Source organism: Oncorhynchus keta, chromosome 1 (assembly GCF_023373465.1).
Source record: "Oncorhynchus keta strain PuntledgeMale-10-30-2019 chromosome 1, Oket_V2, whole genome shotgun sequence".
In the NCBI taxonomy this organism is placed as follows: domain Eukaryota; kingdom Metazoa; phylum Chordata; class Actinopteri; order Salmoniformes; family Salmonidae; genus Oncorhynchus; species Oncorhynchus keta.
Genome location: NC_068421.1, coordinates 33,889,118 through 33,943,385, shown reverse-complemented (window position 1 = coordinate 33,943,385; position 54,268 = coordinate 33,889,118). Strand labels below are relative to the sequence as shown.

Genomic DNA, 54,268 nt, shown 5'->3' with positions numbered 1-54,268 from the left:
CTGTGCTTGAGTGAAAAAAAGCAAATACTTTTTTACCCTGGCTTCTTCAGTAACGCTCAATGGCAAACCAACAACCAAGATCTCATAAGAAAATAGGGTGTACCTGTTCTAGATTGATATTTCCATTTCAGTATTGAACAACTCTAGAAAAGTGAGACAGATAATATGAAGGTATTGCTGGGTCTCACTACATAAGAGGCGTATAATTTCTTTGCCAAGACTTCAAGTGCAAAAGTCATTTGTTGCTAATTCCAAGGTCTCTAGATTTCACTTGATAAGGCAGGCTGGGCTGCAGAACAAGAAGCTGTCTATGGCCAGGTTAGTGTACGAGGGGATAATCTGAGAGGGAATTGATCTGGTGTTTTGGTAGTGGGAATTTTGTTCTCTGAATCAGAAACTAATGCTGACATTTTGAACATAGTTTACTTCAACTGTCATCCTTCTCACTAGGGCTGAAAGGAAATGTTCACCCAGGAGGCAAACAACTGTCATCCTTCTCACTAGGGCTGAAAGGAAATGTTCACCCAGGAGGCAAACAACTGTCATCCTTCTCACTAGGGCTGAAAGGAAATGTTCACCCAGGAGGCAAACAACTGTCATCCTTCTCACTAGGGCTGAAAGGAAATGTTCACCCAGGAGGCAAACAACTGTCATCCTTCTCACTAGGGCTGAAAAGGAAATGTTCACCCAGGAGGCAAACAACTGTCATCCTTCTCACTAGGGCTAAAAGGAAATGTTCACCCAGGAGGCAAACAACTGTCATCCTTCTCACTAGGGCTCAAAAAAAGGAAATGTTCACCCAGGAGGCAAACAACTGTCATCCTTCTCACTAGGGCTAAAAAATGTTTACCCAGGAAATGTCATCCTTCTCACCCAGGAGGCAAACAACTGTCATCCTTCTCACTAGGGCTGTTCAAAGGAAATGTTCACCCAGGAGGCAAACAACTGTCATCCTTCTCACTAGGGCTAAAAGGAAATGTTTACCCAGGAGGCAAACAACTGTCATCCTTCTCACTAGGGCTGTCATCCTTCTCAAGGGCTAAATGTTCACCCAGGAGGCAAACAACTGTCATCCTTCTCACTAGGGCTAAAAGGAAATGTTCACCCAGGAGGCAAACAACTGTCATCCTTCTCACTAGGGCTAAAAGGAAATGTTCACCCAGGAGGCAAACAACTGTCATCCTTCTCACTAGGGCTAAAAGGAAATGTTCACCCAGGAGGCAAACAACTGTCATCCTTCTCACTAGGGCTAAAAGGAAATGTTCACCCAGGAGGCAAACAACTGTCATCCTTCTCACTAGGGCTGAAAGGAAATGTTCACCCAGGAGGCAAACAACTGTCATCCTTCTCACTAGGGCTGAAAGGAAATGTTCACCCAGGAGGCAAACAACTGTCATCCTTCTCACTAGGGCTGAAAGGAAATGTTCACCCAGGAGGCAAACAACTGTCATCCTTCTCACTAGGGCTGAACAAGGAGGCAAACAACTGTCATCCTTCTCACTAGGGCTGAAAGGAAATGTTCACCCAGGAGGCAAACAACTGTCATTCTTCTCACTAGGGCTGAAAGGAAATGTTCACCCAGGAGGCAAACAACTGTCATCCTTCTCACTAGGGCTAAAAGGAAATGTTCACCCAGGAGGCAAACAACTGTCTGGTCTTTCACACACGCACACACACTCACACACGTATACCTCACACATCTTCCCACCTGCACTCCTACATCCTCTATACTGACACTTGGAGATCTTCTTTCCATTTAGAGTCTTAGTTCATGTAAAGTATCCATGCAAGTCATCCTGCCTCTGTCCCTGCTTCACTGCTGCTGCTTAACTCTTGGCTGTATATGTCTTTCTCCATGGTGCTGTACTGTGGGAGCGCCTGGGGTCACGGGCAGTGCCAGTGTTAAGTGAGTGGGCAGGTGAGCGGCTCTTGGCTCCCTGTGGCGAGGCCAGTAAACTGACCGGTTCTGTTGTGTGGACTGAATAGAGGAGTGAGACTGAGGGGTGGAACCTCAACGGGCCATCTCAGGGACAGACCACAGCAAAGGGAGAGAGAGACTGAGGGAGAGCAGGGGGCAGGAGAGGGCTAATAAGAGAATGCAAGAAGGAGAAAGATGGAGAAAGAAAGAATAAGAAACAGGTGAAAATTGTATATATGCAAATGTGTGTCTTTGTGGGAGGTCAAAGCACAGTCTTATATACTCAATAACTTGAATATGTAAGTACACACAAAGTTCTTTCTCACTACACCTGGAATCAACCCCCCTCTCTCGATTCCTCTCCCTCCACCTCATCTCCCCTCTCTATTTCCCTCTTTCATTTCCCCTCTTCCTGCAAATGTTTTTGGCTGGTCATAGATCCCTCAGGTGGAGGTCTTTAACTACTGAACCATGACCTCTGGTGGTAATAGTTTCATTTGTATCAGCCATAAGCTGTCCTGTTACCCCTGTGAGATTGAGTTTCATATAATTTATGGAAAGGACCATTCTTCTAACAAGAGAAGTGTGAAATTGAACCCTAACCCATATCCTGAGGAGATGTCAACCTTTTCTCTTACTATACCATAAATGTATGTACATGGTCTTTGGGAATTATACCGTGTCTTTCCATGGCTGTGTGGATAGTTGGTCCCACTGACTGTGCAGTGTGGCTGTGTGGATAGTTGGTCCCACTGACTGTGCAGTGTGGCTGTGTGGATAGTTGGTCCCACTGACTGTGCAGTGTGGCTGTGTGTTCACCTGTAGAGAGGGTTAGAGAGATAAGCAGTTTCCTTTGACGACAGCTCAGGTTTAGTAACTGCTGAGTGAGACAGTGAGATTATCAGTGCTCTTTAGACTAAAGCTTTTCTTGGACAATCACCAAGTAGATAGTAATGATACAGATCCTTGTCCTGCGGTAGATACAGAGAGAGGATTTGGGCTCAGTAGGCGGGCGAGTGGGGCACCTGTAGCTAATGATTTTACAACTGTAATCACTATCACGTCTATACTCCTTTCCACAAGCTCACAAGGACTTGACCAATATGGCCAGGGGAAATGTACCTTCTTGTATTGTGCTGCATTCCCTCCACCTGTAGTAAGACTGACGTGTATGAACCCCACTATGGGGCCACTGGAAACCTCCCAGCTTGGCTTTTGTTTCCCAGTCAGAGTGGGGCAGCAGGGTGGCTGCTGGAGGAATTTCTCTTATATCAGGTGACCCGTCGCCCCTCTCCCCTCGCCCAGCCCACACCGGGGTAGTGCTTCTCACAGGCACTGTATCCAGTGTCACAAAAGCACATTTTACACAACGGGTACAGAGAGTGGGCCACGGTGCGGTGCAGTGGTTCTGCTTGGTCCAGCTCCAGGCTCAGCTAGATTAGCATGTCGTTGGGTTTCAAACCTCCCCCTGGGCTTACAGCTCTACTCCTCATTGGTGGGGATGTCCATCATCAAAGCCTTAAAGAGATATCAAGAGGTCCAGTGTTGCTGCTGCTGCAGTCTCCATGGTACTGTTAGACAGGGGATCAATGATTAGACGGGCCCGTCATAATTAGGTAAGTGTCCATTTGGATTTATTGCTTTATACTGAGCTCTGTTCCATAAGCGGTTTCTGTTTTGTTTGGCCTTTTTGTTTGACAAACCATTGGGAGGTGATAGGTTGAGTGCCTGTAAGTTCTCAATCAACATCTTTGTGATGAAGGTATGTCTGGCTGTGCTGTGACAGTGGAATATTGAGTGGTTCATATATAGTGGCATGAAAAAGTAGGTGAACCCTTCGGGATTTACCTGGATTTCTGCATAAATTGGCCATCAAATTTGATCTGATCCTCATCTAATTCACAACAATAGACAAACATAGTGTGCTTCAACTAATAACACACAATTATTGTATTTTTTATTGTTTATATTAAATACATACTTTTCCCAACCGACACTGTGAATGTTTAAATTATGTGAACACCAAGGCTAATGACTATGTGAACACCAAGGCTAATGACTATGTGAACACCTAGGCTAATGACTATGTGAAAACCTAGGCTAATGACTATGTGAACACCTAGGCTAATGACTATGTGAACACCTAGGCTAATGACTATGTGAACACCTAGGCTAATGACTATGTGAACACCTAGGCTAATGACTATGTGAACACCTAGGCTAATGACTATGTGAACACCTAGGCTAATGACTATGTGAACACCTAGGCTAATGACATCTCCTGAAGCTAATTGGAGTCAGGAGTCAGCTAACCTGGAGTCCAACCAATGAGACGAGATTGGAGATGTTTCTTTAGAGCTGCCCTGCCCTATAAAGAAACACAAGAAGAATTGCTTGATGTGAACCATGCCTCAAACAAAAAATAGATCTCAGAAGACCTAAGATTAAGAATTGTTGACTTGCATTAAGCTGGAAAGGGTTACAAAAGTATCTCTAAAAGCCTTGATGTTCATTAGTCCACGGTAAGACAATTTGTTTATAAATGGAGAAAGTTCAGCACTGTTGCTACAGTACTCTCCCTACGGGTGGCCGTCCTGCAAAGATGACTGCAATAGCACAGTGCAGAATGTTCAATGAGGTTAAGAAGAATCCAAGAGTGTCAGCTAAAGACTTACAGAAATCTCTGGAACATACTAACATCTCTGTTGACGAGTCTACGATACCTAAAACACTAAACAAGAATGGTGTTCATGGGAGGACAACACAGAAGAAGCCACTGCTGTCCAAAGAAAACATTGCTGCACGTCTGAAGTTTGCAAAAGTGCACCTGGATGTTCCACAGCGCTTCTGGCTAAATATTCTGTGGACAGATGAAACTAAAGGAACACACAACATTATCTGTGGAGAAAAAAGGCACACCAACATCAAAACCTCATCCCAACTGTAAAGTCTGGTGGAGGGAGAATCATGGTTTGGGGCTGCTTTGCTGCCTCAGGGCCTGGACAGCTTGCTATCATAGACTTGGGAATTCATTTTTCTGTCGACCAAGACATTTTTCAGGAGAATGTTAGGCTATCTGTCCGCCAATTGAAGCTCAACAGAAGTTGGGTGACGCAACAGGACGACCCAAAACACAGAAGTAAATCAAGAGAATGGCTTCAACAGAAGAAAACATGCCTTCTGGAGTGGCCAAGTCCTGACCTCAACCCGTTTGAGATGCTGTGACATGACCTCAAGAGAGCGCTTCACACCAGACTTCCCAAGAATATTGCTGAACTGAAACAGTTTTGTAAAGATGAATGGTCCAAAATGTCTCCTGACCATTGTGCAGGTCTGATCCGCAACAACAGAACAAATTTGGTTGAGGTTATTGTGCCGAAGGAGGGTCAACCAGTTATTAAATCAAGGGCTCACATACTTTTCCCACCCTGCACTGAATGTTTACACGGTGTGTTCAATAAAGACCTGAAAACATATGGTTTGTGTTATTAGTTTAAGCAGACTGTTTGTCTATTGTTGTGACCTAGATGAAGATCAGATACATTTTATGACCAATTCATGCAGAAATCCAGGTATTTCCAAACAGTTCACATACCTTCTTCTTGCCACTGTAAAGTAGAACAGTCTGCAACAGAGGAAGCAACAGAGAGATGGATGGAAAAGAGAGCAAAAAAGAAAGGGGTCAAACTTAATTTACCTGAAGAGTTGATAAGATGTTTTCTAGATGTTTTTTTGGAGGATTGTTGTTGTTAGGTCTCAAATGTTCCACTGCCCTGAGTTGAAATAACGTTACTTTTGAGCAACTGTAAATATTAACGTGGGATGTCCACCTAATATAATCAGTTTTGAAATATTTTTTTTACAGGTCAGAACAGGTGAGCATCTCATGAAAAAGGCTTTAGTTGAGTAATCTGCTACTGAGATCCTCACTAAAGTCATTGGAGCAAAGTTTCCCCTCAATCCTATTCTAGTCTCGATTGTAATTTCCCCATATGCAGAGCAGTGTAGCGATTTAGGAAGAACAACCACAGCTGGGTTTGAACCAAAAACCATGCAGTGGCAGGGTAAGCTCAGTATATCCTGTGCCATAAAGCTCCAGACCTCTTGGCAGAGGCTGTAGTAAGTAGTATTTTTTACATACAGTGACGCTACATCAGTGTAGAAGAAGTGACAATTTCTTAATTTCTCCCTCGTTAGATCCTTCTTTAACATCAGGATGCTCCCCTATCACTCGGCACTCTTGGCAGTGCTGTCACTCACAGTGACCAGTGTATCGACGAAGACCACTCAGCGGCCAAAGTACCAATACACCAAGAAGCCCATGCCTTACCGCGAGCAGCCCCAGATTACCATGCAACCCCTAACCCCCATCATCCCTAAGACACTGAAATCAGTGGAGAAATCAGATCCCATGGACCCCTACCCTCTGGCTACCACAGAGACCACAACCTACCCCAGCGATGCCTACCAGGATTACTATACTGAAACCACAGGGCCCCCTGGTGTTGGGCATGATAATTACACCATGGATTATAATGAGTGCTACTTCAATTTTTGTGAGTGCTGTCCACCAGAGAGGGGCCCTCGAGGGCCAAAAGGGGACAGAGGACTACCAGGTATTGAAATCACTATGACAACATAGGGACATTTAACAATACCAGTATGCTGTAGTGGTGATCCATTAATTTTGATGTCTTGATGAAACAATTTTCTCACAGGTTCACCTGGAGAAGAGGGGGAGCGAGGACCCAGAGGCTTTTCTGGACTGGCTGGTTCAAATGGAACTATGGGGCCAAAAGGAGACAGAGGTGAACACAACACAATTTTTTAAAATGAGAAACATGTACACTTTACTGGCCGTGTGAGCAAACAGTAGATTTATTGATTATTCAAAGTTGTTTGTTTTCTATCTCCCTTTTCCAGGAGTTAAAGGTGACCTAGGATACCGTGGAATGGCAGGAACTCCAGGTAACCCAGGGAAACCAGGAGAGAGAGGTAACAAGCCATTCCTTTTAACACATATAGGCATGTGATCGGTACAACATAGAAAATCATGAAACAAGGCTACCTGTCCCTGTTCAAGCCTCCATATACTGATTATTAAATCAACATAGAATCAATTCATATCTTCCTCATAGATTCTGTCTGGGCCTAGATGCTGAAATGGTCCACTTACACTGTGCTCTGCGCCCTGCAGGTGGATTTGGCTTCAAAGGTGAAAAAGGTGACAGCGGGCCCCCTGGTGTCAAAGGTAACCAGGGGGAGAAGGGTGAAAGCCAAAATGGGACTAAGGGTGAGAGAGGGGAACCTGGAATGGAAGGCCCAACAGGGCCCCCAGGGCTGGCTGGAGTGCAAGACCAGAAGGGGGACAAGGGGGACAAAGGAGAGTGTGGGACATTTGGAGAGAGAGGACTGAAGGGCGATAGAGGGGACCCTGGGCCTCCAGGTATTCAGGGACAGGTGGGTCTTCCTGGGGTGGATGGCATGCAGGGCTCCCCTGGTGTGGCGGGCAACCAGGGGGATCTAGGACCCCCAGGGGCTCAGGGTGAGCCAGGGGTGCGAGGGCTGCCTGGACCCCAGGGAGGGAGGGGGATGTTTGGGCCAAAGGGTGACAGAGGCCCCCCCGGGATGAGAGGGGACAGGGGCCCTCGGGGGATCAGAGGGGCGAAGGGTAACGGGGTGATTCAGAAACGCTCAGCTTTCAGTGTGGGCCTCACTCCCAGCAAGTCCTTCCCTCCATCGGGCTTCCCCGTCCGCTTCGACAAGGTCTTCTATAACGGAGAGAACCACTACAACTCCTCCTCCAACAGCTTCACCTGTGCCCACAGGGGGGTCTACGTGTTCTCCTACCACATAACCGTGCGGAACAAGCCCCTGCGCGCCGCCCTGGTAGTCAATGGGGTGAGGAAGGTGCGGACGCGGGACTCTCTCTATGGCCAGGACATCGACCAAGCGTCCAGCCTGGTGCTGTTGCAGCTGGCGGTGGGGGACCAGGTATGGCTGGAGACACTGAGGGACTGGAACGGTGTCTATGCCAGTAGTGAGGACGACAGCACCTTCTCTGGCTTTCTGCTCTACGCTGACAAGCCCTGACAAATTATCTGATATCTAATACAATCTACACTGTAACTCTACTGTACCTCCACAGTACCTAAACAATCTCTACTGGCAGTCCTCCATACCACCCATACAGTACCCCACAGACCAGCCCCTCTGTACTCCTGCTCTACACAGACAAGTTATGACAATGGAGCCCACTATACCACCACAGTACCAGGGACTGTAAAACACCTCTATATGAGTTGGCAGCACTCACCCCATCTCTCTTCATACTCCCTCTATAGACCCATCAACATACAGGCATTTTTACAAGACTGTCAATCTGGTAGAATGAAAAATAATGCAAGTAAGACTGATAGCACTGGAATAGTTAATGTTTATTACTTGAGGAATACTAATCACACAATGTTTCCCAGGTTAGGTTAAGGAATCAGTACATCGTATCGCTGTATTATGAGCTTTTGTACACTTTTGAAATAAAATCAATATGTAAATATTTTACTTTGACTGGATTTATTTGCATTGAACTTACACTCAACAGTTCAAATACAATTCATTGTTTCATTCACAACCTAAAAGACAAATAACATTTTAATGAACAATTCTTAAGGAATTTAGAAGTCCTTCCACACCACTGTTCCATCATCTGAACCAACAGCAGGGGCCAGTGTGTTTGGAGAATCACCGGATACATCAGGGAAGGTAAGGGGCTCAGAAGGCTGGATAGCGGTGGTGGTCTGGGGAGGTCCTTTCATAGGATCTGGATGAGATGGAGCTCTGGGTTGGAGTGAGACAACTGGTCCCTGATGTATCCCTGTTAACACAGAGTCAGCATCAGGGGTGTCAGTTGGGTATGTCAGAGTATGGCACATAACATTTTATTATGTCACATGAGCTGAACACAACAGACCTTACAGTGAAATGCTTTCTTACAAGCCTTTAACTAACAATGCTTTAAGAAGTTAAGAAAAAAAAGTGTTACGTAAATAAAAGTGACAAATAATTCAACGGCAGCAGTAAAATAACAATAGCAAGGCTATATACAGGGGGTACAGAGTCAATGCGCATTGATATATATAGCCTTGCTATTGTCATTTTACTGCTGCTGTTTAATTATTTGTCCCTTTTATTTACGTAATACTTTTTTTTCTTAACTTCTTAAAGCATTGTTAGTCGAGGTAATTGTAACGCTTGTTGAAATGGGTAGACCAAGGCGCAGCGTGATTTGGGTTCATCATAATTTATTTAAATGTGATCCAGCAACAAAACAATAAAGAGAAACAAACAAACAAGCGTACAGCCTTGTAGGGCTCAAAAAGCAACAATAGAAAAACAAGATCCCACAAACAACAGGTGGGAAAAGGCTGCCTAAATATGATCCCCAATCAGAGACAACGATAGACTGCTGCCTCTGATTGGGAACCATACCAGGCCAACATAGAAATACAAAAACTAGACTACACATATAAATAATAAACTAGAACATTCCCCCAGTCACGCCCTGACCTACTCCACCGTAGAAAATAAAGGCTTTCTATGGTCAGGACGTGACAGTAATATGTACACTACCGTTCAAAAGTTTGGGGTCACTTAGAAATGTCCTTGTTTTCCATAAAAACATACATGAAATGAGTTGCAAAATGAATAGGAAATATAGTCAAGACGATGAGAAGGTTATAAACAATGATTTTTATTTGAAATAATAGTGTCCATCAAACTTTGCTTTTGTCAAAGAATCCTCAATTTGCAGCAATTACGGCCTTGCAGACCTTTGGCATTCTAGTCGTCAATCTTTTGAGGTAATCTGAAGAGATTTCACCCCATGCTTCCTGAAGCACCTCCCACAAATTGGATTGGCTTGATGGGCACTTCTTACATACCTTACGGTCAAGCTGCTTCCACAACAACTCAATAAGGTTGAGATCAGGTGACTGTGCTGGCCACTCCATTATAGACAGAATATCAGCTAATAAATAGTTATTGCATACTTTAGTTTGGATATGTGCTTTGGGTCATTGTCCTGTTGTAGGAGGAAATTGGGTCCAATTGAGCGCCGTCCAGAGGGTATAGTATGGCGTTGCAAAATGGAGTGATAGCCTTTCTTCTTCAAGATCCCTTTTACCCTGTACAAATATCCCACTTTACCACCACCAAAGCACCCCCAGACCATCACATTGCCTCCATCATGCTTGACAGATGGCGTCAAGCATTCCTCCAGCATCTTTTAATTTTTTTCTGAGCCTCACGAATGCTCTTCTTTGTGATCCGAACACCTCAAACTTAGATTTGTCCAACCATAACACTTTTTTTCAATCATCCTCTGTCCAGTGTCTGTGTTCTTTTGCCTATCTTAATATTTTATATTTATTGGCCAGTTTGAGATATGGCTTTTTCTTTGCAACTCTGCCAAGAAGGCCATCATCCTTGAGTTGCCTCTTCACTGTTGATGTTTTGCGGGTACTATTTAATGAAGCTGCCAGTTGAGGACTTGTGAGGTGTCTGTTTCTCAAACTAGACACTCTAATGTACTTGTCCTCTTGCTCAGTTGTGCACCTGGGCCTCCCACTCCTCTTTTTATTCTGGTTAGAGCCAGTTTGTGCTGTTCTGTGAAGGGAGTAGTACACAGCGTTGTACGAGATCTTCAGTTTCTTGGCAATTTCTCACATGGAATAGCCTTTATTTCACAGAACAAGAATAGACTGATGAGTTGCAGAAGGAAGTTATTTGTTTCTGGCCATTTTGAGATTTAATCGAACCCACAAATGCTGATGCTCCAAATACTCAGCTAGTCTAAAGAAGGACAGTTTTATTGCTTCTTTAATTATAACAACAGTTTTCAGCTATGCTAACATAATTGTGCCAACACAGTGTGCCATTGGAACACAGGAGTGATGGTTGGTGATAATGGGCCTCTGTACGCCTATGTAGATATTCCATGAAAAATCTTCAGTTTCCAGCTACAATAGTTATTTACAACATTAACAATGTCGACACTGTATTTCCGATAAAGTTGATGTTATTTTAATGGACAAAAAATGTGCTTTTCTTTAAAAAACAAGGACATTTCTAAGTGACCCCAAACTTTTGAACAGTAGTGTACATATAGGTAGAGTTAAAGTGACGGGGGGACCGATTAGTCGAGGTAATTGAGGTAAAATGTACATGTAGGTGGAGTTAAAGTGACAGGGGGACTGATTAGTCGAGGTAATTGAGGTAAAATGTACATGTAGGTAGAGTTAAAGTGACGGGGGACTGATTAGTCGAGGTAATTGAGGTAAAATGTACATGTAGGTAGAGTTAAAGTGACGGGGGACTGATTAGTCGAGGTAATTGAGGTAAAATGTACATGTAGGTAGAGTTAAAGTGACGGGGGACTGATTAGTCGAGGTAATTGAGGTAAAATGTACATGTAGGTAGAGTTAAAGTGACGGGGGACTGATTAGTCGAGGTAATTGAGGTAAAATGTACATGTAGGTAGAGTTAAAGTGACGGGGGACTGATTAGTCGAGGTAATTGAGGTAAAATGTACATGTAGGTATAGTTAAAGTGACGGGGGGTCTGATTAGTCGAGGTAATTGAGGTAAAATGTACATGTAGGTAGAGTTAAAGTGACGGGGGGACTGATTAGTCGAGGTAATTGAGGTAAAATGTACATGTAGGTATAGTTAAAGTGACGGGGGGTCTGATTAGTCGAGGTAATTGAGGTAAAATGTACATGTAGGTAGAGTTAAAGTGACGGGGGGACTGATTAGTCAAGGTAATTGAGGTAAAATGTACATGTAGGTAGAGTTAAAGTGACGGGGGGAGTGATTAGTCGAGGTAATTGAGGTAAAATGTACATGTAGGTAGAGTTAAAGTGACTATGCATAGATAATAAACAGGGTAGCAGCAGCGTAAAAGAGGAGTCTGGGTAGCCCTTTGATTAGCTGTTCAGGAGTATTATGGCTTGGAGGTAGAAGCAGTGAAGAAGCCTTTTAGACCTAGACTTGGTGCTCCGGTACCACTTGCAGTGCGGTAGCAGAGAGAACAGTCTATGACTAGGGGGGCTGGAGTCTTTGACAATTTTTAGGGCCTTACTCTGACACCGCCTGGTATAGAGGTCCTGGATGGCAGGAAGCTTGGCCCCAGTGATGTACTGGACTGTATGCACTACCCTCTGTAGTGCCTTGTCGGTTGGAGTCAGAGCAGTTGTCATACCAGGCAGTGAGGCAACCAGTCAGGACCTGTAGAAATTTTTGAGGATCTGAGAACACATGCCAAATCTTTTCAGTCTCCTGAGGTTGGTAGTTTGTTGGTGATGTGGACACCAAGGAACTTGAAGCTCTCAACCTGCTCCACTGCAGCCACGTCGATAAGAATGGGGGCGTGCTCGGTCCTCCTTTTCCTGTAGTCCAGAATCATCTCCTTTGTCTTGATCACATTGAGGGAGAGGTTCTTGGTCCTGGCACCACACGGCCAGGTCTCTGACCTCCTCCCTATAGGCTGTCTCATCGTTGTTGGTGATCAGGCCTAGCGCTGTTGTGTCATCGGCAAACTTAATGATCATGTTGGAGTCGTGCCTGGCCATGCAGTCATGAGTAAACAGGGAGTACAGGAGGGGTCTGAGCACGCCCCCCTGAGGGGCCCCCATGTTAAGGATCAGCATGGCGGATGTGTTGTTACCTACCCTTACCACCTGGGGGCGGCCCGTCAGGAAGTCCAGAATCCAGTTGCAGAGGGTGGTGTTTAGTCCCAGGGTCCTTAGCTTAGGGATGAGCTTTGAGGGCACTATGGTGTTGAACGCTGAGCTGTAGTCTATGAATAGCATTCTCACATAGGTGTTCCTTTTGTCCAGGTGGGAAATGGCGGTGTTGAGTGCAATAGAGATTGCATCATCTGTGGATCTGTTGGGGCGGTATGCAAATTGGAGTGGGTCTAGGGTTTCTGGGATAATGGTGTTGATGTGAGCCATGACCAGACTTTCAAAGTACTTTTGGCTACAGGTCGGTAGTCATTTAGGCAGGTTACCTTAGTGTTCTTGGGCACAGGGACTATGGTGGTTACAGACTCAGTCAGGGACAGGTTGAAAATGTCAATGAAGACACTTGCCAGTTGGTCAGCGCATGCTCGGAGTACACATCCTGGTAATCCATCTGGCCCTGCGGCCTTGTGAATGTTGACCTGTTTAAAGGTCTTACTCACATCGGCTACGGAGAGCGTGATCACACAGTCATCTGGAACAGTTGATGCCCTCATGCATGCTTCAGTATTGCTTGCATCGAAGCGAGCTTAGAAGTAATTTAGCTCGTCTGGTTGGCTCGTGTCACTGAGCAGCTTGCGGCTGTGCTTCCCTTTGTAGTCTGTAATAGTTTGCGAGCCTTGCCACATTCGACGAGCATCAGAACCAGTGTAGTATGATTCAATCTTAGTCCTGTAGACGCTTTACCTGTTTGATGCTTCGTCAGAGGGTATAGCGGGATTTCTTATAAGCTTCCGGGTTAGAGTCCCGCACCTTGAAAGCGGCAGCTCTACCCTTTAGCTCAGTGCGGATGTTGCCTGTAATCCATGGCTTCTGGTTGGTGTATGTACGTACAGTCACTGTGGGGATGACGTCCTCGATGCACCTATTGATAAAGCCAGTATCTGATATTGTGTACTCCTCAGCGCCAATCGGAAGAATCACGAAACATATTTCAGTCTGTGTTAGCAAAACATTCCTGTAGCTTAGCATCTGCTTCATCTGACCACTTTCTTATTGACCGAGTCACTGATGCTTCCTTCATTAGTTTTTGCTTGTAAGCAGGAATCAGAAGGATATAATTATGCTCAAATGGAGGGCGAGGGAGAGCTTTGTACGTGTCTCTGTGTATGGAATAAAGGTGGTCTAGAGTTTTTTTTCCCTCTGGTTGCACATTTAACATGCTGGTAGAAATTAGGTAAAACGGATTTGAGTTTCCGTGCATTAAAGTCTCCGGCCACTAGGAGCGTTGCCTCTGGATGAGCGTTTTCCTGCTTGCTTTTGGCCATATTCAGCTCATTGAATGTGGTCTTAGTTCCAGCATTGGTTTGTGGTGGTATGTATACAGCTATGAAAAATACAGATGAAAACTATTTTGGTAAATAGTGTGGTCTTCAGCTTATCATGAGATACTCTATCTCAGGCGAGCAAAACCTCGAGACTTCCTTAGATTTCGTGCACCAGCTGTTGTTTACAAATATACATAGACCCCCACCCCTTGTCTTACCAGATGCCGCTGTTCTATCCTGCTGAAAAAGCGTAAAACCCACCAGCTGTGTGTTATTCATGTCGTCATTCAGCCACGACTCGGTGAAACATACGTGATCGTAATTAGTCTATTTTATTTTAGATTGATTGTACATTGGCTAATAGGATCGATGGTAATGGTAGATTACCCTCTCGGCAACGGATCCTTACAAGGGACCCGGACCTTCGTCCTCGATACCTCCGTCTCTTTCTCCTGCGAATGACGGACATGAGGTCCTTGTCAGGCGCATGAAGTAAAACCTTCCTGTCTGACTCGTTGTAGAAAAAAGTACGGGATGAGTAATCGCTGTCCTGATATCTAGAAGATCATTTCGGTCATAAGACACGGTGGCAGAAACATTGTACAAAATAAGTTACAAATAATGCATAAAAAACATACACAATAGCACAAAAGCACAATAGCATAATAGCATAATCGTAAAATGGCAGCCATCTCCTTTGGCGCCATACCCTATAGCTCAAGACCAAAAATGTTCAACTAGGCTACAAAAATTTTACTAAAATCATTCCAAACCCAATTAAAATGCAACAGCTGTTTAGCGTGTTGGTTGGCTGGCTTCAGGACCATGAGGAGCGTTGCTCAGAGAGAAGCTGTCCCCCCCTCCCTGCCATACCCTAAGTTTAGCCGAACTGACGCCACTGGTCAGCATTATGAATCCTCCTAAAGATAGACTGCATCACTACAATTTTTTTCTGGTTTCTCATGTGTTCTGAGTGTTCACCTGTCACTCGCCCATAAGGTACGGGCTCGCTGAGCCTCTTCAGCCCCAGTGTAGGAATGCTGGCTTTGCACCAGTACCGGCCTGAGTCCCTCAGTACTGTGACTCTGTCCTGGGAAGAGGCAAGCCCCAGACTCAGCCCGTCCTGGTAGAAGTAGTAGTGGATGTGTGAAACGGGCTCACGGGCGTTCAGTTGAACATGACACACCAGGAGCATACGGTCTTTATGGATCAGAGGGTCATTGGGCACAATCTCCAGCATGGGTTCTGTCAGAACCTCTACAGGGGAGAATACAGAGCATTAATACTGAAAAGTATTTCTCACATACCTACTGCTATTCAATTACCTTTAAATATGATATTATAGTGATGATAATGGAATGATGAGGGCAAATCTAATTTGAAATCTGATTCCTCATCCTACACAAACTCAAAATGACAAACCACACCTGGCTATCAACCTCACCTATGATGGACACCGAAGCAGCCACTGAGATCACAGAGTTGGTTTGCCTCCGTCCATCCCAGGATGCTCTGCACCAATAGGATCCGTGGTGTTGCAGGGTAAGGTTAGTGACACACAGCTCTGGTCCAGACTGTCTCTGAAGCTCCACCCCGTCCTTGTAGAGTATGACCTCAGTCAGTCTAGGGTTTCCACGGACACGACACATCAGGGTCATTGTCTCTCCAACCAGCATGGGCAGGGGCGGGGCCTGCAGGATGGCCCACCCACCTGGGCAAAGAGTAATAAGTAATTTTAATTAACGGGATGGTGTAGTCCCTGTCTGGCCTGTTGACAGGTACCCTCTATGGTCTGGTGTGCTACAGGTATAACTTAGTCTGTTTCTGCTTCTTTTGCTATTGTCACACATGTTTGGTGTGACAACAAGAAAGGAGTCGTCTAATACAGACTGCTAACAGAAGGTCAACCAAACTACACTGAACAAAAATATAAACGCAACATATAAAGTGTTGGTCCCATGTTTCACGAGCTTAAATAAAACATTCCAGAAATGTTCCATATGCACAAAAAGCTTATTTATATCAAATGTTGTGCATTTCTCCTCTGACACCTGACAGGTGTGGCATATCAAGAAGCTGATTAAACAGCATAATCACTACACTACACATGTGTACCTTGTGCTGGGGACCAGAAAAGGCCAACCTAAAATGTGCAGTTTTGACATGCTGCCTGCAGGAATGTCCACCAGAGCTGTTGCCAGAGAATTTCATGTTTTAGAGAATTTGGCAGTATGTCCAACAGGCCTTACAACCGCAGACCACATGTGACCTCGCCAACCCAGGACCTCCACATCTGTTTTCCTCACCTGTGGGATCGTCTGAGACCAGCCAACCAGACAGATGATGAAACTGAGGAGTATTTCTGTCTGTAATAAAGACTTTTTGTGTGGAAAAACTAATTCTGATTGACTGGGCCTGTGCCTGGCTCCCCACTGGGTGGGCCTGGCTCCCAAGTGGGTGGGCCTATGCCCTCCCAGGCCCACCCATGGCTGCGCCCCCTTTCAGTTGTGGGAAATCCATAGACCAGGGCCTAATGAATTTATTTAAATTGACTGATTTTCTTAACTGTAACTCAGTAAAATTGTTGAAATTGTTGCATGTTGCATTTATATTTTTGTTCAGTATAGATGTCATCACGGCTCAATATTCATATGGGTTCTCTTACCGTCCACCTCTATTTCTATAGGCAGGCTGTGGAGGGTGTGTTGTGTGCTTATCCATGTGGTTCTCAGGCCCTGGCAGTAATACTTCCCACTCTGCTGTGGCCTGGCCTTCCATAGGACAAAGTACTCAGACTCCTGGAGCTGCTCTCCCCCCCTGAACCACTGGTACCTCCACTCGGCCGACACTTTCCCAGGAACACTGCACTTCAGACGCACTCTCTCCCCTGAGAAGATCCGGGGTCCCCCATTAACTAGCTCAGCCACGGCTTTCAGCGGAGCCCTAATGGGGAGAACTTGAAGAAATGTTGACAGGTAAGTCTTTCTGACATTTTGAGTAGATTACTATGGCTGTGTTTACACAGGCAGCCCAATTCTGAAATTTCTTTCCACTAATTGGTCTTTAATTTCTCCCCAATTTCGTGGTATCCAATTTTTTTAGTAGCTACTATCTTGTCTCATCGCTACAACTCCCGTAACAGCGCGCATCCAACCCGGAAGCCAGCCGCACCAATGTGTTGGAGGAAACACTGTGCACCTGGCAACCTTGGTTTAGGCCTGCCACAGGATTCGCTGGTGCGCGGTGAGACAAGGACATCCCTACCGGCCAAACCCTCCCTAACCCGGACGACGCTAGGCCAATTGTGCGTCGCCCCACGGACCTCCCGGTCACGGCCAGTTACGACAGAGCCTGGGCGCGAACCCAGAGTCTCTGATGGTACTACTGCGCCACCCGGGAGGCCCCCCACTAATTGGTCTTTTGACCAATCACATAAGATCTCTTCACATCAGATCTTTTTCAGAGCTGATCCGATTGCTCAAAAGCCCAATTAGTGAAAAGAAATATCAGAATTGGGCTGCCTGTGTAAATGCAGCCTACCAGAGAGACTTAAGCATAATTTCTGAGCATAAATGGTAAGTTAAGTCTTATTTACATGGTCACCTAACATTACAAAAGACAGCTAATGTTCAGTTCAGTAGTGTATAACTATTACGTAACTCAACTCATGAAAATAGACAATTTACATGTATTTTTATTTAACCTTTATTTAATTAGGCTAGTCAATTAATAACAAATCCTTATTTACAATGACGGCCTACCCCAGCCAAACCAATTGTGTGCCACCTTATGGGACTCCCAATCACGGCCGGATGCGATACAGCCTGGAATCAAACCAGGGTCTGTAGTGATGCCTATAGCACTGAGATGCAGTGCCTTAGACCGCTGCGCCACTCGGGAAATACATACTGTATTTCATATGTTGCCATTATACAAGACAAAACTGGTTTGAAGAGAAGGATTTGAATCTCAGAGGCTGCGTTTACACAGGCAGCCCAATTCGGGTCCTTTGCCACTATTTAGTATTTTTCACCAATCAGATCAGATCTTTTGCCAATAATTGGTCAAAAAGTGTAAATGTAGCCAGAGAGTAGTGTACTTAACACATACCTTGTGGTACAGCCCATTTAGGTAGTGTCGAAACAACTGAAACAATAAATAACCATTAATCATTCAAATAACCAAAAATAAATCCAGTGATCATTCTGTCAATCAATCAATGATCATCTATACACATAAATAATTGTCTGTAATCTCTATAAGTAGACTGAAAGGAACTCACCAAGGAGGCTCAGTAACAGCTTCATGTTGAATGTTATGCTTGTGCTTCTGATGGGGCTGATTACACTACAATCTCTATATATTGTCAGGGGAAATGAGACTAGTTTTCAGTTTCGATCGCAAAAAATACCATCTAATTTTTCATGAAATAATTGCATAATGCTCTTCCTGACATTACAAATAACTTTGGGGAAGTTTCTTTTTAGGAAGGAGGGAATTACGAAAGCCCTGGGATGCAACCTCATGTGTGATGTAAAAAAAAAACAGCAGTAAGTTTGCCAGCCCAGCAAGTATATAATTTTGAAGCTGTCACAGTACTCAAATCAATATAGCCTGTGTACAAAACATTAGGAACACTTTCCTAATATTGTGTTGCACCTCCTTCTGCCCTCAAAACAGACAATTCATCAGGGCACGGACTCTACAATGTGTTGAAAGCGTTCCACAGGGATTCTGGCCCGTGTTGACTCCAATGCTTCCCACAGTTGTCAAGTTGGCTGGATGTCCTTTGAGTGGTGGACCATTGATACAGATGGGAAACTGCTGAGCATGAAAAACCCAGTTCAAAGGCACTTAAATCTTTTGTTTTGCCCATTCACCCTCTGACACACACACACACACACACACACACACACACACAACATCCATGTCTCAAGGCTTAAAAATCTTTATTTAAACAGTCTAGTCCCCTTCATCTACACTGATTGAAGTGGATTTAACAGGTGACATAAACAAGGGATCATCTTTCCCCTGGTCATTTAGTCATGGAAAGAGCAGGTGTTCTTAATGTTTTGTACACTGTGTGCATTGCAAACACACCTTTGCTTTCTCTACTTACCATAGATAGTCATGTTACAGTGGTGACAAAGCCTTCTAGACACAGAACAGCTTTTGAGTTATTTTATTCATCAACACAAACCCATATGGACACTATAAAACAAAACGGTCTCAATAAGTTACATTAAAATACAAGACAATGTTGAGTTACTCCTTCAACATACAAAAACAAACCTACAAGGTGGTACAGATGTGTGTGTGTGTGTGTGTGTGAGATATATACTTTTTTTTTTAAACATTCCTTTAAAAAATACCTGCTCATTGATTGGTGTGTGCTATCCAATGCCTAGTTATTTCAGTTAGTTTTTAAATTGGATTGAATGGATTTTGGCAACCAGGATTTGGCCAGCATTTGTACACTGTTCTGATAGTTACAAATGTAATAAAATGAAACATGATAAAAGAACAGAAAATATATTAGGTAGTATGTAAATGGACCTTTCTGTTGTATCAAAGATACTACTCATTCAACTCAATGTCTACTCTTCCTTCATATATCCATCTGATCCAGAATGAATGGTTACTACATGGAGCTGAGATCAACATTGTTATGGCTATTCTGTTTGGCAACATTTACCTCCAATACATTTGTACAAATAATATACACCACTGTAAAATAATATAAAGACCTTACTAAAAGTACTCTTCTTAGATATAACCATTCTAAATATGCACCCTTTCTCTGTTCTTCTGAAGAAGCAGCTGTTCAGCAGTCAAACAAGGCCAAACAAGAGAGAAGTGACTGTTAGTATCTCCTATATTCTGAATTGCAAATCACGTATTTCTTACAGACAAAATGTAAACTTTGAGCTACAGTATCAATCTTGCCATTTGAATAGGTTAAAGATCATTATCCCCTCTCAGAAGACTATAGCCTGAACAATAGAAAAATAAAATAACTTCCTCAAACTAAGCGCATGACTGAACAGGTTTGGCAGGGAAATGAAACTACACACACACACACACACACACACACACACACACACACATACTTATTTATAGACATCTTCAGGGGAAATTTGGTCGTGGTCACATACACTCACGTGACCCCAACAGATCCCTCTCGCTTGGGCTTCTGTACTCTGACTTGGATTCAGTCAGGAGGAGTAATATAGGGGACAAAGGAGGGAAAGATCAATGATCTGTGCCCCAATACTCTTAAAGCTTCCTTTCCTCATCTCCTTTCATTCATGACCATGGATGAAGGTAATATGCCTGCAATTCATCTTGTCCTCTTACCAATCAGTGGGGAAGACAGACCGAGAAAGTTGGCTATTTCGGAGTACTGGGGTTCAGGCGACTGCAAGCATCTATTTTAAGTGTGCATACAATGGGGAGGGTTGGAGTTATATTTCTTGGATCCATTAGAAGGAACCTATATGTGCATAAGGACAGGAGACACTTTCCATGGTGGAGAGAGAGAGTAACAAGTCCAAAGAGGAAGGGGGGTCAGCCGGCAAACAACTGGGGTTGGAGAGGAGAAGGTAGGTGGTCGTTTTCCACGTTGTCAGCATCTATGGCAGAAGAGGCGGTGGGGGGAGCGGTGGGGTGCATTTCCAGGGGGAACCTCTCCATCACATCCTGCACTTTGTGCTCTACCCCATCCCTCCAGTCGATGAGGTCACTCTCCAGGCGGCGAGCCCCCTCCATGACGCGTTCCTGCCTCACGCCCAGCCCCGTCAATAGGTCCAGACTCTCGTTCATCTGGCTGAAAGCAGCACTACAGGCGGGGGAGGTGGCAGCCTGGGGACGCTGGGGAGACGCCTGGCCTGACATGTAGAGCTCAAACTCCTCAACGCTCAGGTTCAGAGACTGGCCATCCAGCTTCTCTATGAAGGCCACCGCACAGCACTGCAGAGAGAGAAGAGAGAGACAGAGGGGAATTAGGGGAATCAGAAAATACATTGTAAATTGAGTTTGTTTGGTACAGCTCGTCTGTCTGTTTGCTTTGTCGACACAGCCCTCTCACCAGGTTGGTAAAGTAGTATCCGTCTTCTCCGCTCATGAGGCGGCTAGGGTTACAGAAGCGGGTGATGTACTGGATGTTGGACTGCAGTCGCGGAGGGTTGGCCTTCAGGACGATGTAGATGAGGGTGGGCAGGAAGTCATCAGCAGATGCCGCCTCCTTCTTGGTGGTATTGATGGCATTGAAGATGTGCTTACTGCAGCGTGTGATGCAGGTCAGCTTGTCCCTGGGCACACGCTTCGAGTCCATCTCGATCACGTCTACAGGAGGTCAGGGTGGAACACAGTGGTAGTTAATGTGCTATGATAACATTCTACATCACATGCATGTTCATTCAATGTTTGTCTCTTTGTAAAAAACTAAAAACAAATGAATACATTGTAAGTCTGACCTGTGATGGCTTTGACCACGTTATCAGACACCTCTGGAATCTCCTCATCCACAGGGACACACAGCATCTCAATGGTGACCCAATGCAAGGCCCTGCAACCCAGCCACCCCCACCCACTTTAGTGAACAGATGCACAAGGAGGCATACAGCAGCTTTAATACTTAAACTCAGTACCATATCTGTTTCAATGTCTTTACCTGATTCTCTTTTGAATGGCCAGGTCTTTCTTCTCATCGTCTGTGGTCTCAGGACAGAAGAACTCCTCGTAGAGACGTGTCATCATGTACCTCTCTACCTCGTCCATCACACTCTCTACGCGCTCGGACGACCCTGGAATCAACACGGATAGATGGGAAAACAGCAAATGTGAGTCATTCAAGGCCTACCTATAGGAGAGCTCTCTGAAAGAAAAGTGTGTTCCTTCTTCATTGTCACCAGCAACTTTATCATCAAGCCCCTACTTCAAGATATCCTTAATGTTCCAGTATTAGAGTAGTAGAGGTGAGGAAAGGAAAGGTGTACCTTTGAAGTGTGTGTGCAGGCGATCTGAAAGGTTCTGGTAGAAGTCTTGAACACACTCAGACAGCTCATCAGCACCCAGGTCCTGGGGAACAAGCTCACTATTAGCATGAAGGGATTGTCGTACATTTTTCATTCATTTCAAGGGCGAGTTCATTTGGTTATTCACTCAATGCTCTAGAGTAACCTCAGCGTTTGTCTTTGTCTTCCTTCTTCTACGACGAGGAAGTGAAATGGTCCAAACAAAAGCTGGAGGGGTGAATGAATAGAGGTAACTCCCGTCAGGCTCTCCACATTCAGAAGCCCCTTATGGTATTGTGGTGTACTACTCACCCTCTTGTAGGCCATGCTCTCTGTGAAGGCTCGGCACTGTTTGAAGATCTCCCTGCCAGGTTTCAGTGTCTTGAGGAAGTCGATGAACTCTCGTGTGGTGCGGTCCGTCTCTAAGGGCTTGCGGCTCACTGAGGGGCTGGGGGTCGACAGGGCCTCGCCAGGGACGGATTCTGGGAGGGGGGAGGATACGTAAACTCAGCGAAAAAAAGAGACATCCTCTCACTGTCAACTGCGTTTATTTTCAGCAAACCTAACATTTGTAAATATTAGTATGAACATAACAAGATTCAACAAGACATAAACTGAACAAGTTCCACAGACATGTGACTAACATAAATGGAATAATGTGTCCCTGAACAAAGGGGGGGTGGGGGGGACAAAATAAAAGTAACAGTCAGTATCTGGTGTGGCCACCAGCTGCATTAAGTACTGCAATGCATCTCCTCCTCGTGGACTGCAACAGATTTGCCAGTTCTTGCTGCGAGATGTTACCCCACTCTTCCACCAAGGCACCTGCAAGTTCCTGGACATTTCTGGGGGAATGGCCCTAGCACTCACCCTCCGATCCAACAGGTCCCAGACGTGCAGAACGTGCATGCTCATTAATTATTGTTTATGGTTCATTGAACAAGCATGGGAAACAGTGTTTAAACCCTTTACAATGAAGATCTGTTAAGTTATTTTGATTTTTACACATTATCTTTGAAAGAAAGGGTCCTGAAAAAGGGACGTTTCTTTTTTTGCTGAGTTTATAATGGAGGGATTGATATACCTGTGTATGTATAATATTCCTTAGGTGCTTGATATAAAGTACAGAAAAACAAGGGTGGCTTTCTATTCATCCCATCCTTGACCAGCACAGCTTGCAGAGTTGTGATTTCACACAACATCCTTCTGCAATTTGTGTTTCGCTAGTTTTTGCTACGTATCAAATAAATGGTTCAACATGAATTACATCAACCATGGCTTGTCCTGTATTATCTGAACAGCCCTCTAGAGTCTAAGCCGGGGGAAGGGTTCTAAACTAACACGTAGACTTGTTTTAAGATGGTCATACCAACAACTATTTAGTGTATTGATTTTACCCTTAAAAGGCATCTTTTTTATTTTAATTTTAAAATTCAACATTACTGCTATTAGCCAATAGAAACACATTGAGTAACAGATTCACTACATGGAACAACAGTCCCCCCCCAAAAAATCAAAAGGAAGTTTATTCTGAAGTGTCTGCCATATATCTGAGATTAGATTGTTTTTATTTTTACGCTACAGACGTTTGTGAGAAGACCAATTTTCAAGATGTCTCATGTCTGACAAATACTGCTCAAGCTCTGCTACCTTTTCACCAATATATATCTCTAGCTTAAAACAGATGGATTTTGATGGGGATTTTTTTTGTATGTTAATTAGATTTCCGCAGAGGCGTGAAAATTGTAGGCTAAGGGTTAAGGCGTGGTGATTTGATCTCCTCTATATGGCCTCACAGATGAATGTAATTAGGTTTGCCTTGGGATTTGGTCTTAAAATCTATTTTTATTTGTCACATAGACAACAGGTGTAGACTAACAGCGAAATGCTTAGTTACGGGTCCTTTTCCAAAAACACAGTTAAAAAAAATATGATTTAAAAAAAATAAAAAATGTAAATAGTGACGAGGAATAAATACACAGTGAATAACGAATAAAAGAGTATAAAGTATTCAGACGGTTGTCCTTCTGGAAGGTTCTCCCATCTCCACAGAGGAACTATAGAGCTCTGTCAGAGTGACCATTAGGGCTTCTTGATCACCTCCCTGACCAAGGCCCTTCTCACTGATTTCCCAGTTTGGCTGGGCGGCCAGCTCTAGGAAGAGTCTTGGTGGTTCCACACTTCTTCCATGTAAGAATGATGGAGGCCACTGTGTTCTGGGACACCTTCAACGTTGCAGAAATGTTTTGGTAGCCTTCCCCAGATCTGTGCCTCGACACAATCCTGTCTCAGAGCTGTACAGACAATTGTTTGACCTCATTGCTTGTTTTTTCTGACTTGCACGGTCAACTGTGGGACCTGTGGCTGGAGTCTGACAATGTTTTGGGCCTTCCTCTGACACCGCCTGGTATAGAGGTCCTAGATGGCAGGGAGCTCGGCCCCAAGTGACGTACTGGGCTGTACGCACTACTCTCTGTAGCGCCTTGCGGTCAGATGCCAAGCAGTCATCAGGCCTACCACCGTTGTGTCGTCTGCCAACTTAATGCTGGTTTAATGATGGTATTGTGAGTCGTTCGCATCTACAGGGCAATATACATTTAGACAGGTTACCTTGTCGTTCTTGGGCACAGGGACAATGGTAGTTTGCTTGAAACATGTACAGTGCCTTCAGAAAGTATTCACACCCCTTGACTTTTTACACATTTTGTTGTGTTACAGCCTGAATGTAAAATCTTTTGTCACTGGCCTACACACAATAACCCATCATTTCAAAGTGGAATTATGTTTTTGAAAATTTTACAAATGAATTACAAATGAAAAGCTGAAATGTCTTGAGTCATTAAGTATTCAACCCCTTTGTTATGCCAAGCTTAAATAAGTAGAAATTTGCTTAACATGTCACATAATAAGTTGCATAAACTCACTTTGTGTGCAATAATAGTGTTTAAGATGATATTACCCCAAACATACAATTATTTGTAGATCACTCAGTCGAGCAATGCATTTCAAACACAGAATCAAACACAACGACCAGGGAGGTTTTCCAATGCCTCGCAAAGAAAGGCACCTACTGGTAGATAGGTAAAAAAAAAAAACATTGAATATACCTTTGAACATTGTGAAGTTAATTACACTTTGGATGGTGTATCAATACACCCAGTCACTACAAAGATACAGGTGTCCTTCCTATCTCAGTTGCCGGAGTCAAAGGAAATCGCTCAGGGATTTCACCATTTAAATGCTGTGACAGGAGAAAACTGAAGATGGCTCAACAACATTGTAGTTACTCCACAATACTAACCTAAATGACAGAGTGAAAAGACAGAAGCCTGTATAGACTAAAAATATTCAAAAACATGCATCATGGCACTGAAGTAAAACTGGTAGGGGCAAATCCAATGCAACACATTACTGAGTACCACTCTCCATATTTTTAAGCATAGTGGTGGCTGCATCATGTTATAGGTATGCTTGTAATCGTTAAAGACTGGGTTGTCAGAATAAAAAAAGAAAAGGAATGGAGCTAAGCACAGATAAAATCCTATAGGAAAACCTGGTTCAGTCTGCTTTCCACCAGACACTGGGAGATTAATTCACCTTTCAGCAGGACAATAACCTAAAACACAAGAACAAATCTACAATGGAGATGCACACCAAGAAGACAGTGAATGTTCCTGAGTGGTCGAGTTATAGTTTACTTAAATCTGCTTGAAAATCTATGGCAAGATTTGAAAATGGTTGTCTAGTGATGATCAACAACCAATTTGACAGAGCTTGAAGAACTTAAAAAAAAAAAAAAAAGGGCAAATATTGTACAATCTAGGTGTGCAAAGCTCTTAGAGACTTACCCAGAAAGTCTCTGTAATCGCTGCCAAAGGTGATTCTAAAATGTATTGACTCAGGGGTGTGAATACTTATGTAAATGAGATACTTCTCTATTTCATTATCAATACATTGAAAATATGTTTTTCACTTTATCATTATGGGGTATTGTGTGTAGATGGGTAAGAAAAAACATATTTAATAAATGTTGAATTCAGGCTGTAACACAGCAAAATGTGGAATAAGTCAAAGGGTATGAATCCTTTCTGAAGGCACTATAGGTATTAGACTGAGTCAGGGAGAGGTTGAAAATCTAAGGAATTCTAGCTGGATGCCCCATGTGACCTCCTCCACAGTGACTGGGGGGAGAGAGTGTTAGTAGTGGAGCAGAATGCTGAAAGAGAGGGGAAAGAGGAACTGTACACCAATATTATGCAGAGGGAAGGTAGTTTTGGTTTGGATCTGCTCATACCTCAAGTAATGGTAGAGAAAACACTATAAACCCTATCTCAAAGACTTGGACCCTACCTTTCTTGGGCGGTGTCTTTGTTGAGGGAGTGAAAAACTTAGTCATTGTGTTGACTTTACGTGACTTCTCCTTGGTTTTCCTCTCTTCAAACTTGCTGAAGGGTGCGATGGCAGGCTGGGGCTGGGCTGCCCCCTGGTGGTTGTTAGCATACGCTGCCTCCTCCTCCTTCTGTAACCTGGGACACAGAACAGGCATTGATTGCTGTTACTACCACATGATCAATACTTCCGACACACAGAAAAAAATGTCAGAGATCAAAAAGTGAAAAATCATGACACTGTTCCATTTGCTTCTGTGAAAATGGCTGTTAATTTTTTTACATTTTTTTTTTTACCAATGATCAAAAGTTACAGCTGCATTTAGTCATTGTTTTGTTTTCGACTGCACCCCTCAATTTTATGCAGGGCATTCAGTGTTTGCCACCGGGCTCCTAGATTTAAAATCGAGTGCTACCTCCACCCAGCAGCTGGGGGTTGATGCAAAACAAGTTCTCAGATAGACAACCACACCTCTCTGCCAGTGCATGGTCCTCCTGGATCTGTTTGTGTCTGGTTTGTTGGTACTCCTCCCGCCAGCACTTGGAGCAGAGGCCCTGCCAGGCCGTGTTGCCATAGAAACCACATCCCTTCGTACACAGCAGCTCTGACTGGTCCACATGGATCCCACGACGTTCTGACCGGTGGCTCATCCCTCACGGCTAGCGTGGATACGGCTGGGAATAACAGGAAAATGACAAGACTGAATGGTAGAAAGATCCACAGTCAGAAGTAGGCCTACATCAAACTTGATGGCTATTTTTTATTTATCAGGACTTTGACAAAGTTGAATGCCTACACACTATGGGCCACATTCAGGTTGAGGTATTTCATAAAAAATGTATGTTTAATAGAGGTAGCTAGCGTAAAGACACATTTCAATACACACACTGAAAATCTTAGTGAATTCCTGTGCGTAGCAAAATATGATTTCATATGGCAGTGTTTACACCTTTACCACCGTAACATTACGGTCAACACTGGAAATCTGACAAGAGTTTGAACCCCTAAGAATCTGCCTATCCCTGATGATTTTGACTCCCGACTCACATTGGGAATGCATGATACGAAAATCAACACAGGAGGAATTTAATGGATGACCACAAACACTGGTGAAAATGTTTATGGCCTTCTAGCTGTGTCAAATCCCAATAGTGTAGCTGCCCTACACTTGACTTTGTTTGAAGCCACATTACAACGTTACATTACAACGTTATTAGTAGCTAGCCATCCTGATTTATAAACACGCTAGTTAGCTACTTTACTACCAAATATTCGTATAACTAACCCTACTACGATGTAATGCAATGTAATTGGCTTAGCTAAACTCTAACTAGCTTGCTAACATTAGCTAGCTCTAAATTCACGAAAAACGCGACACAATGACATGTCAAAGCTATCTAAGCTTCTTCTGGAAGCTAAATATTAACAGTAAACTTAGCTACAAAAATACCATAATTAAGTATTCTACAATGCACACACCTGACCACTGGGTCCTTAGCAGAGTAGAGATGCATCGAACTAGGGTTTGGCTCACTACTAGAAGCTAACATTAGCTAGCTAGCTAGTTTGCAGTTGACGTTAGCTAGCTAGGGTGACAGTAATTCCAGACCCCAAAAAATTGACAAACAATTTCGTTAGCTAACGACATTCTGCGACTCATTACCTTTTCAGAAAGATTATTGAGTGTAGATATATGTCGTTTTTTATGCAGCCAATTGGCACCATCTGCTACCCACCCGTCTGACAGACCAGTTTGTTTACGTAGTCACCCTTCTTCCTCGTTAGTCGATATCCAATAGCGCGCTCTGGAGACCATTTCAGGTATACAGACAGTCCTGTGCAACACTATATTCCTTCAAATGGGAAATTATTCAAATGTTATTCATTTTATAAGGGGTTCTTATTCAGAGCGATTTACAGTTAGTGTATGAATCTTCAGGCAGCTAGATATGGACAACCACATATCACATTCATAGTAAGTAGCTATATAATAAAGTATTGATGTCAGTTTTCGGGAAGCTGCGCAGGGACTCAGCTGTCCTGACCACTGGGTCCTGACAAATTATGTGTATAAACCCTGGATGACTTGCGCTGTATTGAAGCCATCCTGGCACTCCTCAATTGTAAAAACATATTTTGGAAGCTACAGTATAGAAATGCACATTTCCTTTATTGTAAATCTGAAAAATACAACATATTTTTAAATGCACATCACAGTCCAACAAACCTGTTATGTATATATGCACCAAGCCAGCCAATCAGGTTACTGTATAAAATATACGGGAAGTTGCTAAGACTTTTTATGACTCCAGTAGTCTAGGTTGAAAAGCATGTGGGATGATCGAGTATCATCAAGAGAACGCCTAGGCATATCTTTATTCTATGCGAAATAGGCATATCTTTATTCAATGCAAAATAGGCATATCTTTATTCTATGCGAAATAGCTAGCAGAAAGAAGAGAATAGCTTCATCCACCTCATCTAAGGAATGGCAGGTAAATAATAAAAACGTATATGTACAAACATGATCGGCTGTTTTGCTTCGGTACAATTTGTTTTTAACAAACATGGTATTTATGGTATTACTCTGACAAATATAAATATTACGAATATTGCAATATTTCTGTTGGAATTCTGGGCAATTTTTTTCCACTTCGACAGCATGCATACTTTCACTTTCGCTATAGGCTTCCAACTCAAGACTGACTGGTGCAGGCAAAATACACGGTCTATCCCCCGTTTTTTATATCTGGAGCAGTTGATTTGATAACAATGAATGTGTGTGTGTGTGTGTGTGTGTGTGTGTGTGTGTGTCTCGTTTTGTGTCTGCCAGAGTGCAGAATAACTGATTACAGAGCGCTCTCGTTTTATTTAGAATAACGAACGCTCAACATGCTTTGAATATGGCGGGAGTCAGTAAACATCGGCAAGCTAACTAACTTTAGCCAGTTAGCTAGGGTGCTTGACTGCCATTGTGAGGTCAGAACGCTCGGATCAACCCTACTCCTCGGCCAGATCGAAACGCTCTGAGTTTACAAACGGACAATCTGACAACGCTCTGATATTAACGAACGTCCAGAGCGCAGTCTGAACGCACTCCGGAACTCCAGAATGAATTTACGAACACACCCCAAGTAAAACACGAACCAAAATATTATTAAAAAACATGCATCATTAAAGAGACAAACTGAAGTTGCTACATCAATTGTTAGACTTTAAATGAATGATATACACATTGATTAAAAAAACTATAGATGACTCATGAGCTTAGTTCAACCATTATACTCATCAAAATATAAGCTTGGTTTATTCATTTGTTTGTAAACAATGTAATTGTAAACAAACACTGTATAGCCTCAAATCATGGTTAAACTATCATGTTGATATCATGGATGGTCAGTCTTCGCATCCATAGCTCTGTCCATGAGTTTGAGAGTGGTTACGTTTCTCCAGCCCCATCCCTCAGTTGTTTACCAAATCAGTGGCGGGGTGTCCTCTTTGTTATTGTTCGAGCTGCAGATTGTCCCTTTAAAGGATGAATTGAAATTTAGAATACACTGTATGCTCAATTATAAAGCAGATGCATAAGACTTAGACATCGCTCCAACAATGACTAAATTGTAGCTCTGATTAAATCCTATTTACTTTCACCAGACAAGTTGCTCTCCAAGGCTCGGAAGACATTCATAGACAGTGTGACGAAGCCAGTGATCAAGCAGCTCCTGGATTACCTTTTGGAGGACAAGGTGCTGAACGATGAAGAGACAGAATCGGTGACGGAGGAGAACAGCACTAGGGCAGAGCAGGCACGATGCCTTATCGATATGGTGCGGAAGAAAGGGAGCAAAGCCAGTGAGAAGATGATTGCCAGAGTTCAGGAGAGAGATCCTGGACTTTATGACAAAATGGGTCTGGCCCCCAGTGAGTGAAACTGATACACCATTCAGTTAAGTCTGTCACAGTGCCAACCTTCTCTTAGACTTGATAAGAGTTAGTAAGAACTTAACAGATACTGTAAATGTAATGTAACATGCTGTATTTTCCCTGCAGCACCATCATCGCCCCAGTTATCACAGCAGGAGGAGCAGCCAGTGTCCTCTGTCCTCATCCCCAGCACAAATTACTTTAAGAAGGACATTCTTCAGAGGAAGGGTAGCGAGGTTTGAGCTCTACTTCGTTGTCAAAGGATAGATCAGTGTACATGTATCGGTTTTCTGAGTGCCCCAAAAGAATTAGCTTCTGAGTTTATAGTTATCCTATTAGACCAGTAAGCTTTCTTATGAACCCCTTGAGTTACCGGTGTCATAGTTTAGGAAACACAGTTACTCTAAAGTCTTAAAAAAAAAAAAAATATATATATATATATATATATATATATATATATATATATATATATATATATATATATATATATATATATACATACATACATACATATATATACATACATACATACATATATACATATATATACATACATATATATACATACATACATACATATATATATATATATATATATATATATTATATATATATATATATTATATATATATATATACACATACATATATATATATAATATATATATATATACATACATATATATATATACATACATATATATATATACATACATATATACATACATATATATATATACATACATATATATATATACATACATATATACATACATATATATATATACATACATATATATATATACATACATACATACATACATATACATACATACATACATACATATATACATATATACATACATACATACATACATACATACATACATATATATATACATATATATATACATACATATACATACATACATATATATACATACATACATACATACATACATACATACATACATACATACATATATATACATACACATATATATATATATATATATATATATATATATATATATATATATATATATATATATATATATATATATATATATAATAATAATAATAATCTAGGCGTGAAAGTATAGTCAAAGTTTCAACTTGTAATTTCACAAACTGCAATAACTGTGTAACAATGTGTACCTACACTGTTATTACACAGTGGTTTTAGCATGACTTGTAAATTGGGACCAATTTCCACACATATTTTGACTGAGTAGAATTGTTGCTAGGCTATATTACTGTTAAATAACCTTTGCACCTGTCATTACTTTGCTCGATAAGATTTACCCTCCAATGGATAAGTCTGGTCGGAAGCGTCTGGCCCTGCTCATAAACAACGTGGAGTTTGATGATAAGAACATGCTGAGACGAGGGGCAGAGAAGGACGAGGAGAACGTGGAGAGGCTTCTCAGGGATCTGGGATATGATGTGGTGAAACACAGAAACCTGTCTGGACAGGTAAACAGAGGGAGGAAACATCTCTCCTGCTTCTAGAAGAGTGTTTACATGTTTCCTTAGTCTATGGTTTTTCTCCTCTGTGACTGACAGTATGCTCTTGCAGGAGATGGACGAGGCTGTGAAAGCGTTCTCTAAACGTGAGGAGCACTTATTGTCAGACAGCGTCTTCGTGGTGATGATGTCTCACGGGGAGCTGGGAGCCATCATGGGTGTCCATTACAAGAAAGGGGACCCTAATCTTGACATCTTCCCCATCAACAACATCTTCACACACCTGAACACAGAGAACTGCAAAGCACTGATTAACAAACCCAAAGTCATCCTCATTCAGGCCTGCAGGGGAGGTGATTCTTTCATAAAAATACACATTTCCTAAATGTATGTAAACCTTTTGTACAGGCAACATCTCCAAATTAAAGAGGAATTGCATGTTGTTTCAGGCAAGGATGGGTCTGTTTGGGTCAGTGACGCAGTGCCTGGGTCCAGCCTTGACCTGGGGTTAGAGAGTGACTCATTTAGGAGGGAGCACAAAGAGAAGGACTTCATCTCCCTCCTGTCCTGCACACCAGGTTAGTGTGTCATATTAACACATTCTCAGGCATTATATTGTTTGTAAATCAATGTGAGTAAACCCTCATTACATTCCCTTCGCTTTCAGATACTGTGTCCTACAGAGATCCAAAGATGGGCACCTTTTTTGTCCAACGCATCATGGAGACATTCAACACCTATGCCTGTGATGATCATATAGAAGAATTGTTCAGGAAGGCAAGTATCTGGAAAAAGAACAGATAACATTGTTCTTTCCTCATTGCACTGTATAGAATGATTGATCAGCTTTGATTTACTTTGTGCCACAATAACATATTTGTATTTTCTTCCATACAGGTCATGGGACGCTTTGAAGATTTCCCCCGACAGATGCCGACCAAAGACAGAGCCACTCTAACAAAGCACTTCTACCTCTTCCCAGGCCTCTGAGAAGTTATGATGATTGATTAATTGTACTGTAATCACAATGGAGGAATAAGGGAGCAGCATATTTTCCGCTTGGGGCGGCAGCGTAGCCTAGTGGTTAGAGCGTTGGACTAGTAACCGGAAGGTTGTTCAAACCCCCGAGCTGACAAGGTACAAATCTGTTGTTCTGCCCCTGAACAGGCACTGTTCCCAGGCCGTCATTGGAAATAAGAATATGTTCTTAACTGACTTGCCTGGTTAAATAAAGGTAAAAATTAAAATTATTTTGAATGAAAGTGTTTGGTAGACACTCCTTTTAAGATCATCACCAGTATGTTTAAAATTTATACTTATAATGAACCTTTTAACATTATTTTATCTGCAAATTATTTATAATCTGCAAATGACAATATCCTCCTGTAGAGCTACTGGGTAGCCTATGTTGTCTTGTTCCAGCCCTGCTCTAACACACCTGATTCGGCTAATCAACGCCAAGATGTGTTAAAGGTGTGTTAGATCAGAGCTGGAACAAAAATGTATTGGGTACTAGGTTACCCAGTAACTCTCCAGGAGGAAGATTGGCCACTCCTGTTTTAACATTTGGAAGATAAGTAAAATAAGTCTCTGTGACAAAAGCAATATTTGCCGAAATAAAAATATCTCACTGCACTCAAAAACATGTTATACATTTAACAGATGTGATGTGTCTTTGGCTACAAATGAAAATTAACTTAATTTTGCCTATCGACTATTGTTATCAGGAATCAAGATGCAGACTGTCAAAGTAACAATGATTATTGTGGAAACGGGCAGGCAAAGGCAGGTCAAGGCAGGCAGAGGTCGAAAATCCAGGGTAAGGCAAAGGTACAGGACGGCAGGCGGACTCAGGGTCAGGGACAGGCAGGGTTCAGTAATCCAGAGGTGGAGCAAAGGTACAGGATGGCAGGCGGACTCAGGGTCAGGGACAGGCAGGGTTCAGTAATCCAGAGGTGGAGCAAAGGTACAGGATGGCAGGCGGACTCAGGGTCAGGGACAGGCAGGGTTCAGTAATCCAGAGGTGGAGCAAAGGTACAGGACGGCAGGACTCAGGGTCAGGGACAGGCAGGGTTCAGTAATCCAGAGGTGGAGCAAAGGTACAGGATGGCAGGCGGACTCAGGGTCAGGCAGAGTTCAGTAATCCAGAGGTGGAGCAAAGGTACAGGACGGCAGGCGGACTCAGGGTCAGGGACAGGCAGGGTTCAGTAATCCAGAGGTGGAGCAAAGGTACAGGATGGCAGGCGGACTCAGGGTCAGGGACAGGCAGGGTTCAGTAATCCAGAGGTGGAGCAAAGGTACAGGATGGCAGGCGGACTCAGGGTCAGGGACAGGCAGGGTTCAGTAATCCAGAGGTGGAGCAAAGGTACAGGATGGCAGGCGGACTCAGGGTCAGGGACAGGCAGGGTTCAGTAATCCAGAGGTGGAGCAAAGGTACAGGATGGCAGGCGGACTCAGGGTCAGGCAGAGTTCAGCAATCCAGAGGTGGAGCAAAGGTACAGGACGGCAGGCGGACTCAGGGTCAGGGACAGGCAGGGTTCAGTAATCCAGAGGTGGAGCAAAGGTACAGGATGGCAGGTGGACTCAGGGTCAGGCAGAGAGGTCAGGTGGGAGGGTACAGGGTCAGGACAGGCAAAGGTCAAAAACCAGGAGGATGAGGAAAGATGCTGGGAAACGATAGGCGCTGACAGGAAAAACATTGGTTAGCTTGAACAAACAAGACGAACTTGCAACAAACAGATAGAGAACACAGGTATAAATACACAGGGGATAATAGGGAAGATGGGTGACACCTGGAGGGGGGTGGAGACAAACAAAAACAGATCAGGGTGTGACATTGTGAGGCAGTGAGCAAGTTTTCCTATTTGTATTTGCATTTATTAAGGATCCACATTAGCAGCTACTCTTCCTGGGGTCCAGCAACATTAAGGCAGTTATATACCGTTTAAAATATTAAATTTCGTAACACTTTACCCAATACATTTAGTGTGTTCCCTCAGGCCACTACTACACAATCACATATTTACAATACAACATCCTTGTGTACGTGTGTGTAGAGTGCGTGCCTTATCATGTGTATGTTATTTCGGCAAGGTAGATTTTTTAAAACCACAGATGAGGTCTAAACTAATGACTTATCTCCATCATAAAAAGTTTTTTTTAAATAACTAGCAGGCCTGTTCAAGCGGTGTTGTCTACACCTGTGTGCTACTTGGTATAATCTACAGTAGATTGGTATGGTAGGGTTACCAGTGGCCAATTTGGCATACAGTGAGGGAAAAAAGTATTTGATCCCCTGCTGATTTTGTACGTTTGCCCACTGACAAAGAAATGATCAGTCTATAATTTTAATGGTACGTTTTTTTGAACAGTGAGAGACAGAACAACAACAAATAAATCCAGAAAAACACATGTCAAAAATGGTATAAATTGATTTGCATTTTAATGAGGGAAATAAGTATTTGACCCCCTCTCAATCAGAAAGATTTCTGGTTCCTAGGTGTCTTTTATACAGGAAACGAGCTGAGATTAGGAGCACACACTTAAAGGGAGTGCAAACATGGAGGTGGAAACATTATGCTTTGGGGGTGTTTTTCTGCTAAGGGGACAGGACAACTTCACCACATCAAAGGGACGATGGACGTGGCTATGTACCATCAAATCTTGGGTGAGAACTTCCTTCCCTCAGCCATGGCATTGAAAATGGGTCGTGGATGGGTATTCCAGCATGACAATGACACAAAACACACGGCCAAGGCAACAAAGGAGTGGCTCCAGAAGAAGCACATTAAGGTCCTGGAGTGGCCTAGCCAGTCTCCAGACCTTAATCTCATAGAAAATCTGTAGAGGGAGCTGAAGGTTCGAGTTGCCAAACGTCAGCCTCAACTTTAATTACTTGGAGAAGATCTGCAAAGAGGAGTGGGACAAAATTCCTCCTGAGATGTGTGCCAACCTGGTGGCCAACTACAAGACACATCTGACCTCTGTAATTGCCAACAAAGGTTTTGCCACCAAATAAAATACAATTTTACTTGTCACATACACATGGTTAGCAGATGTTAATGCGATTGTAGCGAAATGCTTGTGCTTCTAGTTCCGACAATTCAGTAATAACCAACGAGTATTCTAACCTAACATTTCCACAACTACTACCTTATACACACACAAGTGTTAAGGGATAAAGAATATGTACATAAAGATATATGAATGACTGATGGTACAGAACGGCATATGCAAGATGCAGTAGATGGTATCGAGTACAGTATATACATATGAGACGAGTAATGTAGGGTATGTACCAAGTACTAAGTAATGTTTTGCAGAGGGGTCAAATACTTATTTCCCTTAAAATCAATTTATAACATTCTTGACATGTGTTTTTCTGGATTTTTTTGTTCGTTATTCTGTCTCTCACTGTTCAAATAAACCTACAATTGAAATTATAGACTGGTAATTTATTTGTCAGGCTCTGTAATTTTTTTAAATCATTTTTAAAATTTGTATTTTATTAGAAATTCAGTTTAGGTTCAATTAGTTTTCAAACCTGATTTGCTAGTTTTATTTAGTTTGAGTTGTAAAAAGCTATTTATATTTGATTTTTATATGATTTAGTTTCAGTTTTAGTGTTAGAGACAGAAAGCATGCGTAGGATGCGTTGTATTGTTGTTTTTTAAAAGTTTTTTTTTATGTCACTTCTTGCGACTGGGGGCAGTTATACATAAAGTGATGGGTCAGGTCGCAGGTTAGGTCAGGGTTTCCCAAGGGGTGCACGTTTTGGTTTTTGCCCGAGCACTACATAGCTGAATCAAATAATCAACTAATCATCAAGCTTTGCCCTAACACTAGTGTAGTGTCTAGTGTCTACATGTGTCACACCCTGATCTGTTTAACATGTCTTTGTGTCACACCCTGCCTCCAGATGTTGGCCATCTTCCCCATTATCCCTTGTGTATTTATACCTGCGTTCTCTGTTTGTCTGTCAGTTAGTTTTGTTTCATCAAGCCTACCAGCGTTTTCCCCTCTATTCCTGTCTCTCGATTGTTCCCGGTTTTGACCTTTTCTGCCTGCGCTGAGCCTGCCTACCATCCAGTACCTTTGCCCCACCTAATCTGGATTACTGACCCATGCCTGCCCTTGACCTGTCTCTTGCCTGCCCCTGTTGGATTAATATACTGTTAATTCAACGATGTAAGAAGAATAAAGTTTAAAAAAAGACTGAGAAGCAGCTTGTATCTCACGGCCATCAGACTGTTGAATAGCCATCACTAGCACAAAGAGGCTGCTGCCTACACACATACTTGTAATCATTGGCCACTTTAATAATGTCACTTTAATAATGTTTACATATCTTGCATTACTCATCTCATATGTACAGTGGGGCAAAAAAGTATTCAGTCAGCCACCAATTGTGCAAGTTCTCCCACTTAAAAAGATGAGAGAGGCCTGTAATTTTCATCATAGGTACACGTCAACTATGACAGACAAAATGAGAAAAAAAATCCAGAAAAGCACATTGTAGGATTTTTAATTAATTTTTTACAAAATATGGTGGAAAATAAGTATTTGGTCAATAACAAAAGTTTATCTCAATACTTTGTTAAATACCTTTTGTTGGCAATGACAGAGGTCAAACGTTTTCTGTAAGTCTTCACAAGGTTTTCACACACTGTTGCTGGTATTTTGGCCCATTCCTCCATGCAGATCTCCTCTAGAGCAGTGATATTTTGGGGCTGTTGCTGGGCAACATGGACTTTCAACTCCCTCCAAAGATTTTCTATGGGGTTGAGATCTGGAGACTGGCTAGGCCACTCCAGAACCTTAAAATGCTTCTTACGAAGCCACTCACTCCTTCATTGCCCGGGCGGTGTGTTTGGGATCATTGTCATGCTGAAAGACCCAGCCACGTTTCATCTTCAATGCCCTTGCTGATGGAAGGAGGTTTTCACTCAAAATCTCACGATACATGGCCCCATTCATTCTTTCCTTTACACGGATCAGTCGTCCTGGTCCCTTTGCAGAAAAACAGCCCCAAAGCATGATGTTTCCACCATCATGCTTCACAGTAGGTATGGTGTTCTTTGGATGCAACTCAGCATTCTTTGTTCTCCAAACACGACCAGTTGAGTTTTTACCAAAAAGTTCTATTTTGGTTTCATCTGACCATATGACATTCTCCCAATCTTCTTCTGGATCATCCACATGCTCTCTAGCAAACTTCAGATGGGCCTGGACATGTACTGGCTTAAGCAGGGGGACACGTCTGGCACTGCAGGATTTGAGTCCCTGGCGGCATAGTTTGTTACTGATGGTAAGCTTTGTTACTTTGGTCCCAGCTCTCTGCAGGTCATTCACTAGGTCCCCCCGTGTGGTTCTGGGATTTTTGCTCACCGTTCTTGTGATCATTTTGACCCCACGGAGTGAGATCTTGCATGGAGCCCCAGATCGAGGGAGATTATCAGTGGTCTTGTATGTCTTCCATTTCCTAATAATTGCTCCCACACTTGATTTCTTCAAACCAAGCTGCTTACCTATTGCAGATTCAGACTTCCCAGCCTGGTGCAGGTCTACAATTTTGTTTCTGGCGTCCTTTGACAGCTCTTTGGTCTTGGCCATCGTGGAGTTTGGAGTGTGACTGTTTCAGGTTGTGGACAGGTGTATTTTATACTGATAACAAGTTCAAACAGGTGCCATTAATACAGGTAACGAGACAGAGGAGCCTCTTAAAGAAGAAGTTACAGGTCTGTGAGAGCCAGAAATCTTGCTTGTTTGTAGGTGACCGAATACTTATTTTGCATCATAATTTGCAAATAAATTCATAAAAAAATCCTACAATGTGATATTCTGGATTTTTTTCTCATTTTGTCTGTCATAGTTGAAGTGTACCTATGATGAAAATTACAGGCCTCTCTCATCAATTTAAGTGGGAGAACTTGCACAATTGGTGGCTGACTAAATACTTTTTTGCCCCACTGTATATGGGCAATGTAAGTTACATACAAGCTTGGTGATTGTGTGACATTTTGAGAGAGAAATCTAGGGACATACTATACCATGAAAACCAACTATGTGCATTTATTGTTTTCTCAGGGCCAACTGTTCAATGTAACATAATACCTCTGTGCCAGTTATCTGACAGATGGCCTGTAGCTTTGGTTTTCCTCTGAATACCTGATTTCTAATTTGGACAACTGAAAATAACAAATATATTTAATTTTTATTGAGAAATAAGAGGAGCAGATACCTTTCAAGAGATAAGGAATCTTGTATTTCCAGGGTCAATGTGAAATATGTTTGACCCACAGTAAGGGTAATGAAGATATATTTTTCATGTTCTCCATCCACCCTGTAACGAGCTGTAAAAACTTTTGGAGTTCTGTCAATGAAAATTAAGTGCGAAACACCAGTAATTTGTTTACTCCATCCATACTTCACCATGGTGACAGCAGAAGCCAATAACAAGAGCATAATAAACATGTTTATCGAGTCATTAGGTACCAGGTCATTAGTCCACTATCACCTCGTTCCCTAGGAACCAATTAATGCAGCTATTAACCTGTAGAGACCTGAGGGGCTCCTGGAGAATCAAATCAAATCACATTTATTTATATAGCCCTTCTTACATCAGCTGATATCTCAAAGTGCTGTATAGAAACCCAGCCTAAAACCCCAAACAGCAAGCAATGCAGGTGTAGAAGCACTGCCGATCTTGGCTGCATCCCAAATGGCTGCATTCCCTTTATATATTCCCTATTTCCTATAATTGTCCAGAGCCCTCTAGTCAAAAGACATGCACTATAAAGGTAATAGGGTGCAATTTGGGAGTCACACCTTCTGGCGTCTCCTCTGGGTGGACAAGCCCTGAAAGTGTACTGTAGACCTAAGAAAGCCTAGAGTGACAATAAGCAGGAAAAGCTCTGGGCCTAGGTTTTAGACTATTGGTTGAACTCAGGGTCCTGAGTTATTCTCTGTTTTCCCTAGTTAGATCATCCGTGACCGACTGGCTCAATTCTGTCATATGTAGCAAAATTTGAATTTTTTTTTTCTTTTACATTGGATAAAAGTAGAGACTCAGTGCTAGAAAATGGTATGTAATACACTACAGTTGAGGGACAATGGGAAAGTAATTCTGTAATCTCACTTTTGAGAGAATAGCCCTCGAATGTTTTGGTAAATCCACTGGAGAGCTCTTCTTTGTCTACACCCATTCAGCATCATTCACACCCTCTTAAGCCTTAGCCCCAATAATATATTTAAGGATTCACATGTGAGGCCATGTACTAAACAACCAAAGATTTTAAAACTAAAGGCTGGTTTATATTATATCTATCAACAGTTTTCGCTGTGACATCATGAACATTCTATTGCCGGCCGACATCCAACTTGTCATTGTCGTTATGAACAAGTATAAACACAAAAACAACAGGTTGCATGATTGTCCAGCAGCCTGGTGGTCCAGAATAGCACAGCTAGTGTATTTTAACACCAATGAACCCAGCCGTTTAAAAATGAATTTAGTGTATGTCAATATAGCAAACCAGGCAACTAAAAGCTCATTTCTAAACAAGGTTTTGGTTAGTTTCTAGCTTGTTAGCTAACTAGCTAATGTTACATTAGCTGGCTAGACAGTTCAAATAATGACCATATCATATAGCTGACTGCGTCTTCACTTTATTTCATTTGTCTTTATTATTACAGAAACATGAACTCACAACAAGATCATTATTTACAAGTTAATGGCGAGCCAATGACAGAAAATGGCTTACGCTTGTGAGTGTGACTAAATAAAAGCAGGGCATTCCACCAGATATTTTTTTAACTTGGACACTGTCTCGTTGGCTTAACGTTAAATCCTAATTTGACTTTGGTGCAGGTGTAACGGGATTCTTCCGTCGAAGGAGAGGAGGACCAAAATGCAGCGTGGTTGAAATTCATGTTTGTTTTTAATAAGAAAACTATACATGAATAAACTACAAAAACAACAAACGAGTAAACCTGAAACAGTCCCGTGTGGCACAAACACTGACACAGGAGACAATCAGCCACAAAACCCAACACCAAACAGGCTACCTAAATATGGTTCCCAATCAGAGACAACGACTAACACCTGCCTCTGATTGAGAACCATATCAGGCCAAACACAGAAACAGACAAACTAGACACACAACATAGAATGCTCACTCAGATCACACCCTGACCAAACAAAACATAGAAACATACAAAGTAAACTATGGTAAGGGTGTGACAGCAGGTCATGTTCTTCACATTACCGTCACTGGTAAACACATACTACATCCAATAAAACTAAAGTTTATTTGTCACATGCACAGGATTCAGAAGTTGTAGTGAAATGGTTACTTACATAGTGGAGTATTTTATTTAGACATGTAGCTAGCTAGCTAAACAATGAACCATAATCCCAACACATAACATTACTATCCTGCATGAATCTGCAGGTAGCTAACCAACCAGGTTCAATGTTAGCTAGGTTCCTGGCTTATTCCGCGGCTAAACCACCTAGGCTCGTAATTTAACAATTGTATTCGCATTTACACATGGCATACACGTTTGTTATTAAGGCACATGAAAGTTCACATGTTCCAGAAGGAATTTCTGAAAAAAAGACGTATTTAGATTTTTTTTAAAAAGTTTACTTTCAAATGCCTCCTCTTTGATGTAGTGACACGCGACATAAGCCTATTTTCCTGAAACGAGTCACATATGGTCATGAACAACTACAGTGCCCTAACTATGCAGCCTGGGTACCAGTCTGTTTGTGCAAACATTCCACTCCTTATCATTCCATACATGACAAGGAGTTGGAATGATAGCACAAACAGATCTAGGGCCAGACTACTAGATAACCTCTCGTCAGACTATTGTGGATCAAGGTAACCCCTCAACAGAACTCTAATACCTGCCTACTGTGGTTGGAAACAAGACTAAAGACCGGATTCTCCATTGATTGTGTTTTAGTCCAGGACTATACTAATTCTGAGTCCGAGAAACCATCCCATTGTCAGAGGCTTTAGGCTGGTTTCACTGAACCATGGCTTTATTGTACATGGTGCACATACATGAGACATATGATAGTGTTGGTTGTATGTCCAGTGCTTATATTTAGCCTAAAAATGAAGTGTTTTACCGTTTTATTTGCAGGACAACCAAAGCTACAAGTACAGCACAAAGAACTGGACATAAACAGTTGCACTCATGAGTTTTACGGAAACATTTCAATAAAGAAACAAGGTCTGTCAAAGCAAAAACCTGATCAAAATGAATTTTATGGATTATGTAAGTACATAAATTGTTTGCTCAGTGGGAAATATACAACTAGTCAGCGACAACTGTGTGGAGTTGTGACAGCGCTATACAATACATTTATTAAACATAACAATGAGTGTGAATTTTTTTCACAACCCAGCTCGTGGGAAGTGACAAAGAGCTCTTATAGGACCAGGGCACAAATAATAATATAATAACAATCAATAATTTTGCTCTTTATTTAACCATCTTATATATAAAACCTTATTTGTTTGTTGAAAATGGTGACTAACTCACCACAGGTTAATGAGAAGGGTGTGCTTGAAAGGATGCACATAACTCTGCAATGTTGGGATGTATTGGAGAGTCTCAGTCTTAAATTATTTCCAAGCACAGTCTGTGCCTGTATTTAGTTTTCATGCTAGTGAGGGCCGAGAATCCACTCTCACATAGGTACGTGGTTGCAAAGGGCATCAGTGTCTTAACAGTGTGATTTGCCAAGGCAGGATACTCTGAGCGCAGCCCTATCCAGAAATCTTGCAGTGGCTTATGATTTAATTTTCACAGAACCGCTTGTTGCAATTTCGATGAGGCTCTCTTGTTCAGATATTGGTAAGAGGATAGAGGCAGGGCATGAGAGGGATAACGAATCCAGTTGTTTGTGTCGTCCGTTTCAGGAAAGTACCTGCATAATTGCGCACCCAGCTCACTCAGGTGCTTCGCAACATCACATTTGACACAGTCCGTAAGCTTGAGTTATTATGCAAGCGGTCAGACACGCGAAAATTATGGTCAGTAAATAAAACTTTAATCTCGTCTCTCAATTCAAAAAAACGTATCAATACTTTGTCCCTTGATAACCAGCGCACTTCTGTATGTTGTTAAAGCGTTACATGGTCACTGCCCATATCATTGCATAATGTAGAAAATACATGAGGGTTCAGGGGCCTTGCTTTAACAAAGTTAACCATTTTCACTGTAGTGTGCAAGACGTCTTTCAAGCTGTCAGGCGTTCACCTGGCAGCAAGAACATCTCGGTGGATGCTGCAGTGTACCCTAGGGGGGGTCGGGAGCAACTGCTTGCACATGCTTTACCACTCCACTAAGTCTCCCTGTCATGGCATTTTGCGCCATCAGTACAGATACCAACACATCTTGACCACCAAAGTCCATTTGATGTCACCTAGCTGTCCAGTACTTTAAAAACATCCTCTCATGTTGTCCTGGTTTCCATTAGTTAGCAGAAGAGGATGTCTTCCTTAATTGACCCCCCCATAAACGTAACGGACATGTGCCAGGCCCGCCATCTGTTGACTCATCCAGCTATGACGCATAGAATTCACTGGCTTGTATGCGAAGCAGTAATTGTTTCAAAACATCTCCTGCCATGTCACTGATGCATTGTGAAACAGTGTTGTTTGATGAAGGCATTGTCTGTATCGTTTTTTTTTTGGCCTTTTCCCCCAGTATTGTCCCAGCCATATGCGTGTCAGCAGGAACAATTAAGTCCTCCACAATAGTATGGGTCTTGCCTGTCCTAGCCACTCGGTAGATCACCATATAAGACTCTTCTAGCCCCTTCTTATTAATTGTATTTGTTGCTTTAATACATGTCTTACTACTCAAAAGTCTTTATTCACGCTCAAAAAACTCCTGTGGCTTATTTTTCAAATTGTCATGTTTCGTTTCTAAATGTCTCCGCAAGAGTGAAGGTTTCCCGCGAGAGGGTAACTGTCAATGTGATTGGACGTTGTAGTGGAAATTTCCTGTATTACCAAATCATGAGAGCAAACCACACACAAGTCAGAGTTATCATAAAGTCCACCTGCTTTAATTATATGAGCTCCATCACAACCCTGTGACTCTCAGATCAATTCAGTGTCTATAAATGAATTCTCTGATAGTTCTTACACATTGCAACTGAGATCCTTTATAGCAAAGACACACATAGCCAGACAGCATTGGCTATACATTATCGTTCAGCTTTGTCTCCTAAACTATGTTCTTATCTCGCTCTTGGTACCACTCAGGACCAACACCATTACCTCACCCAATGGCATATATCAAATACACCCCCTCCTGGACAAGATCACAGAGAGGAGAGTGACTCTCTAGGTCAAGATAAGGGCAATCCCAGAGGGAACATAGAATGGTTCCAGACACTGCCATCCTCCTCTCCCCGATGGGAAAAGTAGGGAGTGACTGTGAAGACATTGTGAAGCCAAGAGATAATTGGTTCCCCTTCACATGGTTTAAAAGATATGTTTACATATGAAGACAAGCTTGACCTCTCCCCTTTCTGTGGCTCAAGTAACTGAACCCTGACAGAGAACATATAACTGCAAACGGCCAACACTATAGTACAACAAAATACATTCTAAATGATAAGTATCTCACAAGCATATTATGAAAATAAAACATCTTATCTATGTTACCCAACTTATTCTGATTCTTCTACGACAACGTTATTTTTTTGACTCTAGGCTACCTGTGTTTGACATTGTGTTGTTATTTCGCTGAACACTAGATAGTTGAATTTTATTTTTGGCAGTGAAACGAGGCTACTCAGGTGAGAAAAAACCCTCACCTAAATGTATAGCCCCATTGGAAAATATAAATGGACTGTTAGAAAATGTGGGGAAAACCTGCTCTATGCCGATCCTTCAGTTGTTTAATAGTTTCAACTGCAGATTTTAGCTTTAATGTGTATTCTTCTGATGTGCTGTACCAGCCAACCAAACTACATTCATTATTTAAGAATGTCAGTTTGACCATGTGAAGCAGTGTTGCTTCCCCCCATGTCCTTGCCCAAACCTGGGCACGAACCAGGTACCCTCTGAACACATCGGCGACCGTCACTAATGCACACTGCTCACTAGCTAGCCATGTCACATTGCCTAGACATGCCCTGTTTGATATACTATTCTCTATGAATGACTGTATTTCTATAGAATTTAAAGGAAAGATTCACCCATTTTGAGTGTTGTTTTTTGTGCTTCTCTGTGATTTTCTATCTGAGTTATTAACGTTCAAGCAGGCAGAAATTCTGGCCAGTATGACTTAGCATATTTATAAAGCTGTTCACTACACTGGTAGTTAACAGGAATACGACTTTTATATTGCGAAAACGTCTATCATACAAGTCAGATTTGAATACTGGCCGATGTCATAATGCGGTAGGTTGTCTTCTCTCGAATGAGCCATTGGTCATATTTTTGCAACATTCCAGTCTAGCTTTAAATTACATTTAGCTTATAAAGGCTTCATAAGCACTACATAAATGTGTTAGTATCTTCAAACGCATGTCATGCTTTATAAAAGGTTCATAAATGTGTCATAACTGTGTGTCATAATCATCATTGTCAAATGTGACATAACCAACTATGTTGGATATAATATAACCATGTGCTTTGTAAAGGGTCACATGTTGGGTCGAAGGATTGGAATACGCTCTAAAGTAAAGTCATGTTAGTCACATTACATAAATTTGACCTTCATTAGTTAGGGTTAGGTTTAAAATGTAATTTTCAGAAGATAAATTGTGGAAATGGGTAGGGTTTAGCCATAGTTATGACTTTCTGACTGTTAACTAGTGACAATGACATATACTTCACTCAGTAAGGTCACTCCTATAGAATTCTATGGTCACTCCCACTAAGGCCAACTTTGAATGGTAGCTATCCCAGGCTTATATGTGCTGTGTGTGCAATAGCCTGGGGATGACGTTACACCAAGAAACAGTTACCTCGATGAAAGCCCCCAACCTACCGAAATTGAAAGTGGCTTTCTTCTGGAAGCAGTACACAAACATGCACACAACAAAAACAACAAAAACCTCTCACACCGTACAGTAACCTATGGATCATGAGAGAACCTTCATAAATCAGTAGAATGTTAAGAACCTTATGAACCTATTTATTGACACTTTATGTAGTGTCCTATAATACTTGGTTGGAAGGGAGGCACCTTCAGTAATTCATAACACATCCATAAAGTCTCTATATTGCATGGCGCTGCACTTACTTTAAAGTCAGGCCCCTTCAGTCATTTATAACACGTACATAAATGCATTGTATCATATGACTTACTATAAAGTCAGACACCTTTGGTGATGTAAACACAAATGTTTAACCCTTAGGAAATTATCCCCAACTACTAAAACAAAAAAATTACATTTTTAAATGTAACCTTTATTTAACTAGGCAAATCAGTTAACTTAAGAACAAATTCTTATTTACAAACCCGGATGACGCTGGGCCAATTGTGTCCCGCCCTATGGGACTCCCAATCATGGCTGGTTGTGATACAGCCTGTATTCAAACCAGAGTGTGTGTAGTGACACGTCTAGCACTGAGATGCAGTGCCTTAGACCGCTGTGCCACTCGGGAGCCCTAAATAAGGTACTTCTCGCATGTGTCAGAGATCTCTATTTCTGTTTAAAACATACATTTCCTTTTATTTGTATATTTCTAAAACATTACAAGTACATACAATTTCAAAAAGTCCAGCAATGAATTAAATATTACACAGGACTAGGCTGGACACATGACATTTTTATCATCGTTTTTTTTTTCAGGATAAAAACTAGTTCATTGCATTTGCTGTGGTGCTCAGTTTCATAATATGACCATATTTCCCAGCTATCTGCTGTCGTTTTAATGTAATCACGAGAAAACTGGCCTTATTTTAGGGCATTTTTCAACCTGCCAGCTCCTATTTGTTCTATTGAGCACTGTGGCACCAACTCGCCTTCCGAACATTCTATTCCTAGCTTCCCAGCTTGTTCAACGTCACAATGCCTGATTCGCTATTGTTGGCAATGAGACCTGCTCACGTTGTTTATAGTTAAAATGTAAACAACAAAATAAAAATGCAATTTCATTCATTTGCTATGAGCTCGCGCGAGTGTTCCAGCTCAGCCAACATTCTTAAGACGTTTTTCAGCCTTGGGTGAATTTTGACTCGTTCTATTGTCCAGCCTAACAGGACTGAGAATAGTGTAGCTTGTCCCTGAGCTGGTGGATGAATGGTTCTTGCCTCTCTGCCTGCTGGAGGTACTGCATGTTGGTTCCAACCTTAAAATGAACAACAAATAAAGTTAGCAGGTCTGTTAGGAAATGCACACATCATCTTGACAAGGGCATTTCTGTGCTAAACGATAAACTCTAAATGGGGAGATGTGCCACGCTCTGACCTTTATTTCCTTTATTTTGTCTTTATTTAGTATTGTAGCGACCCGCACAGACAGCTGTGTGTTATGTGTTAGGCTAGGAGGTGGTTGTGTTGTACTGACCAGTACCCGGTGTTCGCGGGGTCCGACATGTCAATCAACCTGCTATCTGCCAATCACGGGAATGCCTGGAATGTTCTGATGCCGGGCATCCTGGTGGTTGGCGGAGTGGTGTGGAGGGGGGTTGGGCAGGGGGGTGGAGCATTGGAAGTTAAGACCAGGTTCAGCCTTTGTTCTCTCTCTCTTACGTCTGGGCTTCACAAGAGAAGGTCACGATTGGCTTGTGGGTTATCTGTCATCTATTTGGCGTGTGCTACGGCCCAAACAGTAGCCTGTGTAAAGTTGGTTTAATAAACCGTCACCCGCAAACTCAAGCCTCTGTCTGGACAATTGTTCATTTATGATCTAGTCAGGTCATTACATTGGTGTCAGAAGTAAAACGGTGATACAAGTTAGCCAGCTAGCTAGCTGACTTATGTGGCTAGCTACCGTAGGTGAGAACGGGATTGAAAATGCTTCGAGGGAATCCGAAAGTGAAGGTGGAGGTAGGGGACGATTATGGCCAAGGAGGTGCGTGTGAATGGACGTCGGGGCTCTGTCTGAGGAGATCGCCAGGGCGTCGGAGCGCAGAGGCCGCTTGAGGGAGGACGTTAGAGCGATGGCGGCTGAAGCGGGCATGAGTGCTTCGTCGACTGTATTTCGCGCGGATTCTGGTGGGCGGACCGGGAGTGGTGACGCGACGTGGCGTGACGAGGAATCTGGGGCTCAGGATGTAAACAAACATGGCGGCGCCCAGTTCCCGGCTGCGTCCGTATCTGTTAAGACCCCGAAGTATTCCGGTAAGGCGGATTGGGAAGCTTTTCATGCTCAGTTTGAACTGTTAGCTCATTTTAGGGGGTTGTCGGATGAAGAAAGGGCACTGCAGTTGGCTTTATGCCTCACGGATGAAGCTCTGGCCTGTTTGATATTGATTAGCCCCGAGGACAGGCATGATTATGGTGCTTTAGTGGGAGCACTGAGGAGGCGCTATGGACAGTGTGTACAGCCCGGGCTACTGCGCTCCGAACTGAGTAATAGACGCAGGCAGCCTGGAGAGCCTCTACGGGTGCTAGCTAATGACATTGAGAGCCTCTCTCGGCGGGCATATGCTCACATGCCCCCCTCCGTGCAGAGCGAGCTAGCACGGGACCAGTTCATACAGGCGCTCTCTCCTACGGAGCTGCGCATACAGACCCAGCTGGCTCATCCTGAGTCATTGCAGACATCCTTGGAGATGGCTTTGGAGAGGGAGCTGGTGTGGACTGGGGCTTCAGCTGGGGCTTTGGTGGGGGTGCAGGGAGACACACCCTCTGTGCGAGCTGGGGGGCAGAGCAGCCCGGAGCCGGAAAAGCATGCTTGGGTGGCCGAAATGACAAAACTCATTCGTGCTGTGTCGCTACAGGCGGAACGAAACACACGCCCTGGTCCCAGGGTCTGCTGGGGTTGTGGCCAGCCAGGCCATCTGCGCCGAGATTGCCCCATGTCCCCCAGAGCTCAGGGAAACGGCTCGGGTCCGCATAGACCGGGTAGTGTGGACCCCTGGCTTTCTATCCCAACCACCATCATCTTCAGGAGGAGCCCACCGGCACAGACGGGGAAGCAAGGCCCACTTCCCCAGAAGCAGACGAGGGCAAGCGGATGGAGCCTGTTGTTGTGGTGGGCCGGACCCGTGTTGGGGACTTTGTCATGTCCCTGTCACTGTGGAGGGGGTGCCCTGCTCCGCCCTGGTGGACACTGGGTCCACAGTAACCCTGGTGAGGCCAGATATTGTGCCAGGTTGGACTCAGTGTGAGCCTACAACTGTGCAGCTCCGCACAGTCACAGGTGAGCTGGCACCCATGAAAGGGAAGGGAATAATGACTCTGACAGTAGGGGCAGGACTGTGCGTCATCCTGTGTGGGTGGCGGCTGTGCAGGACCCTTGTATCCTGGGGTTGGACTTTCTTAGGAGCACAGGCTGCCAGTTAGACCTAAATAGAGGCACACTGAGCTTCCAGGGAGGGACGGAAGTCACCATGGCCCCCCTAATGTCACATTCACTCAACCCAACAAACCCTTTACTCCAACAGTTAAAGCAGCAGAGACTCATGGCTGCGCCCCTCCCCACAGCTGTGTGTGACTTTTCCCCAGTCCCCCTGTCACCTACGGCGGTGTGTTACATTCCCCAGCTACCTCCATGACACAGCCCTCTGTGAGCCCGGGCCGCACCCCCAGCCCAGCTACCCCAGATGGGAGAGGAGAGGACACTGTCTGCAGTGAGGGAGATATGGGGGAGGAACTGTGTTGGTCTTGACCCCGAGCAGCAGGAACGGTTGTGGCAGTTGCTGTTTGAATTCAGAGACAGCTTTGCGTTGAGTGAGGAAGAGGTGGGTCAGACTTATCTGGTGCAGCATGAGATCGACACAGGTGATGCTCGACCCATCAAGATGCGTCCCCGCCGTATCCCGCTGGCACGCCAGGAGGCGGCAGACAAGGCTGTGTTGGAGATGCAGCGGGCAGACTTCATTGAGCCCTCAGACAGCCCCTGGGCGGCGCCAGTCGTCATGGTTCCGAAGAAGGGGGCAAGCTGAGGTTCTGTGCGGACTACAGGCGGCTGAATGAGGTAACCAGGAAGGACTCATACCCCATACCACGTATCGATGAGTCGCTGACCTGGTTAGGGGTCCTCCTGGTTCTCCTCACTAGACCTCCGCAGTGGCTACTGGCAGGTGCCCCTCTCCCCAGAGGCCAGAGCCAAAACTGCGTTCTCCACTAACAGAGGACACTGGCAGTTCAAGGTCCTGTGCTTTGGCCTGTGCAACGCTCCAGCTACTTTTGAGCGTTTGATGGACAGGGTGCTGGATGGCATCCCCCGACAGCAGTGTCTGGTATACCTCAATGACATCCTGGCCCATGGCAGCTCCTTCCAGTCAGCCCTGGGGGCGCTACGGCGTGTGCTGGAGAGGGTGGCTGCCGCAGGTCTGAAGCTCCATCCCGAGAAGTGCCACTTCATGAGGAGAGAGGTGTCCTTCTTGGGCCACCGAGTGGGGAAGGAGGGGATCAGCACCATGGAGGATAAGGTAGGGGCTGTCAGAGACTGGCCCACCCCCACCGACCAGCGTCAGCTGAAGAGTTTCCTGGGCCTGGCCTCGTACTACAGGAGGTTTGTACGGGGCTTCTCAAGCGTTGCTGCTCCACTGAACCGCCTGCTGCCGAAGGACAAGGCTTTCACTTGGACAGTGGAGTGTGAGGAGGCGTTCAACACCCTCAAACGTGCACTGATCGAGGCCCCCGTGCTCGCCCCCCCTGACCTCACCTTGCCCTTTATCCTGGACACAGACGCGAGCAATGTGGGCATGGGTGGGGTGCTGGCCCAGGTGGGGCCAGAGGGGGAGAGAGTGGTGGCGTACTTCAGCAAAACATTTGACAAACATGAGCGCCGCTACTGTGTCACCCGGCTGGAGCTCTTGGCTGTTGTGGCTTCCGTCAAACACTTCAAGTACTACCTGGGTGGTCTGCCCTTTACTGTAAGGACTGACCACTCTGCTCTCCAGTGGCTCATGTCTTTCAGAGAGCCAGAGGGGCAGGTGGCACGCTGGTTGGAGGAGCTTCAGCCGTATGACTTCACGGTGGTGCACAGGGCAGGGGCACGCCACTCCAACGCCGAAGCCATGTCCCGTCGGCCCTGTACTGCAGACGGCTGCCGCCACTGTGAACGGAGAGAGGGACGGGAGAGAGAGCTGCGGGCAGAGGAGGGTGTCTGTGCCACAGTGTGTCGGGCGAGCGGGCCTGTCTGCTGTGAGCTGCAGACTGTCGACGTGGCTGAATGGCGGCAGCAGCAGGGACGGGACACAGACCTACAGCCAGTGCTACAGTGGGTAGAGGCGCAGGTGAGGCCACCATGGGAAGAGGTGACAGCGCTCTCACTCGCGACCAAAGGGTTGTGGTCGAAGTTTGAGAGACTGCGGCTGGCTGATGGCGTGCTACAGCGGGCATGGAAGGAGTCAGCTACGGGAGAGGAGAGGTGGCAGGTGGTGGTCCCAAAAGCATTGAGGGAGGCTGTGCTCCAGAGTACTCATGGGGGACTGGACACTGGACACTTTGGGGTCACAAAAACACTGCGCCGTCTCCGTCAGGGCTTCTACTGGGGGCAGCACAAGAGGGATGTGGAGGACTTTTGTCGCCGCTGTGACAACTGCACAGCGAGAAAGGGCCCCCCAGGCCGCTCTCATGCTCAGCTCCAACAGTTCCCAGTGGGGGCTCCCATGGAGAGGGTGGGAGTGGATGTAGTTGGGCCGTTCCCCACCACAGACAGTGGAAACCGCTGGGTGCTCACGGCCATGGACTATTTCACAAAATGGCCCGAGGCCTATGCTCTGCCTGACCAGGAGGCAGAGACCATCGTCGACGCCCTGACAGCGGGGATGTTCAGCAGGTTTGGAGCTGCAGAGTCCATCCACAGCGACCAAGGCAGAAACTTTGAGTCCCGTGTGTTCGCCACCATGTGTGAGAGGCTGGGTATGCACAAGACCCGCACTACTCCTCTCCATCCTCAAAGTGATGGCCTTGTGGAGCGCTTCAACAAAACGCTTGGACAGCAGCTGGCCATCGTCTCTTCCAAACACCAGCGTGACTGGGACAAGCACCTGCCTATGGTCCTCATGGCATGCCGCTCCGCTGTCCAAGACTCCACTTCCTGCACGCCTGCCCTCCTCATGCTGGGGAGAGAGATCCGCACCCTGCGGAGATGGCGTTGGTCGGCCCCTGGATAGCCCTCATGTTCCTCCGGGGCCGGAGTATGCCCGGAGACTCCAGGACCGCCTGAGACAGCCCACACCTTCGCCAGAGAGCAGCTGGTGAATGCAGGTGTGAGGCAGAAAGGAACTATGACGTGCACACCCGGGAAGGCACTTTGTGGCTGGGGAGCTGGTCTGGGTCTACAGCCCCCTAAGGAAAAAAGGCAGATGCCCCAAGTTGGACAGTCACTGGGTGGGACCCTGCAGTGTCCTGGAGAGGGTAGGGGAGGTTGTGTACCGGGTGCAGCTTCCTCCCAGGGGGAGAAAGGTGGCACTGCACCGGGACAGGTTAGCCCCATACAGAGGGGCCTCTTCTCCCCAAACCCCAGGAACCCCACAATTCCCCTCTCTGGCAATGACATTCTCCAGGCACCCACCCTCAGGTGCCGCAGACAAGGCTCCAGACAGCCCACTCCCCTGTCTCCCCCTGTGTCACCGCGGGGTTCCCCAGAGCCACGGACTGTATTACCCGTTCCCGCTTCCTTGTCACCCATATCCCTGCCTTCATCCCCTAGTTCCCAGAGGGGCACTCTGCGACCATCACGGCCACGCAGGCAAAGGAGACCTCCGGGTCGCTTCAGAGACTTTGTTTGTTCCCTCGGGGACGAGGGACTTTGTGGCGGGGGGGCTGTGTAGCGACCCGCACAGACAGCTGTGTGTTATGTGTTAGGCTAGGAGGTGGTTGTGTTGTACTGACCAGTACCCGGTGTTCGCGGGGTCCGACATGTCAATCAACCTGCTATCTGCCAATCACGGGAATGCCTGGAATGTTCTGATGCCGGGCATCCTGGTGGTTGGCGGAGTGGCGTGGAGGGGTTGGGCAGGGGGGTGGAGCATTGGAAGTTAAGACCAGGTTCAGCCTTTGTTCTCTCTCTCTTACGTCTGGGCTTCACAAGAGAAGGTCACGATTGGCTTGTGGGTTATCTGTCATCTATTTGGCGTGTGCTACGGCCCAAACAGTAGCCTGTGTAAAGTTGGTTTAATAAACCGTCAATTCGCAAACTCAAGCCTCTGTCTGGACAATTGTTCATTTATGATCTAGTCAGGTCATTACAGTATGGTCAGGGCGTGAGTTGGGGTGGGCAGTCTATGTGTGTTTTTCTATGTTGGGGTTTTGAGTTCAGCCCAGTATGTTTCTCAATCAGAGGCAGGTGTGGTTAGTTGTCTCTGATTGAGAATCATACTTAGGTAGCCTGGGTTTCACTGTTGAGTTGTGGGTGTTTGTTTCCGTGTGAGTGTTTGTTGCCACATGGTACTGTTTCGGTTTCGTTCGTTTCACGTTTATTGTGTTCCTCAGAAGAGGAGGAGGAATGCCGTTACAAGATGAAAGAGGAATATAATAATACGAATCTAAGGGAGTTTTCCCCTTAGATTTGTATTATTATATTCCTCTTTCATTTACAAATCTCATGATGTGACTACGAGACGTGTAATTAGCTACTTTAGCTAGCTAGCTATTGCTGTAAAGTCACCAGAATTATTTTAAATAACGACTGAGGTGGCTACAGTATGTAATGTAACTCAACACTTTACTACAAACTAATTTAAACTACAATAAATAAAGGTGAACTTACTTGATTTTTGCTTTCAGGTTGGCACCACAATTGGGTATTTGATTTGCGAACTCACCACATGATCAGCGTCTCATCAGCAACACTAAAGAATACTTCCGGGTAACGGGAATTTCTGAAATGTTCTAAATAAAAGTCTACCACGTAATAGTATAAAAGAGTCAACAACCTGTATTTATTAATGATATATGAAAAATAATTGTCTAAAAATTAACAATGATTCATATTTTTTTCATATTAAAGTAAAATTTGCATTAAATGTGGGTTTTAAAACATGTTCCAAGGTCATATAAATACATTTTGGCTTATAGAGCAAAAATGGTTCTAGGTGCCGGAGTAAAAGTATTATCGGGTGTACTCAACAGGGTCTGTAGAATGTATTTCTGTCATCATTTAATGGAGTTCTGAATAATACGAAGTGTTGGCCTTTTACTCTTCCCATTCAATTGGTGGCCACAATGTGAATCACTCTATATGGAATACATAATCATCAGATGTGCAATTACTGCACTACAGAAAACCCTCTAACCAAACAACAGTGGGCAACTACAAAGGGCAATTATACAAAAAAAAAGAACAAAAAAAAGTTTTTTTGATTTTTCACATCATCACATGA

General features: G+C 43.9%; 4 protein-coding genes across 7 annotated transcripts; 2 read left to right on the top strand and 2 right to left on the bottom strand.

The window, feature by feature from the left end:
* The first annotated feature begins 6,161 nt into the window (after window positions 1–6,161).
* Window positions 6,162–8,194, top strand: otol1b (otolin 1b). The gene is made up of 4 exons (XM_035765484.2): window positions 6,162–6,534; window positions 6,637–6,726; window positions 6,842–6,913; window positions 7,116–8,194. The coding sequence occupies exons 1-4, from the start codon at window positions 6,240–6,242 to the stop codon at window positions 8,009–8,011; spliced, it is 1,353 nt and encodes a 450-aa protein (XP_035621377.1). The 5' UTR covers window positions 6,162–6,239; the 3' UTR covers window positions 8,012–8,194.
* A 140-nt stretch (window positions 8,195–8,334) lies between these two features.
* LOC118378377 (high affinity immunoglobulin gamma Fc receptor I-like) lies at window positions 8,335–18,383 on the bottom strand. Its single transcript, XM_035765385.1, has 6 exons — window positions 18,267–18,383; window positions 18,095–18,130; window positions 16,650–16,940; window positions 15,429–15,695; window positions 14,966–15,241; window positions 8,335–8,792 (listed from the first exon to the last, which is right to left on the bottom strand). Exons 1-6 carry the CDS (start codon window positions 18,289–18,291, stop codon window positions 8,593–8,595), a joined length of 1,095 nt encoding a protein of 364 aa, XP_035621278.1. The 5' UTR covers window positions 18,292–18,383; the 3' UTR covers window positions 8,335–8,592.
* A 768-nt stretch (window positions 18,384–19,151) lies between these two features.
* On the bottom strand, window positions 19,152–28,318 carry LOC118378565 (rab5 GDP/GTP exchange factor-like). Of its 4 annotated transcripts, none has more exons than XM_035765647.2 (9): window positions 28,125–28,318; window positions 26,860–27,062; window positions 26,350–26,525; window positions 22,312–22,481; window positions 21,982–22,063; window positions 21,657–21,789; window positions 21,460–21,575; window positions 21,072–21,328; window positions 19,152–20,953 (listed from the first exon to the last, which is right to left on the bottom strand). In XM_035765647.2, exons 2-9 carry the CDS (start codon window positions 27,036–27,038, stop codon window positions 20,552–20,554), a joined length of 1,515 nt encoding a protein of 504 aa, XP_035621540.1. In that variant the 5' UTR covers window positions 27,039–27,062; window positions 28,125–28,318; the 3' UTR covers window positions 19,152–20,551. The 4 variants fall into 4 exon arrangements, with proteins under 4 accessions (XP_035621540.1, XP_035621474.1, XP_035621740.1 ...); XM_035765581.2 differs by having other exon boundaries at window positions 28,052–28,316; XM_035765847.2 differs by having other exon boundaries at window positions 21,460–21,551; window positions 28,052–28,310.
* A 356-nt stretch (window positions 28,319–28,674) lies between these two features.
* Window positions 28,675–33,040, top strand: LOC118378924 (caspase a-like). Its single transcript, XM_035765952.2, has 8 exons — window positions 28,675–28,883; window positions 30,043–30,309; window positions 30,439–30,548; window positions 31,611–31,787; window positions 31,891–32,131; window positions 32,228–32,356; window positions 32,446–32,555; window positions 32,676–33,040. The coding sequence occupies exons 1-8, from the start codon at window positions 28,877–28,879 to the stop codon at window positions 32,766–32,768; spliced, it is 1,134 nt and encodes a 377-aa protein (XP_035621845.1). The 5' UTR covers window positions 28,675–28,876; the 3' UTR covers window positions 32,769–33,040.
* Window positions 33,041–54,268: the final 21,228 nt, after the last annotated feature.

Coding starts and splice junctions, on each gene's coding strand:
- LOC118378924 (XM_035765952.2), top strand. Junction 30,549..31,610: donor TTCAGAGGAAGGGTAGCGAG/GTTTGAGCTCTA, acceptor TTGCTCGATAAG/ATTTACCCTCCAATGGATAA. Junction 32,132..32,227: donor CATTCAGGCCTGCAGGGGAG/GTGATTCTTTCA, acceptor ATGTTGTTTCAG/GCAAGGATGGGTCTGTTTGG.
- LOC118378565 (XM_035765647.2), bottom strand. CDS start 27,038: ATGAGCCACCGGTCAGAACGTCGTGGGATCCATGTGGACCAGTCAGAG. Junction 26,526..26,859: donor GACCATGCACTGGCAGAGAG/GTGTGGTTGTCT, acceptor TCTGTGTCCCAG/GTTACAGAAGGAGGAGGAGG. Junction 21,790..21,981: donor CCTGCACACACACTTCAAAG/GTACACCTTTCC, acceptor TGTTGATTCCAG/GGTCGTCCGAGCGCGTAGAG.
- LOC118378377 (XM_035765385.1), bottom strand. CDS start 18,291: ATGAAGCTGTTACTGAGCCTCCTTG. Junction 16,941..18,094: donor TAAATGGGCTGTACCACAAG/GTATGTGTTAAG, acceptor CATTTCTTCAAG/TTCTCCCCATTAGGGCTCCG. Junction 15,242..15,428: donor TGCTTCGGTGTCCATCATAG/GTGAGGTTGATA, acceptor TCTCCCCTGTAG/AGGTTCTGACAGAACCCATG.
- otol1b (XM_035765484.2), top strand. CDS start 6,240: ATGCCTTACCGCGAGCAGCCCCAGATTACCATGCAACCCCTAACCCCC. Junction 6,535..6,636: donor AGGGGACAGAGGACTACCAG/GTATTGAAATCA, acceptor ATTTTCTCACAG/GTTCACCTGGAGAAGAGGGG. Junction 6,727..6,841: donor GGGGCCAAAAGGAGACAGAG/GTGAACACAACA, acceptor TCCCTTTTCCAG/GAGTTAAAGGTGACCTAGGA.